At 34.9% G+C, this 72089-nt stretch overlaps 1 protein-coding gene across 1 annotated transcript; it reads left to right on the forward strand.

Moving 5' to 3' along the window:
- Window positions 1-45958: 45958 nt before the first annotated feature.
- LOC111504193 (uncharacterized) lies at window positions 45959-46684 on the forward strand. The gene has a single exon (XM_023158694.2). The coding sequence runs from the start codon at window positions 45959-45961 to the stop codon at window positions 46682-46684; it is 726 nt and encodes a 241-aa protein (XP_023014462.2).
- Window positions 46685-72089: the final 25405 nt, after the last annotated feature.

Consider the following 72089-nt stretch of genomic DNA (forward strand, 5'->3'; position numbering starts at 1 on the left):
GTGAACATTTCAGATCACTTCGATAATTTACTACCCAAACTCGAAGCATTTGTCACAAAGAAAAATGTTCTACACATCGGTAATTTGTGGAACTTATAACTTATCGGTTACTTGTAAAAAAAACCAGAAAATTATACAGAAACTTGTCTCAATGTTTCGGAGGCTGAATTTTCTTTCTTATTCGTAAATAGAAAAATATCTAACGAATCTTGCCAGGTTTTTCTTCGGTTCGATTTATTTTCGAAACGTCCTCGATAGATCTCAAAAAAGTTTGGAAATTTTGAATATATCTATGCTGCTTATTAACATTCCTGAAACAATCCTCGGACAAGGTATTCTTTGATATTAATCTATTGTAATTTCGCCATTATCCATATCTTGCTACAAGATGGAAAGCGAAGTATGATTTATTTTTACGGAGATGATGAAAATACACTCTTTTCCAGATATAAAAAAATACGGTGATTCTTTGATTGGGGTTCATTGTCTTGTTCCACTCAACTCGATATTCACCGATATTTTGAAATGTCTTCTGACAATTTTGATCCTGTTAGTTGCCTATTTCTAAAATGATCTCAATGTTCATCTTCACGTACTTTGAATGGTCTGGAAATTTCACCGAAATAACTTTTATCACATGAATAAGGTATCTCTAAAATGAATATTTTTGTTTTTCCTTCAGCATTGTTTGATTTTGTATGTGCAGGTATAGATCCTAATAAACATCAATAAGAACTATGTTTCCTTCACAGAAAATAAATTTCTTCGTTCAAAATTTCACTTTGGTTTTGATATGGTGATTGTATATATTATTTGATGAAAGATATCCTTTGAGTGAGTATAAATTAGTAATGGAATTTTTGTACGAAAGAAAATGAACATTTTCAATTGAGCGATTTTGAAGTGTTCATAGAAGATTGATCCTGGATTTTGCGCATGCTCCCTAAACCCTACTACTGTAGGTGAATACAGACATGCAAAAAGTATAATTTACCTCTCCACTCTCAGCGAGCCCAATTCAATTTGGACACCTATAAAGAACTTATTGGTGTTCGGTCCTGTTTTTTCAGGAGGATTTGTCAATATTAGTTATTACTTGTTTAGTAAAGTTTGTTTATTTTGCAAATATTCCGAAATTCTCGTTTGAATATTTGCAGTACTGCTATTTATATAAATTAGTGTGGTAACATCAGCATATAATTTCATTTCGACTATGGAATTATTAATAAATGATTATGAAATAATGTTGGGCCTAGAGTGAATCCCTGTGAGGCCCCATATCCAACTTCTCTTAGATCGATGTACACTTCTTTGATTCGTTTTACCTCTTCCGTTCAAGTCATTCATTAGCTAAGCCTGTTAGCTAGTAGAAGTGTCATATGAGTGTGTTCCTGGTACACACTCTCTGTTCATAGTGGCATATCTTCAAAAAAAAAGGTTCTACAAAACAATATGTTCATCATCCAAGCTTACGCCGATTGGACACAGAAAATATATTTTCAGAGAACGAGTGAATCACAGAAAAAAAGTGTTCACTTTCATTTTAAAAATATGCCTGTTATACCCTGCAATGTTTTTATTTTGATGAAACCATTTCTCTTCTATGCTTGACATAAATGTGAATAGAATCTTTCATTACCAAACTATTTATAGTTTTAGGAATAGATTTTATGGTAGCGAATTTCTATAATTCTTGCACCTGTTTTATTCCTTTCTGTCTGAAGCTTACGATGAGTAAATGGAATATTGAACTTCTAATTTGGAATCATTTCATCAATTTGTTGCAAATATAAAAATTTTTAAAACCGGTCCTGGGGCAAATTATAGTCGAATTCAAACACAAATATTCACAGGATCCCGAAGAACAATGCAAATCGAGAGGATCCGATGACCGAAAGAAACTATATACGACCTTGCCTGGTGAGCCGCGGGCCTTCTGGCCGTCACCGCGGTCGTTTTATTCGGTCAGACCTGAACAGGTTCAACGAGTCCAGTTCAACAGGTGTACTCAAGACGCCCTCCGTTATACAATCGCTTTGCGGTGAATACTAAAATTAGTGATCGTGAACCCGGTAGAAGTATGGCAGTGATTGTGCTTTTTCTTCATGGCTTTGAAGAAACGACACTTTCCTATAGCGAAGTTTTCAGAAATCCATTTGTTTTTTTCGAATAGTAGCGGGAAATAGATTTTCTTTAAGTTATACCTTTGTATCGCACTTTTTATAATTTCGGCGAAGATAACTATGTTATTTCACATAAAACACCCTGTATTTTTTTTGGTCTGAACAATATAAAATTCAACTATCTTTCATTTTATTTTGGGGTTCCCTACACCTAACCTGAATAGTTTTTTACATATTGGCTTTTTCAAATAGTAGTTCTTATTTAAATGCATCCTTTGAATCAAAATAGCTTTGAAACAACAATTATTTGATTTGCTCACAGAATTCTTATTTATAATTGTTATACTTCACTTAATCGATCATATTTACTGTTGAATAGAACTGGCCGATACTTGATGAAAATCCATATTAAAAAATAATTAATACAGTTTATTGTATGATTTTCACTATAAAGGGTTTACAAAAACCGCGCCACATGTTTCGCTATACAACAGCTTCCTCAAACATAAACTGTTCACTGAAATACATTCATATTCTGACAGTAGTTCATTGAAGTAACTATACATTTTTTATTATTCAACTGAAACAACAACAAAATATGAAACGCAAATGTGGTAATTTCAAAGTAGGTGCTCGAAATGACGACCACCTTGTTGAAAACATAGATCCACTCTCTCTATGAAAGACTGCTTAACGTTAAATAACATTTCAGGCGTCGCACTTCGAAAAGCAGCCCTTATTCTCTACTTCATATTTTCCAGTGTGGTTGGAGGAGTGTCGTTAACCTCATTATTCAATATTCCCACAGGAAAAAATCGAGGCAAGGCAAATCTGGTAATCTCGCTGGCCAATTTTGTGGTCCTTCCTTACTAACCCATTCATTCGGAAAGCACATATTTAAAAACTTTCCAACACTGAATTTGAAATGTTATGCAAATACTATAATAATGGAAGTGTTGTATGTCCACTGAGCCATTGATATGAAAAGTAGATTCATCAGAAAATAAAATGAAATCCAAAAAATTTTCATCTTTACTGAAGTTGTCCAGAACAAATAGACAAAACTCGATTCGTCAATGGATGTCTATTTCATTCAATTCCTGGTGCATCCGAATACGGTATGAGTGGAATTTGTATTTTTTTTATTTCCGTCTGCTTATCCCTGTATCTTTTTCGAACTCACGTTGACTTGTATGAGGGTTTTCTACGATTGATTATATGAGAAGAAATTCATTCTTTCCTATTTCCAAAGATAGGTGTGAAGAATTCGTCCTTCAGTTGGAAATAGCATAATATGGAACCATGGGAATACTGAACTAGACGCCTTCCTGAAACAGCGTGAGACCTTTCATCACTTTCTCAATGGAGAAGGAAATCCACAACGAATTGCCATTCTTAGACGTTTTGGTGAAGAGGACCGACACTAAGTGGGAAACATCTGTATACCGAAACCCCACTCATACGGGACAGTATCTGAACCACGAATCCAACCACCATCAATTGACTAAAAGAGAAATCATCAAGACTCTATTAGATCGTGCTTCTGAGCTCTGTAATACGGAAGAAGGTCTCGAGAAGGAACTAGACATTATCAAAAATGATCTTCAACGGAATGGCTACTCCAAAGCGATGGTAGAAAAGACTCTGGCTGAAAGACAGCAGGAGCCTCGTGAAGAAGAGAAGCCGTCACAACCAGTGCTTGCACTTCCCTACATCTGAGGATTATCGGAGAGGATAAGAAGAATTGGTTCCAAGTACAACATCAGAACCTGCTTCAGATTCGGTAACACTATCCGAAGCAGCCTCACGAAAACCAGGCCACCAAACGCCGACTGCGATTCCAAGAATTGCATTTACCCTGTGAGTGCGGAAAATCCTATATTGGTGAAACTAAGAGGCCATTGAATGGTCGCATTGCCGAGCACAAGTAACACACACAGCGAAGGGAAACCAGCAAATCAGGAATAGCAGACCATGTTTGGACCCATCAACACAACATCGAGTGGTCCCAAGCTGAGATCTTGCACAGAGAGAAACATTGGTTTAGGAGAAAATTCAAGGAAGCCGCATACATGTTTTCCAACAACGTATTCAGCCAAGCCAGCGTAGAAAACCATCATCAAGCGAAGAATGGCCAACTCCCGCCAAAACGGTCATCTCCCACGGAACCAGTGAAGCGGAAAATGGAAAGCGGGGATAAGTGAAAGTACTCGAAGCACCCGAAGACGATTGTAGATACTAACAATCGAAACGTCGTGAACTAAAGTGACTTGGAATCTCTCCACTTTTTATGTTTTTTTTTTTTCATTTCTTTATTTTTATTTATTCAATTTTTTATATTTTTACTTGTATTTTATTTCACTATTATTTCATTTCAGGTTTATTTTGGTTAATATAATTGTTATTTTCAGCTATTCGTTTTCAATTCTTCTTTTTTATTTGTTTCAGGGATTTCAAATCATTTTATATAGTAGACAATGGAAGTCCGAACTAGTGAAATTTATCATGAAACATTGTCAATCACCTTCAAACATAATATGTTTGTAGTAAGTCATGTTTGGCTTTACTTTTGAAATTCACAAGTTAAAATTTACATAACATTTACAAGTTAAAATTTACACAACAATCACATATGTGAAAACTTTGGAAATCAAAAAGAAGTAGTGACTTTTATGTTACCACAAAAATGTGTTCTGAAGTCATCGACAAAATAGAAGCAATGCCTCAACAAATAATTTTTCAATTTCCTCTTGTATCTGTTTAGACTGAGTTCTTTGAAATCTTGGAGCAAAATATTGTACAGAGAGTAATCTATGGAATTTTTTTTGCGATAAGTGAAGACGAAATCGATTCATTCTAATGTGGTGAGGGTTTCGTGTGTTATGTTCGTGGATATGACAATTTTTCGCCAAGGATGGTTTCTTCTTATGGATTTCAATCAAAACATAATAAAGAAATAAAGTTGGCATGTTTTTTATGGTATGACAAATAAAATACATATGTTTTCGAATGAAAATTAAAAAGATATCTAGAGAAAACTGCATCAAGGCGAACTTCCGTTCACCTCGCCTGATCACATTTTTCGTAATGCCTTTCGTCACGCATTCACCAGCTCACTCCCCAAGTCAAGCGCGCGTAAAGAAGTTTGACTTCAGAAGTGTACATGTATATCACTTGGTAATATATACTAAGCGCTAATAACAAATGAGGTCAATGCTTGGGGAAGAACTCCTTGGAAATGAATGAAAACCACGAATATGAAAATAGTAATGAAAATAACGTTCATTTGACAAGTAACAGGTCGAAACATATTGAAATATACATAAAATTTTAATAAGTTCATGGATGAGTATATCATAATCGACCATTCCATAATACAGGTGGTGTTGAAATAGCATTTCAAAAAATTGATAGGATAGAAGTTTATAGTAACAAGAATAACAAAAACATATTTTATACAACAGATAAGATATATAATGTGCAATCAGAAGAATCAACATGAAAGTTTGATATATAAAAAATGTTCACAAACATTGTATATACATTAATTTAATACAGTTATGATTTGCGTACAGAGAATTGAATGAAAATTCAATCCACCAGTGGCAGCATGATGAAGCGTTTGGTGGGAGCGCCTCATTAGAATTTTGAAGAAGTTATTGAGAAAACAATTGGAAAGGGCAAGTTTGACTTATGGAGAACTTTTTTCAGTTGTATGCCAGTGTGTATCAGTGATAAACGAAAAACCTTTAACATACCTTCCAGATGACGATCTGTTGCCATCAACACCGTCAATATTCATGCAGGATATCAAAGAAACTAGAACTTCTGACTTAGACAACATAAATGGAGACACTGGAAGACACTGGAAATATTTGCAGAAGTTGAGAGAAATCTTGAGAAGGAGATTCAGCCAGCTAATATTATTCAATGATATAAAACAAATTCGAGAAGTGAAAGTAAGGGATTCACTTCTCATCGAAAATGAAGATTTAAAGAGTTAATAGTAGGGAAGGATGGCAAGATTACACTAGTAAGATTGAGAACTTCGAATGGATACTTGATGCGACCAATTCAACGATTGTATCCGTTGGAGTTGAATATTCAGAAGATGAGCTTTTGAAACTCAAATTCAGAAATGATAAAAAAGGGGGAAAGAGAAAAGAAAGAACAGAAAACCAAACAAGATCTGGTAGAATAGTTTATCTACCCTACAGACTGACCAATTGATATTTTCAAATTCGAGTTTTGAGTCTTGTTTCATTTTGACTCAAAAGGTGGGATTGTATTGAAAATCGAGACTTCATGAACTTTCGGAGTTTGGAGCACCCAGTATTTGCTGTTTTGAATAATGAAAAAAAGGAAATGATTTGTCAGATTTTCAAATAAGAATTGTCAGATCGAAACTTTTGAGATTTTCTGCATTTCCAAAAAGTTATTAGTTTTTATAAAACGTTCATTCCATTTGTATCCTTTTCGATACGTGTTCGTCACCGGGTAGGTACTGTTTCACGAATTTTTACAACAATGACGATGCACACGTTGTGATAGATTTGTGATCAAGTATCGGTCAGATCTATATTATATTTATGAATAAAATTAGCTTCAAATTTAATGAAACCCATCAATTGATCACATTATGAAATTTATGATGTAAACGTTTGTCGCGAGATTCACCTGAGTAAAGAAACTATAATATAATATGTAACTTGTTATTATATAAATAATTCTGAGAATTTCATCTTACAAGCTCATTATATCATATTGATTGTGTCATGAAATAAATTGGTGGGCTTGATATAATATAAAATCTATTTCACTTTTTTAGAACGTGTGAATGAAAGTTTTTTATTTTTTTTGTAACTTTTCATTCATTCAATAGAAATTTCAATAATCGTTTTTTACATTTTCAGACCTCGTGAACGTAACAAATGAAATAGTTAACATTTCAACTTCTCTACCCTCCTTCCTAACTCGTTCCATAAATTTTCTAATGCAATGCTCACATCTGTTTCCAATTCCCATCATTATAACTATTCTGAATCACACACAGATACAGTGAACATCATACGAAAAGAGTTCTTGTTGGATATAAGCTCTGTATGTTGAAAATTTTACTGAACCATCTACCAGGTCAACAATTCCCATTACCAATTCAAATTTCTAAAAAAAAACATCGACTTTCCCCTGGTTCTTCATTCAACCTACGCAAAGCCTTAATTGCATTCATTGTACGCAATCAAGTTCTCAGTATGGACATTTCCATTAAACAATTCAATATGCAATACCAATTAAGCAACACCGAATAATAAAACAGAACGGCGAGCGTAGTTTGAGCACCGTATAATCTTTTGAAATGACACAAAAACCTACGAAGATAATCGATTTTGTTTCCTGTTCCATCGTTGCGACCGTGAGAACTGTTTTTGTTATTAGCATTATCGGTACGCTTGTTCCTGTTTACATACTATCTACTGACATTGTAATTAAGCACGAATATCTATTATTATAACTGAAGTGGAATTTTTACTACGATTACTTTACATGGTGATTCCTGGTATGAATCCTACCAATTCCTCATAATAGTAACATTCTCCGATTCATATCATTATTTTTTACAACAAAAAGCTTCCTGAGAAGCTCTGAGAGTAGTGCCGATGCCAAGAGCTTCGGGAAGTTTATCAGGACGCTGCGCCGAAGTGTAGTTTCAGGGTTATTGAGTTAAACTTACAAGCGACAGGAAATCAGTATTATCGTCCGCGAAAAATTGAAGAGAGATATGTTCTCAACCTTCATTCGATGTTTCACAACCTATCAAGGTTCCATTGAACCTTGATAGGCATGGTATAGATCCATAAAATACTATTACGCCATTCCCACCTACTCTTCAGTATGGATTGGTGTGCTGTTGAGCAATGTTTCAACATGACTCTTCAGAAATCAACCTAAAATAATGAGGTCCTAGAATTTATGCGCTACTGTTCTAGATTTTATTTCAATTTTGATTCAATTAGTTGAGAGCCATAGTACTCAAAATTTCATCCATAATTTGAAATATTGATGAACAAGTATACAGTGCATTTCTTTAATGTCCCCCCCTTTTATTTTTTGAAAGAGTCATCTCAGAAAATTGAAATTTGGGATAATGAAATTAATGCAAGAATACTTTATTTTGAAGTGAAATTGACAGATAAAACTTTCAAGATGGCGACTGAGCGCCACCTGGGAAAATAAATTAAACAGAAAGGGGGGCTGCTGATAAATAACTTTGAAGCTCCTAACGAATACTTCACAACCCTAGAGAATTTGAAGTCAATATGAAGTCAACCTATTATGACATGGCGGAACATTTAATAATTTCCTGTAGACAAACACAATAATATCGATATTTCTAGAAAGATTCCTTTTTATCTGCCATATGGCAATTCTAACGACCCGGTAAGGTTTGTTGAGTTATTTTTGTTTATAAAAACGACAAAAAATGTCAGTACGACAATGAACATCATTGTTCAGTTAGAATATTCTAATTTAGTTTTCGGTTTTACTAGTTGAAAGGTACCACGTCAACAATCTCTAAAATGGTCAATTCTCGTCCATTGGAGGAAAAAATTGAAACGATTTCTATTTACGGTGCGACGCCTAACTTTCACGAAACCGAAAGGATTTTCAATTAACGTTTTCCGAATCATCCTATCTGTAGAAAATATTTAAGGGAACTTGTATCCAAATTCACAACTACCGGTAGTGTACATAATAAAAAGCCACCAGGTCATACGTCCATTCCGAAAAACGTAAAGTGCAAATAATTGGTGTGATGAGAATAAATCCTGAACAGTCTACTTATTCCATCGCGAATGTTTGTGAGGTGTCTTCTTCTACTATGTGGAGACTTTTGAAGAGGAATAGGTATCATCCATACAAAATCGACATGGTATACGAATTAACTGAAGATGACCCTGATCGAAGAACAGAATTCAGCGAAATCATGACGGAAACCATTGCAAGGCATCCTACCTATCTTCACAATATTTGTTCTAGTGACGACAATTCATTTTTTCAAACGACAATGTTCACAGACGAAATTTCCGTTATTGGAGTGACACCAACCCTCACGTTTTCCGGGAAACACATACCCAATATCCAGAAAAAATTAACGTTTGGGCATGAATATTGGGAAACCATGGTGGAGGACTTTAATTTATTGATCAAAATTCAATAGGGGAACTGTATTTGAATATGCTGCAAGCTAATGTTGACCCTCACATCACTGAAATCATCGAAGCGAATCCTAATAAATTTGATATCGATATTGTCGATGAGCACCACCATATTACTCCAGACAAGTAAGAAACTATTTGGATACTATTTTTCCCGGTAGTTGGATTGGCCTAGGTCCTACAGAATGGCCAGCCCGCTCGCTGAATTTGACACCTTTGGACTTTTTTTATGGGGCTATTTGAAGCAAAAAATATACGGAACTGAACCTGCTTCAATATTGGATATACGGCAGAGAATAAGGAATATTTGTAGAGATATTGACGTTACTGTGTTCGAAAATGTTCGGCGTAAAATATAGGTTAGAAGTCGATGAGGATAACCTACGCGTTTATCTTACTGACTATTAGGGTAACAAAGAAAGAAGCAGAGGCTACCTCTGGAGACCCTAAGTCCTTGGAAGTCGAGCCACCTAAAATGTATATTGACCCCAAGGCCACCATGGGTCCCGAAAAGGAAGTCGAAGCATCTGCACAGATGACCTGACGAAGGAGGCACCCAAAAACAGCGAGTCACTTCCACCCCCCCCCCCAGTGGAGGAGCAGATGGACCAATAAAGGTAACTTGAATCCAACAACTGTCTCATGGGCAAGGACGTTGGGAAAAATATAAAAATAATACAATGCATCCTCCAACACAAAAAGGCGGCAACGGCAACACTATGTCGCCACCTTGATGTATTGGAGGAGGCAATAGCTTTGAATCAGGAGCCTTGGATAATAAAGACCACAATTCTGATTTCAGTAGCCCAATTGGTCAAATGTTCAGCTTACCTAGCAATCAGTAAACTAGGATGGCTGTCCACGTTCCTAGGAAATACAGAGCTTTTCCTATGGCACAATTCATCACCTCAGACCTCACGGCTGTTAAACTTGAATGCCCAGTAGGGAAAGGCAAATATATGGCGTTGATACTCGCATCGGTGTACCTCCCTTCAGATGCAGCCACCCCACCACCGACCAGTGAAATGGAGGTACTAGTGGATCACTGTCTCAACCAGAGAGTGGAGCTCATATTGGGTTGCGACTCAAACTCTCACCGCTTGAGCTGGGGCAGCAAGGATATCAACGCCCGAGGTAAGTCTCTATATGGATATATAATTAAGAAAGATCCAACAATCTTGAACAGAGGCACGGAGCCGACATTTATTAACGCCCGTAGCCAAACATTATTAGATATCACGCTTACGACAACCAAAATATCAAACAATATCCAATACTGGCAAGTCTCGGACCATATTGCAATGTCAGACCACCGGTGGCTGACCTATACGGTGAACCAGGATCTCATGACAACTGTAAAATCCTGTAAAATACATGGTGGTGACCTGAATTGGAACACCTCAAGAAGACAGCGAGAACGACCATTAACAAGGCAAAACGTATAAGACTCGAAGAGAACTGGGGTATATATCAAGCCAACCTCAGAGTGTTCAATAAAGTTTGCAGACGGAAGCAAAGAGAAGCCTGGATAGCCTATTTTGAGGCAGTCGAAGACTTCCAACTAGCTTCCATGCTACAAAAGGCACTCTCAAATGACCACCATAAGAGTATCGGCATCCTGACGAGGGAAAATGGCGACAAAGCCGCCAACCTCCAGAAGAGTGCTGAGATTCTCATGGGAACTCACTTCCCAGGATCTGTCTTTCCTGGAACGACGAACTGGATGAATATACCAACAACACCCTCACAATACGACTGGCAATCTGCTAGTGCAGTTATTGATGAGGACAAAATAAGATGGACTATATCGGGATTTTCCCCCTTCAAGTCACCTGGACCTGACGGTATAAGATCAGCCCTATTTCAGTGGGGACTGGACACTCTTATGCCGCACCTGGTTGGAATATTCAGAGCCTCTCTAGCTCTGAGGTATATCCCCAGTAAGTGGAGAGAAGTGAGAGTAGTATTTATGCCCAACCAAAAGCATTCCGACCAATTAGTCTCACATCATTTTTCTTAAGAACTTTGAAGAGGCTATGTGAGCGGTACCTAAGAGATGAAGTACTACTTCACAACCCACTTCATTCAAATCAGCATGCATATACTCCGGGAAGGTCTGCTGATTCGGCCCTTCACATGTGGTTGGCAGAATCGAGAGATCATTAGATAACAAAGAATCCACCCTGGGTATGTTCGTAGATATCGAGGGAGCGTTTGATAAAACAACCTTTCCAACAATTACCCAGCAACTACACTCCAGGAATGTACCCCTGGTAGTAGGAGAATGGATATTCAAGATGCTCTCTAGTAAAGCAATAAGTATCGATGTAGAAGACATCACAGTGAAAGGACTGGTCATGAGGGGATGTGCACAGGGAGGGGTCTTATCAACTTTTCTCTGAAACATAGTTCTGGATACTCTGATCAATCACCTTAACAAAAATGGATTCTACACAATTGCATACGCAGATGACATGGTTATCTTGTAGACCGGCAAATTTGTAAACACACTGTGCGATAGAGCGCAGGATGGGCTCGAATTAATACAAACATGCTGTAAGGAACACTCACTGTCGATTAATCCCAAGAAGACTGAGATGGTCCTTTTCACCAGGAAAAGAAGTTCAACGGGCTTAAAATCTCCCGAAATCTTCAAAAGCAAACTAAACTTTTCTGAAGAGGTAAAATACCTTGGTACTATTCTCGACAGGAAGCTAACATGGAACTCTCATCTATAGAGTAGAGCAAAAAGAGCATACGTGGCTTATGAGTAATGTCGTAGGACAGTGGGACGCGCATGGGGTCTTTCACCCCGTGTGGTCACCTGGATCTACACGTTGAGGAGGTTGCGTTAATGGCTATGGTACGATTGCGCACGGCTGGTGTAAACCTCGAAGTAGGAATGGGTCAATTGAGGCTGGGCCTATGGCGGGAAGAGCCTACTTCGCAACCTCTGCTGCAGGCAACAAGCGATGCAATTGAACCCAGGTTTGTGTTTAATAAACTCTACGAAATACAAATAAGCAGAACATAGAGTCAGATGATACAAATGCAATACGGATTTATACAGACGGCTCAAAAACCAAAGAAGGCTCAGGGTGTGGAGTATACTCCAGATCACTAAGCCTAAGAATCAAGTGGGGAATGGAAAGAAATACCAGCGTGGTCCAAACAGAACTGGCTAGTATCTCAATCGCCACAAAAAAATAACCAAGAAAGGAATTTCTGGCAAGAACATAACAATCTGCACTGACAGCAGACAAGCCCTAATAGCCTTGAACAGACAACGTATAACCTCAGGGCTAGTACTAGAGTGTCACCAAGATTTAGCCAAAGCCTCGGTAGATAATAACATTATCCTGAGGTGGGTTGAAGGGCACGACAGGAGTAAAGGTAATCGCATTGCCGACTCTTTAGCCAAGGAAGCGGCTGGACTAAATATTTCAGGACCCAGTGGCATCTACGGCCTGATGACTTCGATGATTGCGAAACTAGCCATGCTCAATCCTAAAAGAGATGGGATGGAATCAAAGGATATAATCTTGCCAGGATCACTTTGAGCGACCCTGGGAAGCTGGCGCCGAAGAAATATCTGGCGTTGGCCAGGAAAAATCTACACATGTGGCCAGGTCACATGTGGCCTGAGTGCTGTGGGCTTACACTCCCCCTTCCTACTCTACAGACAGATCGGTTAGGCTGTTCATATGTCAAGAACTTCAAGGCAACCATTTCAAGCATCTTCTGAACTGACCTCAAGCTTATTACCTCATATTATATAGTTAAATGTCAATGTATTCAGGCAATTATTGAAAGTTCCGCCATTTTGTAGTAGTTGAAGATATTGACATTATATTCTAGTGTTGTGATGCATTTGTCAGGAGCCTCAATAAGTTGTGTCACAAGACCCCCCCTTTCCATTTAATTGTTTTTCTCAGATGGAGCTCAGTCGCCACCTTGTAAGAGGCATCTATCAATTTCATTTGAAATGAATTATTCATGCATTAATTTCATTATCCCTAATTTCAATTCTTGAGTTGACCCGTTCAAATAATAAAAGGGGGGGGAACATTAAAGAAATGCACTGTATATTGAATGAATGAATAAATGAAAATGAAATGAAACTTAATACAGATATGGAGCGAATAGATTCTCAACTCGTCGGATTGTGTTAGGAACGTTATGAAAGATTATGAAGAATTTTCGAAAGAAGAATATGTGAGCTACCAAAAAAGGTCTCCGTTTTGCCACAACATCCTATAAAAGTTCCGAAATATTTGGGTATTTTCGTTTGGAAAACACTCTTCATACAATCGGCTAGCTTTCAGTATGTTACCATTAGCAAGCCTCTACATGTATTCCATATCTATGTGACAAGTCAACAATTGCATATCACAAGTGAATGAGTTGTTTATGGAGGAACCGTACGTCAAACCATAATATGGAATGAGTATTACAAAAATAATTTTTACTTCAAAGTAAATTACTTACGAATGATGAAAACACAGCAGAAAATGCCTTTTGATCAATAAAAATACATTCTGTGGATAAAAAAAATATCTTGAGTCTCACCAAATTTGTCAATAAAAATTGCATGTTGAAGATCAAATGGTGAAACATTCAGAACATGTTTAGATACATGAAGTTTTTTCCCTAAAGGAACCCAGAATTAATCCTACACCAAACATAGTATTTTATTAAGAAACACTCTAAAGAAGCAAGTGGTAACTTGTCCATAATGACAAATATATTATCGGGTTTCATTATGTCATCATATTTGAAATGAATAATATCGATAAGAAGTTCAAATGCTATAAAGAGCACAGCAGTCTGAATGGTAACCCCAGGTAAGATATGACGTTTAACTGTGGCGAGATAATTATGATGACTAACAGACGTATAATTATTAAATTTTATTTACTACTGTGCTTAACAATTAATAGTTAGCTTTAATTAATGTATGAATGGACATAAAACATAATTATTTTTGAAACTCTGTAAATACAAATTGATATATGTTTCTTCTGTGACGTACTCTGAGTAATCAGTTGAAATATTGAATCAATTTTTTTGAAGAAGGAATATAAGCATTGAGTAATATGAATCAAAATTATTAATGAATCTGAGGAAATCCATAATATTCCTGACATATTGAGAATGAAACTAAATACTATACAACTGTATGATAGTGAAGAGTCAGTTTCCTTTTCCACCCCCTCTTCCTAGAGAAGCTTTTATATTTCACAATACTATAGTAGCACGTTGAAAGGCTAGTACGTTAAAAGGTGAGAGATCGATAATACTTATCTTACAGAAAATTTGACTTCTGAGGGTTGATATTCGTAGGAGGGGGGGCAGCTGGTTAATGGGAAGTTCTGTTCGTGAGCACTACTGTGTTTTTTAAAATTCATCCATATTAATCATAATGGAGATTTGCTTATTCTTCCATCAGCATAAATGAAATTGGCTTTCGTAAGTGTTATATTTCGAACAATTCTAAAGGTTTCTGTTTCAACATCTGGGAGTCATTAAAATTGATATTTCTTTCCACAGATTCAATAGACTGTAGTCCATTGAGTGTGCAACAAATTGGATTTTTTATCGAAATGGATCAACATTTAAATATCTTCGAAAGTTTGAGCATGTTTGTTAAGTCAAACAACAGGCAGGCCAGGTCAAAAAATATTACAATGATTTGAAAATAGAAATAGATCCTAATTTAGTAAAATACAATATATTTTATGCTGGAATGTGAAGTCATAACTTCTCATTAATTTTTTTGCAAAGTTTTGAATATCCCCGATTTGATACAAATTTCAGTATTCTGGTTTGATATAATTTATGGTAATCAGAGTCAAAGAATTTTGGCCTAACTTTTCTCGGACTGAAGAGTATTTAAATTTATATTTTTTGGGATAGGTTATTTCATATTTGTTGCAACGATATACAACAATTTTTTTTTATTTACGAAATATTTTTTCAACGAGGCAAAAACATTTACTTCCAATAATGCATACGTTTCTGTATAAAGGCATAAAACACCTCGCATAAAACACATCACTTTTTCGAAGAGTATTTCAATGATGAAATATTTAATTGTTGTTCATTAACAGACGTCAGCTGATTCACGAAAAAACTCCAATACAATCGAGAAACACGAAGATTTACAATTTATTATGTTTGTCGAATCAATGATTCTTTCTCAGATACCTCAACCGTCGATGCTGGTGTTTCTCAGGAATCCATGTTGTGTCTAACTTTCTGTGTGTCTAACTTTCTGTGTAGGAGAATGTGAACTTACCTAATCCCGTCAGTCGTTTGAGTTGTGCTGATCCGTTTATTGGTTGTCACAATTATTTTGTTGGATTTGAAACATATTTCAATTCAGAAAAATGTGCACACCTCAACAAATGCTTTTTCAGGTCATCAGGTCATCTTCGATTTTTTTAATGAAGTTCGTCAGTTCCAGAATATTATAGCATACATCTTCTGAACCATCAACATCGAAGTCTCGAACTTGAAGAACCACGCCTAGAACATCGAAGATCCACCATTTTATGAAAGAATGTGAAGATATATGGGCTTATTTCAAATATAACTATTAACTTCGTTCCATCCTATCAACATGAAGAATTCACCCTTCTGGCTCACATATTCGCCAACCATTATCACTTACCTCTCCCATTTCAAAAAATATGATACCAAATAACAAGTCATCAGACAACATTTCTATGATATACTCCATGAACACTACGACTTCGTGAAAATATATACAGACTCTTCTAAAACAGGTCATGATACGGGAGCAACAGTAGTAATACCTGAATCCACATTAACATACAAACTGCCACCAATGACATCACTTCTCACGGGGAAACTTTTTGCCACACCTCAGGCGCTAAACTTCGCAAAATAGAATGGTTCAAGGAATTTTCTAGATTTTCCATTAATCAGCTGTTGCCCCCATACGAACGACAACTCTCAGAAGTTGAGAAACTTGTGCGAGCTAAGGACTAACGCGGTCTTACCTTTTAATGTATGATTCCTAAACGGGCATTAATGTTGAAAAATGTTACCAATTCCAACATATGATATACACTTTTAGAAATTCTAATAGACACCAAAATATCTTACATTTTCGTACTTTTTTCTGTAACTTATCAAAGACTTTCATTCCATATTCATATTTCGTTGTGATAATATAGAAATTCAGGTAATGAAATCGCTACTACTTGAAAAACAGACCACAGAACATTGTTAATTATTACAGTTAATTGTATTCTATATGTGATAGAAATAAACATAGGAAGTTTTATTTTTTATATTTCAAAATATGATTTTGATGACAACTTTTTAGTCATCTCGTTGGTTAGCGAAACACGCTACACAGTATTTTTGTTCTGGTATGGTCATTTTATCCCAGAGTTTCCAATTATACCTATCAAATATGAATATTTTTCTTACATTCACAGAGCAGAGAACAACATATTGTATACTTCTGTGACTCGCAATTTTTCTAATAATACCTTCATTGTGAAACTGAGATTTCACTCATTTACTTTCCGAAGCGAGACATGCAGTAGACAAGCAGGAAATGAAATATCTACCTCAGTGAAAGGCACTTCTTATTGAAACATCTTAAGATGATCAACAAGCCAAGTATTTTCCTTTGATTTCGCCTCGTCCATCATTGTATTATCCAGTATAATTCTTTAATAGCAACTATTCATTAATCAACGGATTATTATTTTTTCAAATTGAGGTTGTACTCAGCCATCCTCTCGAATAATATTTTACAAGGCATTGTTGTAACTGTTTGATTTATTGATAATAAAGGTAATCACGGTTGCCACACACACACCTGATCAAACTATTATCTACAGGATAATTCCTTTATACAGAGCGTAATTTATAGTGTATATTCTCTGACGTTCGGTTACTTTTCTAAAGGTATGCTAGTATACGCTGGATAGTCGTGATTTATTGCTCTTGTATTTAATATGGTATGAGACCAAAGTATTGGCATTGTTTTGTTTTAATTACGTTCGTTGGCTTTCTTACATAAATAGTTTGATTGATTGTAGTTGCGTGTGTTGACAGATATGTTGCATTATAAGACGAAAGCATCGGTTACTAAGATATACTATAAATCAAGCAGTCCGTATTTTTAGGATAGGTATGAAGAGAAACCAACAAACAGAAATATTACATACAAGTCGATTTTCATTTGAGTGAAAGAAGTATTACTTGATTTCGCGGAAAAGTTTCAAAAAACCCAGAATTATTTGTGAAAATAATAATTTTCCCACTTCCCCACTTCCTGGAACTCTATCACCAATATTTATAATTTTAATATAGAGGCAGAAATAGCGATACGGACCTTTGAACAATAAACATTATTTCAACCCATTGACTATTATTATTAAAGAAACAAAAATTCGAATACCTTCTAGACACTTGTATGAACGAAAATCCATTGAAAAAAAAAATCCCGTGATTTTTATATACTTTAGATTAGATATACTTTAGTTAATTAACTTATTTTTACAAATTTCAAATTTACATGAAAACCCTGATAATTTTCAACTATAAACCTCCAATTTTGTTCACTTCTTGAAGCTTTTCTTGAAAGCCTCTAAAAAAAATTTTTGTTGAAAAAATTAAAAAAATGTTGGTTTTCTACTTTGTTATTAATAATCAACGAGGTTATGAAGTGAAAAAATCAATTTAGGCAATGAAAACATTTTTTTCTTCAATAATCATATTCATTCGTATTTTCATCATTTGAAGTTACATTGAAAAATCATTACAAACAAATATATTGTTCATGAGATATTTGATTTTTTTGTTGGAATTTTTATCAGTGATGAATATTATGATTTTTGAAAACAAAATCGTTCATTAAAATCATTTCTATTGCTTAACACGCATTTGTTGATTAAAATTTATTTTGCCACTAAATATATATTGAGAAACGTATTTTTTTTCAATTGTAATTTCTATTTCTCTTTGATTTTCTGAAAAAAAAGTTTTTTCATTTATATCTTTCAAATTCATTTAATAAACAATTTGTTTTAAACAAGTTGATCTTCACGATATATATTTTTCAAATACTACCAATAAATGAAAACGGCAAACGCAAAAATGAAAGAATATAAAAAAAATTGTAAATAAAGAAAATTTTTTTGCACAAAAAGTGACACATGGTTGTTTTTGTTTTTTTGTGATATTTGAAAAACTATATCGTAAAAATTAATTTGTTCAAAACAAATTTTTTATTGAATAACTAAAATATAATTTTTTCATCAGAAAATCAAAGAGAAATGGGAATTATGATAAAAAAATACATTTGTTAATGACACTATTTTAATTGAATTTTTCACTTTTTAACGTCTTTGATTATTAATAACAAATGGAAAAATAAAATTTTTTTAATTTTTCCAACGGGAATCTTTTTTGAAGGCTTTCAAGAAAAGCTCCAAGGAGTGAACAAAATGTGAGGTCTTCAGTTTGAAAATTATCAAGGTTTTTATGTAAATTCGAAACTTGTAAAAGTTACTTAATTAATTGAAGTATATTTAATAAAATAGTCGCACGCTTTTAGCGCTATTATTTCTTCTGAATTAAAATTATAAATATTGGTGATAGTGATTGTTTATAACTTTGCAATTTTTTCGAGCCCCTCTTGACAAAAGTTCCAAAAAAAAGGGATCTTGTGACCCAGACTATAAAATATCACTGGAAAAAAGTGACGAATCAAATTTGCTAAAAATGTATATGTGACTGTTTCTGCACATTTTAGAATAATCGAATCCTATTGCTCCAAAAACATTAGGAATATTTTGGATCATTCAGAGCATGAATAGCGTCTGATGAATTGAATTCGAAGCTGGGAAGGCTAGAAAATGTAAAACTAGCATTTATTGAAAGAGGGGCTCAAAACCAAAAAACCAAATGTTTTAAAAAAAAAGTCGATGCTGAATTTATGTCATACAATAGCATCCTGAAGTATTTTCATACCGGAATGTTTAAAAACGTTTGAGCACGCTATTATATAGCGTGTTGCAGTTATTTGCGGATTTGCAAGTTGTTTAGTGGAAATCTCAAAATAAAGTGTTATTTGAATACGTTATGGATTTTCATCAAGTATCGGCCAACTCCTTTACATAACTGATATTTTTAATTTTTTTCTGGCAGAATTTTTGAACATGTCAGTAAGAAATGCGAAATTTTTTGCGTAAGAATAATAACAGAGGTTGATGTACGTTGAGTACCTAATCTTTGGCATTTTCCCATGAATTTATGAATGTTCTTCATTAAATAAAACTTATATTACTTATTGTAACATTGCTTTTCAGTGTTACTATTTTCCGGGTTTTAAGGTCGGGGATTTTTGGAATCTTTCCTGACGTTTCGCTAGCGTAAGTGGTAGATTCCTCAGAGGTTTATAGATCTTGAGTTGATATCTCCAATGTCTGATCATCCAGGATGTATAGATGTATAAACCTCTGAGGAAGCTAGCCACTCGTGCCAGTGAAATGTCAGGAAGAAATTTCATAAGTCCACAGCCTTCAAACCCGGAAAATAGTTTGTAAATCCATTTCAGATATCTATCCTTATAAAGTCGATATAAAAACAAGTTAACAAGGGAGTTAATTGAAAGATGAATTTGGAGAACGGAAAATTGAAAGAAAACTGAAATAGAAGAGAAGGAAACAAAAACAGAAACTGGAAAAAAATATTGGTTGTGGAAGCAAGGAACTGAAACGAAATAAGGAACTCTAAAAAGTAGATACAGGAAAAATCCAATGCATGCAAAGTGTGTCCATTCAAATTACTTGTAACACATTTTGCTGTTGTGAAGAAGTTATCTCAAATTACCATGAGACATTTCATATCAACTCTCTGTTACTAACAATTCATTCATGAAGCAAATCAACAATTTGAAATCGAAGAAATCTAGGTGACCCATGCAATACATCAGAAACAACTGAAAGCTAATAACATCAATCGGCAATAAATTATTATTTCAAACAATGTTACCGTCAATATCATTAGTCAATAAACAAATTGAAATTCATTCAGTATACTCACCGCACCCATTAGTGGGTCTAATGATATAAAACCAACCTACTATATGCTAATATAATGAATGGAATGGAAAGAAAAAATCTACGACCTTTGGAAATATGTACGGATGACCTCAATTGACATGGAATAGTTTTCGATCTCAGAAAACCTGTTCGAAAACAAACATTTTAACAGGTTTTCTGCTGTGGTGCCCACGCACCATTGTATACATTATTACTGGCTTATTAGAACATATTTAATTTCGATCCACTGATTAATTTATCCGTGTGATTTCACAACAGAAAGCCAGGTGAACCGACAACAGCAAGCCAGGTGAACCGACAACAGCAACATTGTTGTGATACGAAGAGGAGACTGATTTATTAATTTAAGTGTGTAAACTTTCACGGCCGCAGGTAACGGTGTCAAAGATATTTTTCGGTTTTTGACCGTGATATGAAGGTTTATAACCTGACAATTCGTCTACTACTGCGGTAGATATTTTCAAAGGCGATGAGGTAATGGTCGAAGTGCTCAAATTTTTTTTCAATGACTCCAATGTCCTAGTTTTTCAGGACACTTTCTATAAACAAATTTTTGGTACCCCAATGGGTTCAACCATTTCCCCCATTTCAGTTAATTGTGTATTAGATGATCTAATTATGAATGTAAAGGGTAGGATCCCTTTCAATATTCCTTTCATTAAACGTTACGTGGACGATTTGATCCTATCTGTTACTCGTGGGAGAACTGAGGAATCATTAACAACTTTTAACAGGTTCAACGATTATCTGCAATTCACAGCTGAAGAGGAAGGGAACAACAGTTTACCATTCTTAGATATGCGTGTATGCAGAAATCCAGAAAATGTTCTACGTACAGGATGGTATAGGAAACCATGTGCAAGTAACAGGTTACTGAACTACCATTCTTACCATCCAACGAAGATGAAAATAAACTTGGTCCTTACCATGAAGAATAGGGTGATCAATCTAACACATCCACTTTTTGAAGATGAATGTATCAGAGAGTTAAAAGGTATTCTCCTTGAAAATTCATATCCTTGCGAACTTTTCAACAAACTACGTTTCAGCTCCTTCTCCACAGTTATGAATACTTCCCCAAATAATTCAATTAACTCCATAAATAGTAATAATTTAAATATGTCAAATAGCGGAGATGTACCTCCAAATTCATTATTTTTCATAACTTTACCATATTTTCAGTCCTTAACACCTGAACTCCTGAACGTTTTCAGGAGTGAAAATATTAAATTTGCCCAATGCATTGTCACCACTACGAATAGTATTTTTTCCAAAATCAAAACTCCGTTGAAAACTTTAAAAAGTATATGTAGTATATGAAAGTCCTGGTCATACATGTGACAAGACATATGTTGGTCAAACATCAGGATGAATAACGTCACATAAAAGTGTTCGTAATACAAATAAAACCACCTGTGCACTTGCAGAGCATGTCATCAACACAAAGCATACAATGAACTACACCGAAGTTAGAGTTTTGTGTACGGAAAGCAACTTACAGAAACGGATGTTTAAAGAAATGTTCTTTATCAAAAGGAATACCAATAACATGAACAAAAAGACTGAGCTCAACAACCCCAGCATCATTTATAATTACATCTTAAAATTGGAACTCATTCCCCCAGGTTCCCCAAGCAACATATAGTATGTGGGTTTGGACGCAGTGCTGAGTCTGTCATTCACTTCAATTGTGAGTACTTGGCAGCACTGTACTCATATTCAGATACTTTTGAATTTGCTAATGTCAACCATGCTATTGGAGTGTCTTTTGGTAAACCTGTTTTGTTTTTTACTGTCATTTTTTAAACTTCAAATGTCTATATATAATGTCATTTATCAAATTTCAAATATTTCCTATTTACTCTTTCTTTATGGTTGCTACCACGCCACCAGTAAGTGCCATGAATGGCCAATGAAATAACTTCAAAATTTCAAATCTTTCAAATGTTTAAATAAAATAAGTTTCTGTACTTTTTCTCTGAAACATAAAATTTAATGTGTGACACTTTTCTACATTATGAAAAGTATAAATTTTGTCTTTCTCATTGAAACGTCTGACTTTTTACTATAACCTCAAGTTAGTGAGTACTTTTTTATCTATTTGTTTTACACTTTTGTTGCAATGTTTTCAATTCCTTGTAGATGTCTTGATAAAGGGAATGAACATTCTCGAAAGCTCGACCATAATAACAAAGAGTATTTTTTAAACAACAGCCCAGTACTTTTTGACTGCAGCCCCAACAATATTCCGTATTTCTTCTTAACTATTCAGTCAAGACTACCCTTCACTATATAAAGTGGATAATCATAGCGACTGGAGAAATGTACAGCAGAATATATTAACGGGGTCTCTCAGTCAAAAATCAAAAATCAAAAACTCTGCTCTACTTTGCCAAGCTTTCGCTTCTAATGGGAAGCTTCTTCAGGGCCTATAATTTATTGAGTTGTTGTTTTTTTTCCATCGAAAAACATTACAATCCATACTTACAGTAAAATTGATTTTATTGATTGATTTTATTTTGCTCGTGAATTTGCTCCACTTGCTGATGCTCGTTTTGCAATAATCCCCACTCACAAAATAAAATGCGACTAAAATGCGACTACTTTTATGCACAATGGAAATAATAGTGATTTTAGCACGCCCTGTATGATATGGAATCGATTTCTTGGAGTTATTTGAATATTCACTATCTGGGAATATACCTCAAAGCTAGAGAGGCTCTGAATATCCCAACCAGGTGCGGCATAAGAATGTCCAGTCCCCACTGAAGTAGGGCTGGTCTTATACCGTCAGGTCTTGGTGACTTGAAGGGGGAAAAGCCCGATATACCCCATCTTATTTTGTCCTCATCAATTACTGTACTAGTATATTGCCAGTCGTATTGTGAAGGTGTTGTTGGTACATCCATCCAGTTCGTCGTTCCAGGAAAGACAGAACCTGGGAAGTGAGTTTCCATAAGAATCTCAGCACTCTCCTGGAGGTTGGCGGCTTTGTCGCCATTTTCCCTCGTCAGGATGCCAATACTCTAATGGTGGTCATTTGAGAGTGCCTTCTGTAGCCTAGAAGCTAGTGGAAAGAATTCGACTGACTCACAATAGGCTCTTCAGGCATCTCTTTGCTTTCGTCTGCAGACTTTTTTTAACTCTCTGAGGTTGTCTTGATATATACTCCAGTCCTCTTCGAGTTTTGTACGTTTTGCTTCGTTAAAGGTCGTTCTTGCTGTCTTTCTGATGTGTTCCAATTCAGGGCACCACCATGTGTTGGTTGTACCATGTGTTTCAACCATCCTCATCGGACAGGATTCCTCATAGGCAATGTCTATTTTGTTGTGGATAGATACCGTATACCTTTTCAGTTCTTCATTGTTGCCAGGAGTCAGGATCTCTGTTTCCCGCAGAGCTACTCTTAAGTGTTGATTGTAGAGCGCTACATCCGTCCTCTTCGGGTCACGGGATTTCACAGTGGTCCTGAGATCCTGGTTTACGGTAAAAATTGAATTCAGTCAGAAGGCAAGTGTATTCATAATTTCTAACCAGATAGTTTCCATGTTTCTTATAATACGCAAACTTGAGGAATTTCTTCTGAACACCTTCCATGGCATCAATGTATTTTGTTTGATTAGGATTCCAGACAAAACTACAATACTCTAGTTTACTACGTATCAAACTATAGTAAACTGAACGAATACATTCAAATGATCTAAACTCTTTGCAGTTTCTTATAACAAATTCCAGCGACTTGGAAGCTCTCTGAACAATATTCTCAATGTGCGCATTGAATGTAAGTTTATTGTCGAATAAGATTCCTAAGTCGAGAGTATCATTAACTCTTGGTAAGTCGATATTATCAATTGTATAATTGAACTGGTATGGATTTAATATCCGAGCATAAGACATAATTTTATACTTTTCAACATTTAGAAAGAGTTTATTCTCACACCACTTTTGGAGTGAATTCAAATCCCTCTGAAGCAACATACAATCAAACGAATCCCGTATTTCTCTGAAAAGCTTCAAATCATCAGCAAAGATTAGCTTTATCGATTGTATAGAAGCGCATATGTCATGTTGCATTTTTGAGTAAATACCATATGCATCCAACTTCAATATCAATTGTTTGTGGGAAACTATCGAATATGTCAAATGATTCAAGTTCAATTTCTAACACATTCAAAATAATGGTGGAAACCTTATCAGCAAATTTTTCCATGAATCTGCCTTCATGAAATAATTGTTTTATCACTGAATCTACGGTATTCTGAACCTCCCTTTGATCACGAGTTTGTGGCATTTTATAAACCTGATGATTTACGATCGATATAACTGATCATACACAACAAGTTGTATTAACAAATTCACAATGTTCTCTTCGATACGTCTGCTCTGTTCGGCAGTCACGACATAATAAATAAATATATATATATATATATATATATATATATCGTGCTCTACATCCTCCCGAGGATATATATATATATATATATATATATATATATATATATATATATATATATATATATATATATACATATATATATATATATATATATATATATATATATATATATATATATATATATATATATATATATATATATATATATATATATATATATATATATATATATATATATATATATATCGTGCTCTACATCCTCCCGAGGAGGACAACTCCTCGGGAGGATGTACAATGGGTCACATGTGGCCTAAGTGCGTGGGCTTACACTCATCCTCCCTACTCTACAAATACAGATACAGATGTCAAAGAAAGGATTTGAAGTTTTATAACTTCCATTTATTATATACTAGCGCTTTCGACACCTGGTCGTGCTCTATTCAAACTGAGTGGAAGTGTCCAATCTCCATATAGTAATATTCAACTAAAATTATTCTTTCAATATTTTTCTGTCAGCTTTTTTCGTAGATAGTTCTATTAACTGCTTACCAAATTTTGGAAAATTATTTTTACGCCTAATGCTTTGTTTCAATTTTCCCCAAATCAACTTAGTGGAATTGAAAACACAAACATAGGGGGGTAGTCTCAGTATGTTGTATCTATATTTTTCAGCAATACTCTCAAGGCATACACTTTTTCAAATGTTATTGTCTGTAAATCTTCAAGTAGTTGGTTTTTGATATAGTAATTGCAGTCCTCAAGTTTTTACCAGAAAATTTCAAGGAATTTGGAACCCATCTTTCATTTCCTCCGCAATGCACAATGATTAGTCGCGATCCTTTGTTAGCAGTCGTGTTAGGTGTACACATTTTCGAACCATCAATCCACCCTTTCGTAACTGTGTAATGAGTGTCATATCCAGTGTTGTTCAAATAGAAAATTTGCCGTTCTTCTTATCTATATTTTGTTATTTATTCTAAGTATTTGTTACGCAATTCCACTATTCTTCTGCTTTCCATAACTACCTCACGTTTGTTTATCATTTCAAATCTAAATCCTAGTTTCTTTAACCCATTCTGAAGAGTTTTGTCACAGCAGCTCACGTTATGGCCGTAAGTATTCAATTTCTTTCTTATGATTTCAGTTGTAGGAATCTCATCGCTTTTGTAACAGTGGTATTTTGTTTTTTTCAATAATTTTATTAGATGAGCATCTGAAGGTTTTGGTAATTCTATATCACATGGCGTCTTGCATTCACTGGTATCTCACCATCGCTATTGGAATTGCTACACTGGAAAAAGTCTGCGTTGTTGTTATCTCACTCATTATTACTATCAGTACTCGTCCAATTATGCCACATTTTTGACAGATAACAAAAATTTTAGGTAATTATAACTGGAACAATATCGAATGTCAACACTCAGGTCGCAATCAGTTCCTGAACTGAATACGACGGCGATAACCTATTCGTCACCGTAACATGACTTCCAATTTAATTTCATAACTCTTCAGCCAATCATAAAACTCGATTAGTAAAAATCATCCGAAACTGGTTCATTTATCTGTATTGTTTTTTTTTGCCTTTGAGAGTGCCGCCACCTTCAAATATGCACAATATCGTTCACTTCGACTATAGCTGTTCCCTTCAAAGCATTTTTTAGGTGATTAAGTACCTCAGGATGGCTTCCAGGTTGGCCTCTCTTCCGTCGAAGTTGATGGTTGGAATATTTATAGTTTCAAGAGAAAAACTTTTCTTCTATATATTGATAATGTTATAGGCCATATGGGGAGAATTTCAAAGAAACCAATAGTTAGGCCAACGATAACTATCAGAGAGTCTAAGGTCAGGTAAGGACCCCAGAGAACCTTTAGCAACACCCAGGAGGGTACCAGATCTCTTGTAGTTGCGGGTCAGTCTACATTCAAACCATGGAAAGAAGTATAGGTACCTGTCTCTCTGAATATCAGAGAAACTGTCGCCTCGGACAAACCGAGAAATCAGTTGTAGCCAATCATGCTCTCAAAGAAGTCACCCACATTATTTCATTCGAAGATACACGAGTAATAGAAATATCTGGTTATCTGTACTCAATTTTACACATACATAAAAGTTACGCCCACCAATGATGATATAAAACCGGTAACAAATTAAGTCATCACTGCCAACTCCCAAAAGATAACCACTTCGACAACCGTCACTTAAACTCCGTCCAACAACAAGTCCTCGCGTTTCTGGGCAGAAATCCCGGTCAAATCCCCCTTGACACAAACTGTCCCCTAAGATCCCCCTTCAGTGAGGAAGACATCCTCCAAGTCATTCACTGTGGTAAAAACACCGCCCCTGGACCTGACTCAATCAAACGCCGAATCTTGAAAAACCTCTCCGACTCCGCCCTGATACACCTCAAGCATATCCTAGACGCATGTTTGAAACATGCATACTTCCCATCGGTCTGGAAACAGGCAAACACTATCCTGATTCCCAAACCTCAAAAAGACTCTACCAAACCTGACTCCTATAGACCTATCAGTCTCCTCAATGTCCTCGGAAACGTCTAATCACTAACAGATTAAATAACTTCATCCACGAAAATAAAATCATCCCTCCATACCAACATGGCTTCAGACCCGAACACTCCATACAAAACGCGCTAGTCGAACTCAACACACATATCACCCAAAATATTAATTCTTCCTTCAGTATTGCCGCCATCCTCTTAGACATCGAAAAAGCATTCGACAAGGTCTGGCACGCTGGCCTGATCTGGAAACTTATTCAAATTCAACGTCCTCCCCACTTCATCAGACTAGTTGCGTCCTATCTTACCAACAGACAAATTGTGTCAAAGTAGGCGAAACCCTCTCCTCCCTGTTCATACCCAAAGCCGGAGTCGCCCAGGAATCAGTCCTCGCTCCTTCCCTATCCCTAATATATGTTCACGATTCTCCCTCCACTCAAAAAATCCTTCAATACGCAGACGATGCAATCCTTTACTCCTCCGCCACCAGCACCCGTATCCTGCAAACACAAGCCCAAACAATGATTGACCACTTCGAGCAATGGTGCAACAAGTGGCGAATCAAAATAAACCCCCTCAAAACTCAAACAATCCTATTTAGACACCCCAATACCACGACTCGTCGTAAAATTAATACTAACGACTTCAACCTCACACTGTAAGGAGAGAACCTCCATCTCCAAAACTCGGTGTCCTACCTGAGGGTCACTTTCACGAAAACCCTCAACTGGGAGAGAAACCTGGATAGAGTCAGGAAAAGAGCGAATCTCCTGAAAGCGCTGAGAGGCAAACACGGCAGATGTAACAGTAAGACGCTCTTAAATACCTACAAAACCTTTATAAGACCTATCGTGGACCATAAAGCCGCGCTCTACTGCACCCTCTCCCAGAATCAAATCCTACGTATACTGAGAACCGAGAGAAGACTCCTAAGGAATATCCACAACCTTCCATTCAGATATCCCTCCCAAGACCTCTATAACCAAATTGATATTACACCTATCAATCTGAGATTTCAGGAACTCCAGGGCAAATACGCATTGAGAACCATGAGAAGCCACAACACCGCGGCCATCGCCACTCTGACTTTCCCATGGAGGCCCCGCGGAGGCGTCAGAAGGATACCAAGGAGAAAGCTCCCGTTCTCCGTCAGCCAGACTCCTGGGGCTGCTGGAAGACCCTCCGGAGCAGATCCAGAATATCCTAGAGGAATATCCTATCGCTATTCGCTATCAGATAGCGAAAAATACACGCTCTGGAATACCCTGAAGAACATCATGAACTATCGACCACACCACCCCAAGCTCATCATCAACCAACACCCCCCAAGCAACGACTCCCCGCTATGGACCAGGACACCCGAATGAACAAAGGAAACACTAACACAATACTAACATAGATTATAAGATAGATAACTGTAACCCTGAAGAGGCATAAGCCTAAAGCAGGGCCCCACCATAAACATACCTTGCAAACACTAACGCTAACCCCAAAAATTTGAATAAATACATTAGTCAGTCAGTCAGCATTCTAGTTACTGCGTTGGGAACAACTCGAGCACTTCGACCCTTACCTAATTATCTTTGATAATCTCTACCGCAGTGCTGACTCAAAAACCTGCAGACAATGACAAAAAAACCCGAAAAATAGGTTGGACACAGAGCCAGAGCTGGTAGGTCTCGAGCTAAGTCCAGCCGAACATTGCTTTTTAATATGAAAGAGGATACACTGGCGGATTTAATCGTGTATTTAGAGAGCTGAATAGGAAGGTAACTTGCAAAACTGCTTGCTCACTTCAATACATTCCGAATACCTGTAAAGTATATATGCAATGAGCTGTGATGACTGTGTCAGGAAGTATCGGTCAGACAAAGCAAGCTATTGGAACTTGTTTCAAAGGATGAATCGTAGAGGTTTTTGTATGAAAGTGTATAATCATTTGAGCTTCTTGCTTACTTTTTTGAATTTTAAATTACTTTGACAAGCCACTTCGTCTGCAATATCATTGAATGAATATTGTAAAAATGAAGGATTATTGGAGATAAGATTGTCGTAACAAATTTTCAAGTCCACATTAGTACGATTTAGTTTGGCGTAGTGTTTGCAAACGGCACTTCTGATGATTTTTCTCTCAGTGGAGTGTTTCAAGTGAGATGGTATTTTGGTTGGCATTGTGGTTCTGGCAAACTTCGAAATGACATCTTCTCTCAAACAATTGTTTAAAAACCATGTGTAAATTTGTAACAGACTTCTTCAAATTGATAAATTCCTATTAATATCAGCTGGAGCTACCATACTGTAGATCAATAAATAGATTTGGAAAGCTGAATACTCTTATTGAATGAATGAATCGAAGGATCATACACTTTCATACAAAAACTTTTTCGATTCATTCATTCAATGAGTGTATTCTTGTTTCAAGGAACATGTAGTATATACTCAACTGCGAAGACCTGAAAAGTCCATTGTTGCTCAACATGCCTTAAAAAACGACCATAGAATAAATAAACACTGTTTAAAACTGTTGAGATTGGTACCCCATACCAGATTTTTTATGCTTTCCCCAGTCTGGAAATAGCAAAATGCGGCATGAAATCATTGACAATTGTCTGAAGGTGAAAGTGTAGCTCAACTTCTGAAGACACCAACTTGAATGATTAATGGTGCATTGAAAAGAGTGTTGCTGTTCTGGTGATGGGGAGCCGTGCATGTTTTGCAGTATTTGTGGTTCATTTTAATATTAACCACACCTGAAGAATCTATTATATAACGAAACATCAGTTTGATGAACCATATCCTGAAATTCCTCTGGAATTCAATGCGTCTTCCACTAACTCTGAATGTTACCAATGGTACCTTTTAAAACTCTGAAAGCACGAAAAACATCATGAGATTGTGATTAACCTGTATTATATTCAAGAGCGCATTCATGACAATTTTCAATTATTATAATCATTTATGACATTCTTACATTTCACGATACAATTTTTGTATATAATGTTGTCCAATCAATAAGCTCATACCTATACAAAATACCATAAAATTGGCCATATATCGTAGCCATTAAACATGAACCTCCTCTTGAAGTGAACTAATTGTAACTAATTACTATTTAAAGATGCGCGTAAATCATTTCGAGCTAATTTATAACTTACACAGGCATATTAAAACTCGAATGAATAATTTTTTTTACACAAACTTGTAGAGTATGTAATTACTTTTCAGGATAATTAAATGCAGGATACTAACTGATACTTTGTGGCATAATGGTCAGAGACAAAAAGTTTATTTTCATTTTCTATTGAGCTTTTATAAGGGCATCAAACAGTATTTACCGACCATTTTCATTCTTTAAAATAATTATTTGTCTATTCCAAAGAAATATAGATAACATGCTTGAATTTGTGCTACAAGTTGTTTACTACAAATTATATGCACGAATATACTCTATGCAGTTGATACAGTTTTCGAAAGCATATATATGTTCAAGGAGAGAAGTCGCTGTCTGTATTATTTTTGAGGACAAAACACAAGCAAATGAAAGAGTTCTTGAACAATGAGTTCAAAGTTTATTGAGTTGAACCTCAAAACAGCCACAGTCCGTCGCGTATTTCTTATATGTACCGCTCTTGGTGGAATCAAATGTGCCAAGTCACTTGAACACTTTCTTCGAAAACATCTATAGAAGCAAGACACATCTCCAACCTTTCTTCGATGTTCCAGGCTATCAAGGTTGCACGTGATGTTCGCGTCTCCAGTCAGGCAGATGGCTCTTTTCTGCATGGAATCCAGCAACTTCAGTAACTGTATAGAGAACCGGCTCATCCATGGATGTGTAAGACTGATTATAATAAGTATAAGCGTAAGTTGTGGTATTGGCCGCGGTGGTAGTGCGCCCGACTCACGATCGGAAGGTCGTGGGTTCGATTCCTGCCTCGACCAGATATTTCTCTCGATAGAATTTATCTGCAACCCTGTTAGGAATCACACGTTAAAAGGTAAGACCTCGTTAGTCCTTAGCTCGCACAAGTTTCTCAACTTCTGAGAGTTATCGTTCGTATGGGGGCGACAGCTGATGAACGGAAAAACAGATTTTAAACAAATTTTTAAACCTTTATATGGCATCATATAACTCAGTCTTACATTTCTTCAGATGCCTTGCGGTACTCGACAATATATTAAGTTGATATCACTATGGAGAAGACGATCACCCGAAGACGATTGTAGATACTAATAATCGAAACGTCGTGAACTAGCGTGACTTGGAATCCCTCCACTTTTTTATTTTTATTTTCTTTTTTCATTTCTTTATTTTTATTTATTCAATTGTTCTATTTTCACTTGTATTTTATTTCACTATCTAGTATTATCTCATTGTTATATAATTGTTGCTTAATATAATTTTTATTTTCAGCTATTCATTTTTAATTCTTCTTTTTTAGTTGTTTCAGGGATTTCAAATCATTTTATATAGTAGACAATGGAAGTCCGAACTAGTGAAATTCATCATGAAACATTGTCAATCACCTTCAAACAAACTATGGAGGACTTACTTCATTCATTTCAACGTCTAGTCAGGTTGAAGTCCAGACAGAAGAAGTCAGTTTCAGAAGACTTGTATTTCAAGCCAGGATGGTATCCTCAACAAATTGGTGTGGAGTAGTCGCGTGAACCAAATGCAGGTTCTGCCATGAGACGTCAGAGAGCCTTATGCGACTGTTGTCGAAATGTTCGAAATCATCCTCGAATATCAAAGTAATATAATATTCGTCGTTGAGTTTCTAGTTATGGATGAGACGAATATCGTCCGAGAAAAGGAGGAAAGACGAATGACATATCAAAATTTTCTCCTCGGTCTCCACATATTATACCCAAACTACTCCAAACTACTCATTGAAGATACGAGTTCAGTTGATTCAGAGAATTGGTAGAGATTGGAGCTGATTAACGTGGTGCTAACAAAAAAACAATTGAACATCGTGTTTTTGATATATTCAAAAAATGTATTTTTTTCAACGAAGCACCTTGCATATTTCTATTTCAATCGATAGGCAACTTTTTTTTGAAATCAGAAGGTAATTACGAATTTTCTTCAAATACTTAAAATACCGGAGTAATGCGTCTTTATCATGCTTGCTCATTTTGAAGTGAATCGTGAATATTCCATATGAGATTACGTTAGAGACACACAAACAAAGGCTAACCCTTAAAAAAAATACATTCGTTTCCTAAATTAGTTGTTCGTACTGCTCTGGTGTGATATTTTTTTAAATATTTGTATCTCAGAATTTTGTTTTGAATGTTTTCAATATTCAGAAGTATTGTCCGATTTTCTCCTTTATTGAAGCAAATTCTAATTCAGGTGTATAATAAAGACATTTGATTGTGATTTCATTTTTGAAGATTCTAGTTTGTCTTAAGTATCCCAACATACGATTTGAAGAACTAATTATTCCATGAATATGATTTGCAAACGACAAGACATTATTTTATGTTACACCTAGATCCTTCATCTCTTGGCAGCTGTTTTTCATGCGATAAATTGATGGGTGTAGCTACGTGGTAGGAAATCATTATAAAAAATGAGAAATAAAACTTCCTCTATTCATATTGCAAGTGGCATGAAAACATAGGACGTTTAATTTATCATTTTTCCTGTTTTTTCATCCATGAAAAAATCATTGTTGTACATATTTTAATATATTTTTGTAACTTGACGCAATCTCTGATATTTTCAATTTCTTTTAAAATATTCAAGTTACCTGTAAATAACAAGTAATCTGATTAATGAAGTACCAAAGACAAATTATTGACAAACAGGAAGGGTCCAAGATTGGAGCCCTGAGGTACTCACGAGTTGTCTCAAAACTTAAATAGAAGATTTACTATTCTGTAAAGGTCGCAGTGCCCGAGTTGGTTCTCGAGTAATTGTCCTAACATCATCTTTGACAATATCTACCGCAGTAGTAGACGAAATGTCAGACTTAAAATCTTGCAGACTATTGCCAAAATGACGAAAAACTCAGAGGATGGCTTTCACACAGTTATCTCCAGCCGTGAAAGTTTTCATTCTTTGATTCTGATTTTTTTTTATTTAATTTAAATGAAGTTTGAAGGATGGTTGAAGTTCATTACAATGTTCATGATTTCGTTTCTGTTTTTTATCTCGCATCTGAAATGTACATATAGGATGAAGATCATTATTATTGTAATAATTGTTCTTGAATATCAAGGTTTATGAATTTATTTTATTTTTTTCTTCAGAGCACACTTATCTTCAAGTTTATGAAAACTGTAGAGGGATGAACACCAAATCACATGACTTTTTCAGAAACTATTCAGAAGAGACATATGATATCAGCGGAACTGTTGAAACATGATTGCAGGAGGGAATCTGGGATGAAGAAATCGTGAGTATCGACACGTTCAATTTAATTTTGAAATCTGACAAAAACATAGAAATTACGAACAAAACAACTGGAGGTGTATTATTGATAGCTGTTAACAAAAAAATTCAATTCTTATCAATTTTTTCTATGTATTTTCACCTTCCACAATCTGAGAAATAAAAAAATTAAAATGGAGAACTTAATAAAGGTGTAGATAGGGCAAACTTTGTAGCTTATCCAGGTAAGTTACGGCGTAAAATCAAAGTATTTTTCGCAAAAAAATTGTTCTATTTATCAATAATTTTATCATTCAATAATTTTGCCTATCGAAAAAAACCTGAGAAATAATACAATATTCATCTTAACGTTTCGGAGGCCAAAATCTGCCTCCGACTTTAGAAATGAACAGAATTGAAATATACATGCAGTTATTCCTTTGCTGTTTGCTAATTTTTATTTCTCAACTTCTTCGACAGATGTCAAAAGAGTTTTGATGTGTGAATTATGTCAATGTAGTTAATTGACTTCTGAAACATTCGATGTAATTAGTACAAGGTGTTCCTCTATACCAGTTTGTTATTTTGCCACCGGTCGTAAAATAAAATTTTCCAGTGGTATTTAGACAAAAGTGTTTTTATTCATTTCATTTAAGTGATCATGAATTACTATGAAGTAAACAAGTCATCAATCACACATATTTTATTCATGTTGTTGGGCTTTATATGTGTGAATATAGATCTCAGTGTATTTTTTGTTTCGTTCTAACATCATATCTATCTTCATTTCGTCTTATCTTTTCAGACAGTCCTGGAGTGTAAGGTATAACGTTAGTTGTTGGACGGAAGCCTCGTGGGTTGACGTGGGTGGTCGGTTCCACTCACTCAATCGACCGATGTGCGAACCGGTGGTTCAAATCGCAAGGCCGGACGATCGATTTTCACTTCCTAAAGGTAAGACCTCGTTAGTCTTTAGCTCGCCCAAGTTTCGACTTTTGAGAGTTGTCGTTCATAGGGGGCGACAGCTGGTTAACGGAAAAACAGATTTTAAGATAACAGAGTTGTAAAAGGTGTCGGTAAATGTAGAGTCAGTAATTGTTCAGTAGGATGTTGTTCATTTTGTGATGCAGTTTGTAGGATCATTTGTTTTTTAATTGACTGTTTATTTAATATTGCATTTACCGTTGAATTTATAAACGAATCTGGATAATCTTTCAGAACAGATTTCATTATTGATATTTTTTTATTGCAATTTTCGGTTACATTGCATATTGTTTTTGTTCTGTTAAAAAGATAAATTTTTCAACACTCACATGATGATTAGATCATGTGTAGTGAAGATATCTATTAGTAGGTGATTTTTTCCTAGAATCCTTTATATCAAATTGTTCTGATGATATCTTCAACACTGCAGCAAAAAAAGGAAGTTAACCATCTTGTTCAATCTCAAGAAGGTATTCAGATTATTATGGCTTTTGGTTTTTTTTCCACACAGCAAAGATATCGTCAACATAGCTACATCAAATTCCGCTCTGGTGAGTCTCAACAGATATTCTTCAAAATGTTCCATATATATGTTACTTAAGATGGGAGATGAAGGGGAAAATATAGCTATGCCAAATTCATATTGATAGAAATCATCCCTATTTTGAAAATAGGTTTTGTCTATACATAATCTTGAAAGTTCTAATATAGAACTAACATCCATCTTCGTTCGATGTTTTGAAGTTATTTTCCAACCTGGATCTTACCATTTATAGAGTTTTATCAACAGAAACATTCGCGAAAAGACTTTCAAAATCGAATCACCAGAACATCACCATCACTGAGTGCTATATCTTCGAGTTTACTTATGAAATGGGTTGTATTTTTCAGAAAACTATTACTATTTTCTGATATTGGTGTCAAGGTTTCCAAAAGGTATCTTGCTATTTTTTGACAGAAGGAACGAATTGAACTTACAATTGGTCTCAACTGAATATAGGGCTTATGTATTTTGGTAGACCATGAAAATGAGGAGGTTTACTGAAATGGAAAATTGGTAGAGTGCGTTCTGTTTTAAGTAGCATGTTTTTTGTAACGGTTTTTCGTTATATTATATTTTTGCTATGTTGTATTCAAAATCAACTGAGATAATTTATTTTTATAAAGGACAGAATCCATTTTTACTGTGACATTGCCTTTATAAGCTAGAAGGTCAATAGAAAACTGATTTTCCTGTACAAAAATTCACTTTCGTTCAATTGAAAAAACTTTATATTTTGAATATTTTCAAAAATAATATCTTTTTTCAGGTATGCTGCTTCAGAAAGTTTCAAATTGAATAAAACTAATCAATTTATTATTTCACACAATTTATAAGATAGAGAATTTATGTTATCTGATGAATTGATGGGTTTGAAATAATTTGGAAATATATTTTTCTTTTCAAATCATGTTAATAAAAGTTGTTTGAAAAAAAGCTTTCAATATCAATATAGTAAGTCCTAGAAGAAGTAGAAGTTTTATTTCACTTTCTGAAACGTTTACTTCTACTAGATTTTTCAGTTGTCCTTTTCTACAATATATTACTTGATGTTACTATTATTACCATTTCCTATACATGTTGTCATACCCACGTTAATACTCAAGAAGTATTTTCAAGTGTAGTGTATCGAACGGGAAATGCTAGGCAATAGTGCATACATAATGAAAATCTTCCTACATATTCAGAGACAATGTTTTGAGACATCGTTAACATATAGTTGATCGAGCTAATTTTCTATGCGAAGTGTATTTTCAATGCGTCATTCCTTACTGAATATCAGAGGGTCGTATTTTCATTTCTGAAATGGTGTTAACAGATTTGAAATATATGAGAAGAGAAAACGAAATACAGAATTGTATGAAATATTTAAAAATACTAAAAATTCGAGTAGCAAAATTTGTAAATGATTCAGTTAAAAAAAAGTGTCCTGAAATGAAAATTAATTAAAAAGTTGGTGGAATGTCAGTGATATGTGAATAATTAGAACTGAAAAATTATATGAATGAAAATATTTGTGAAATGGAAATATTTGCATATTATTGTTTTATTGTTTCATTACAAGTCAAACTGATTTGTTTCATTCGAAACAAAGCGTTCCTACCATTTTCACAATAATACACATGGATTATTTTTCCTTATGGTTTTTATGTCAATTCCTATTTTCCTACCTTACCCGAATAATTTGTCCCCACTATATTCAGTATTTTGAATATTTCTTTAATTTGTCTATCTGCCAACGATCTTCTAGAAAATGGAAGTGCAATCCTTTGACAGCAAGTAAGAATCATTGTCGACCAACACATTCAAACAAATGTGGTGGTGTGAAACCTCGAACCTTTCCGAAACGAAGTCGAGTAGTAATTTGATGATTATCATTATTCTCCACATGAGCTTATTCATATTTTGAATATTCATGAACGTATTCTTGAAAATTATCTAACTATTTCCGTTCAATAATTTCATTATATAATGAAAATAACTTCCGTTGATTGTTAACTAGAGCTCAACACTGTACAGCGCTATTTCAACCTGCCATAGTTCTTATCAGTGGTGCTTGGCTGAACTACATGTGCATTGCTGGACTCAACTGTCCGTAAAGAAAAAGCCTGAGGAAAGCGCCATCCATAGGATCGACAGAAAACTCATTTCTCGAATATTTAAGACAAACGAGGCTCTCCAGTCAGTTGCAAAGCAAAGATCATCCACCCTCGATGAGATTCGTGCTGTCTCCCACTGCAGCTTCTAGTGCAAGACAAATGAGTTGTGAACTAGAGCCCAAACGCCACACATTAATGATTCAATAGAAGTCAGAAGATCACCATCATAGTGGCATCAAATATTATTTAGGTGTTCCTCTGCAAAATTCTAACTGATCATTAGCCAATCTACTTAAAGAACTTATAATGAAGTTGTGACGGTTCCATTTCATCTTGGTAATATTTGATTATTCATCGTCAAAATCCAGAATTACTCACAATACGATTTGAAGTATAATGTGTGGCGGGTCTAATCAATTGGTGAATGATATGATGAAATCAATGATCATTGTGTACCTTATATCTTGTGGAAACCTTCAATAGGTATCAATGAACCTAATACCTAATTAGTATTCCTGAATCACTTTCATATACGTATCCCCAAAAAACGATTCCTATCTGAATGAAAACTAGTGTAACTTCAAAAATTTACCAACTTCAGTACTTTAATGTTTATGTAAATTAGACTGTCGAGATTCACCCATTAGAATATTTTAAAGACTTTCTCGAAAATCAGATATCAACCCCATTTCGATTGACCATTCCAGTTTCGTGTTGATATTCACTTCGGGTAATCCGTTAGCATTGGATAGTGGATTTTCACCGATCCAGTCAATAATCCAAACGACAGAATCTGCAAGAACACAAAAGGATTGATAAGATACAATTAAGTGATATTTACATAAAATAAAAATAATAAAGCAAGGTAAATGAAAGTAACTATATATTTTTCGTGAAATTCAAGGCGAGATGTAACCATGCTTCATAGGGGATTAAACAGGAAACAAAAATTATATTTGAAGTTCATTGACGATGAGTTGTCAAAATACTCAAAATTATTGGAAACTGGTCTCTTTGTGAAACCATTATATTGAAATACCATATTCGATGCGCTGCCTTTCAATACACAAATAGCAACTTGATAAACAGATAGAGAGTGACTAGATGATGCAATCAAGTTCTGTAAATTTCCTTTGGGAATTGCTACACATCTTGAAAATGTTATATTGTATTAACATTTCCAAAAACAGCACGACCAACTTGTCCCCACGTTAACTATGTAATCTGTTAACCATTCTATAGAAACTTAGATCTTTTCCTGAAAGCGAAATTTATTTTGTAGACCATAACGAGTGAACGTTGTTAGTTGATATTAGATTGAACCCAAATAGTTTCTGTCATTGGTTATGAATTTGAACCTTATCCATTGACTTTGAAAGTACCTCAGGGTTCCCATTAGGGACGTCTGCTTTTCGATTCAGTTTTGAACAATGGTCGTACCAATTTGAAATTTCACAAACTTTATCTTATATTTGCTCAATCGCATTTTAAATATCGTCAAAAGTAAGTGCTTGTTCGATGATCTCATCAGAATGTGTCGGTTACAAAATACTCCTGTGAAAATTGGCCAATGTAGGCATTGACGGTTCGACACTGAAATGGATGGAATCCTACCAGAGTGCCAGATGACAATATGCTGGTATTATGGATGCCAGTTGAATGACATAAGCACAACCAACTCTAACTTTTTCTTTACAGATATTGATGTTCCGCCAGGATCAGTTTTGGGGCCCATATTTGCAATTTATTTGAATAACCTGATCAGATCAGATTCATCGTAAAAAACACCAAAAAACAATTCTATCAAGCTAGAATTGAGTCTAGTAGTAATTTATCAAAAGAAACATGGAAAATGGTATCTGAATTACAAGGTTCAATATTTAACAATATGTCAAATTTTGAAATCACTACGTCTAGTGGTGTTGTAACTAAAGACCCCAACATTATTGCAAACGAATTCAATTCTTTTTTTATAGAAACTCCTCGGAAATTGGTCGAAGATTTAAACGTGACAACGTATAATACTGGCTCTCTGGTGAATGAATCATCCTCAAGATTTTACTTATACCCGTTTAGTGAGAGTGAATTTTTTGAACTAATGATGAAGAAGCTGAATAATAAAAAGTCGTCAGGGAACGATGACGTTCCGGTGTTCATGCTCAAAAATACGCTGGACATATTAGTAAAACCTCTTGTTTTTCTTATCAATTTAAGTTTTTGTTCTGGTGTATTCCCTGAAAGATTGAAAATAGGCAAAGTCGTACCTATTCACAAAAAAAATAATAAACAGTTGATGAATAACTACAGACCCGTAACAGTACATCAGTTTTTTCAAAATTTTTTGAGCACTGTTTTCTAAATAGATTTTTAAGATATCTTGACAGAAATAACATTACTTCGGATACGCAGCATGGGTTTCGAAGTGGAAAATCCACTAATACCGCGATTCAATCCATATATGACAATTTAGCTGATAGCATAGATGCTGGCGAGTGCCCTGTTGGGATTTTTTGCGATCTCAGCAGGGCATTTGACTGCGTCAATCCTCAGGTACTATCAAGAAAGTTACATGAGCTGGGTTTTGGGGAAATTTGGAATAATTGGATCGATTCATTTATGTTTGGCAGAAGCCAATATGTAACCATCACCAATGTAATTAATAGTAAAAAAAGAATAATGAACTCTCAACGGATACCTTTATCACTCGGAGTACCACAAGGTTCAGTCTTGGGACCTGTACTATTCCGAGTATATATAGATAAAATTGACGAATCTGTTCCTGATGCAAAGTGTGTGAAATTTGCTGATGACGTTGCCACGATTGTAACAGGCTCCGACCAAACAAGTATACAACGAAAATGCGAGCAAACAATGAGATCATTGAACTGGTGGTTTTCCAGTAATTCGCTTGTTTTCAATCCAAATAAAACAGTAATTATTCAATTTTGTAATTATCAAAAAATTCTTGACCCACTATATATTTATGTCAATAATCAGCTGCTTCCATTGTCAAAAAGTACTAAGTTTTTGGGTGTTGAAATTGACAAAAATCTTAATTTTAAAGTACATTGTGATGGTTTTATACCAAAATTGCATTCTTTAGCATTCAAGCTACGAAATCTTAGCTATATTATCAGTCTAGATCAACTAAAATTTATATACTATGCTGAAGTGGAGTCGAGATTGCGCTATGGTGTACGTTTCTGGGGTTGGTCAACCAACGCAGGTAAAGTTTTTTTGGCTCAAAAAAACATCATCAGAAGTATCACTGGTATAAGTTACATGGAGTCCTGTGAACCTTTTTTCAAGAAATTATAAATACTGACTTTACCCTGCTTGTACATAATGGAAATTTGTGTCTACGTTTTTCAAAATAAAAGTCAATTTCTTTTAATAGGCTCTACTCATACAATTAACACTAGGCCAAAAAAAATATATCAAGTTCCGCTATCTCGAGGGCGGATTGCTCTTAAAGGTCCTAATGTGGCAGGTCCTCGTTTGTTCAATATTTTACCAACTGAAATAAAAGAAAGCAAAACATTAGAGATGTTCAAAACAAAGATTAAAAATTTTTTAGTTCTGAATGCGTATTACAGTGTTGATGATTATTTAACGTAAGTGTATGTGTGGTGTGGGCATGCGTTTTCGTGTGTGCTTCTAGTTTTAGTGTAGTAGTTTATAATTTTAGCTTTACTGACTATTCCTAATACAATTACTTATGAAATTGTCGAACAGGAAAATAAAGGATTTGATTTGATTTGGATTTGATCTGTTCATTTTATGATATATGCAGATGATACGTCTGTTGTTGTCTCCGACACATTAGTAATAGAAATAGAATCAGTAATAAAAAGAAGCAAATTGGCCTAGTGAATTTAAATATCAATGATATCAAATACACTCTGTTCCATATGTGAATTTCTCGAAATGATTATAGATGAAAATCAACATTGGAAAAAGCATTGCGATATGACTATTTCAGAAATTGATTCGGTAAACCATTTGCTTCGGAGTCTTAGATTAGTTTTGACTAAACGACAATCAGTTATATTGTAGCGCGCCTAAGATATGATTGATTCGGTGTATTGACGATGTGAAAAAAATAATTTTTCACCTCTGCCATGTTTGTATATTTTAAAGTGTGTTTTTATGAATATCATTGGAGTTTTTTCCCAAAACCAAACCGTTATTTCAACACCTCGAAACGTGTTTCGATCACCAAGTGACCATCGTCAAGAGGAAGATTGAACTAAATACACTCACAATGTTATCCTTATTTATACCATAGATATCTCTTCTAGGTACCTGCGTATTAAGTGTCTTCAATTGATTTCACAATATTGCCTTATCTACTTGTCTTGAATTAATTTTACAATGTGTGCTTGTGTAATAGTCAGGTGAATCTAATAATTGAACTATTATTTTAACAAGCTATATAGTATACTATTAGGTATTGGTCTATCATTGTTATTCATAATATTATTATGTTTACTTATTTTTACACTCTCATAGGCATCTAGATGCCTGTTGTTGTTAACTTGTCTAGCTAATCTTATTGAACTAAACTCTATAAAATGGTTTTGTTGCAAAATATCATGGGCGACTGCTAATTATTCTGCTCTTCCATATTTTAGTTGTGCTAAGTGTTCCTTATATCTTATATTAATAGATATTTCAGTATGTCCATAATAATTTGCATGACAGTCCTTACATTTGATTTTGTAAATTCCAGGCTTTTCCGAATTCTCGACTTTGTCTTTTGGATTTCCTATGGGAATCTGTAGTGTATGACTTGTTTTGAAAACCACCTTCACATCTAGTTCCTTCGAAATTTTCCCAAAGTTCTTCGTGTATTGGTGGTATGGAACTGAGATATATTTATCTTGGTTTTCGTCGTTCTTGAAAGACGAGATTTCGTTCATTCTTAACCTAAACTTTTTCTTCCTTATTATATCATCTAAAATACCCCTCAAGAAACCGTAACTGTCTGCTATTTTCTGTATTGCAAGTTTTTCTTTTGCGAACCTCTCATGTGTAAGAGGAAGAGTCAAAAGACGATGCACTAGAAAATTCAGCCCAGGACATTTGTGCTATCCACAGTGATGTGAACTGACATGAATATACCTGTACGTGCTTGTTTCTTTTCTAAATACATCGTATTTTAGCCCTCTATATTGGCTTCTCATTACCAAAACGTCAAGAAATGGAAGTTGTTGCTTATTTTCTAACTGATACGTGAATTTTATTGACCGACATCTGTTATTTAAAAAGCAAAGCAAAGTCCTCAATATTCGATTTTTTGTTATCGAATATCGCGAGAACGTCATCCACGTACCTTAGGAAAATACTTTGACTTTTCTTTGATTTCCATTTCAAATCTGCTCATGGACAGGTTTGCCAGGTGGGGAACAAGGGGTTACCCATAGCCGTTCCCTCCTGTTGTTCATAAAAACTTTCGACCTGGTTTTTTTTCACGGTGTTTTTACGTTTACTGGAATCGGGGATCATTTGAAACAAGTATACAGATTGATAGTTTCAACACTAGACATCGAACGTATTCCAAAAACACTTTATTGTGAGATTTTCACTAAATTGTTTTACAAAAACGCAACACGTATACGATGGTTTGTGGAAAATTGCAAACTCACCATCACCATCACCATCACCATTGCAAACTCACCAAACAAACCATCGTACACGGACATTATCATACATAATTCCTCCACACACCCGTACCAGCATAAAGTTGCTGCATTCAATAGTATGCTTCACAGATTACTGAATATTCCACTGTCTGATAGGGATTTCCAGAAAGAACTGAATTTGATCAAACAAATCGCGATTAATAACGGTTATAAGGAAGAAATGGTAAACTCCATTCTTTCCAAAAAACGACAAAAGCAAGCCATGGATCTGGTCTACCCATATTCAAGATGCGATAACGTTAGTTATAAGACATTGACATATGTGGGGGAACCATACAGGAATATTGCCCGTTTTTTGAAGAAAGAAGGCGTAAACGTAGCTTATAGAACGAATAATAACCTAAGTAAATTTATTAAAAACAATAAGGACAAAACTTTGGTGTCGGATAGATCAGGAGTATATAAGCTGACTTGTGGCTCTTGTCCAAAACTGTATATTGGCCAAACAGGAAGAACATTTTTCCAACGAATTAAAGACCATAGGAGTAGTTTTGTAAATAGAAAGACCAATTCCACATTTGCAAACTATCTTTTAGCAGAAGGACATGAGTTCAATCATGAGTACGAGGTGTTACATTTAGAAGAAAAGAGTTTGAAACTTAATCTTCTAGAATGTTTAGAAATCAATAGATTCAGGAATTCGGGTAATTCACTGAATGATCAATTAGAACTCAATAACTCTCCGTTACTGAATATATTTTTTCAAATGTGAAAATGGAACATAAGTGCAGGTAATTTAATTCCTTAGAAACTCAGGTAAAATATCAGCTACTTGAAATCCAGGTACTTCGTTTACAGGTACTTTGATTTCAGGTACTCCATAAACTATATATATATTTAGTATGGAATGTGTAGAATTAGTTGAAAGACACGCCAGATGAAGCCAAGATTTCAAATCAAATATCCTTTCATGTTGGGACAAATATTTCCCCTCCCATTGATTATCAAAATGAGCTCGATTATAAATTACTTAAAAAAATTATTGAAGAAATTATTTTTGTTTGCATTCAGTAGGTGATTTCGTTAAATTGAATATATGACTCCTTTCAATTGTTGTCCTACGTTGTCTGTTCAATTTCAGAATTTGGTTTTGGTATCTGATATCTATACGAACTTTTGTTCATCGAAAACAAAATAAAATGTTTTTCATTATCATGATTATCATTATTATTGAAATGGCTCCAAGTCAAACAGCATATAGATAAAAAAATATCGAAGCATTATTATTCTAAGCAATTTAAGTTACCCTGATACATTTGTCAGTATTCTGAATCTTCACATATCTAAAGTAGCTAGAATTAAATCATAATTTCTTAAAAATAGTTTCGCGATAAAATGTTATGGATATTTTAGGCTCTTCAATAGTATTCAGAAGATTATCCTTGTTTACTCTTTTTTCTCAATATCTCCATAGGAAAAAAACAAGTGTGACATAGTCTGGTGAACGAAGGAACATCTTGGAACGGCGAATTGTCCTTTCTAGAAAAAGTTCGAGTAACTATTATCTACCAGGCAAATTCTGTACGAAGAAAAAGAGATTATTCATTATAATTCACGTAAGATTTGATTTTTGATTCATCGCCAAACATAACGGGGAGAGATAAATCATCAATTTTTTCTGTTCGCAAATGAATATCGGCGTTACTTGTTATCTATTTCTATAAGAAGTCATCATGCATGCATCAACTTGATATTCTAGGATTAAAGATAACGGCCTGAAGTAGGTTTGCTCATTTTCTACAAATCTGGGTGCATATGTTACCGGCCAAACCCGATTTTAGGCCAGACTAGTTTTACCTAAGCTAAACTAGTTTATCCTATATATGATCGGATAAACCGGTACAGACTAGGGGAAACGGGTCTGTCCTAAGGATGATAGGAGAAACTAGTTTAACCTGAAAGGAACTGGTTGGGCCTAATATGAATAAGTACACTTCAGGATAAACTAGTTTGGTCTAGGATGAACTGGTTGGGCCTTATATGAATAGGTACACTTCAGGATAAACTAGTTTGGCCTAGTCTATTCTATGCTAACAGGGACAAATTAAGCGAGTAGGTACGTGTCGAGACCTGTGCATTCAGGGATCCCCCGATCGTATTTCTCACGTCGTCGCTTGCCCAGTTACGCTCATTCTGCTTTGAATTGAGGACGTGTTAGTTGATACTCGTGTTTTGAAAAGATAAAAGTACATTTTTTCGGTTTTGTATGGATGAGCCTTCTACATCTAGATCAGATCAGATCAAAAAAAGTGGAGAGAAAAGTTTGTAGCAGAAATTGCGGAAAGTGAAAAAAAAGTCTTCTCATTATAATGTGTTGTTATCAGATGTATATTCGGAACTGGTTGAACAAGTGGAAGATGCTGAAAAGTCGGAAAAAAGGACGCCTTTAAAACAAAGACGATTTGGTGTGCTAAAAATAGGAGATGTAAAAAAACTAATAGCACGGAGGGAAGGGAATATAAAATACTATCTACAGGCTAATGAGCTTTATGATGTGATTGACGCAGCTCATGTGGGTTGGACATGGATGACGTGACAGAATATTGGCCGAGACATCAAAAAAATATGCTAATATCACAAAAGAAATGATAAGCCTCTATTTATCAATGTGTGATGTATGTCAACAAAAGAAGACAAAAAAGAAGACAGGACTAGTTTCAAAGCCGATTCTTCCCTCTGAAATGAATAGCAGATGCCAGGTGGATTTGATCGATTTTCAGACACAACCTGATGAACAATTCAAATTTATTATGAATTACCAAGACCATTCAACAAAATTTGTTCATCTGCGTGCGTTAACATCTAAGAGAGCGGCAGAAGTGGCCTACTACCTGTAGCCTACTAACTATAGGAGCACCATGCATTCTCCAATCTGACAATGGAAGAGAATTTTGTCAATAATGTGATTAGTGAGCTCGTAACTCTTTCGCCAGAACTTAAAATTGTGCATGGAAAACCAAGGCACAGTCAAAATCAGGGTTCCGTTGAACGCGCTAATCAAGATTTAGAGAACATGATGAGTTCTTGGCTGAAGGACAAAAATTCAACGAAATGGTCGGAGGGTTTAACATATGTCCAGTTTATGAAAAACCGTGCCTTTCACTTAGGAATAAAACAATCGCCTCACAAGGCTTTATTCGGGATAGAGCCTAGAGTAGGACTTTCGACTTCATCGTTACTGCAAGAAATAATAAATGATCTTCAGGATAAGGATGACCTCAGAAAAGTTATCGAAGATGATTCGAATAGTAATCATAGTGAAGATGGAGATGGCGGCGTTGTGGAAATTGATACACAGAACATTAAAGATGCTAGAATAACGGCGGCAAAAAATCTTAAAAAACAAGCAAAAAAAATGAAAGCTTTTTTCGACAAATCCCATTCACCTGCCAACATTGGAGACAATGTAACTATACCAATTCCAGACGTAGACAAAGGCAGAGGTGATCTCAGAAACATTATTGGGGTTATTTTTCGGAAAAACGATGAGGACCTTTATAAAGTTGGCACCAAGCATGGTGTATTGCAGAAATTATATTACAGGTACAGATTTTTTGCTCACTGTATTTTTGAAGCCCATTTTGATAATACTTATTTTGAATAGACTTGTACTTCAATGTCGACATTACCATATTTTTCTGGTGATTGAAAAATATTAGTTTTGATTTGTTTTTTTCTTTCAGAACTGAATTCGATATTTGCATTCAGAAATGCAAATATCTAATTCAGTTGTTGACCAAGATAAAGAAATATCTCTGAGGACTGCAGCCAGTCAGCCAGTTGGTTCAGGGCAAGGTTTCGTGAGGTGGAGCTGCGTAAAAAAATGTTTGACAAACAGGTGCAAATGCAAGAAAAAAATGATGCTCTGCAATTCTAAATGCCATCAGAGTACACTATGCAAAAATAAGTGAATTTGATTTTGATCTAATTAATAAATACATCTTGATTTTATTACTCGTATTTCTGGTATTTTATTATTCCCTGTTAGCATAGAATATACTAAGCCAAACTAGTTTATCCTGAAGTGTACTTATTCATATTAGGCCCAACCAGTTCCTCCTAGGTCAAACTAGTTTCTCCTATCATCCTTAGGACAGCCCCTTTTCGCTTAGTATGTACCGGTTTATCCGATCGCATATAAGATAAACTAGTTTAGCCTAGTTTGGCCTAAAATCGGGTTTGGCCGGTAACACATTCAAAAATTAAAAATAATTCGCCAACATGGTTGGCGACTTCTGACAACTATTCTGCTCATTACTGTACAATGAGTTACTAATTGGTCGGTAGAGTTTCTGAGCAATTTGAGTGATGAATTACGGTTCGATTCAATAATATAGAGAAATTGAACTTGGCCCGTTTATCTCTAGTTACTTTCGATTATTAACCAGCGAACATCGTTCGCTGGCCATTTCGAAAAGAATAATGTAACTGAGCAGATGTAATCACAGCACAATTAACATCCGACTAATGATCGAGCGAACATAACTCAGCGATCATTAATATTTCCTTTGTGTCACACTTCAGTGGTCACCTCAATATTATTCCTTTCATGTACAGAAAAAGGCATTCTAAAAATCTCTTAAGTTCATTTGCGTTTTGCAATAGGCGGTTTTTTAAAACCACAAGCGGTCGTACATAAATCTTCACTTGATTGATACATACCTAATATTATTGAATTTGATTGATTGATAATGACACGTTGCACAAACCATTATGTACAAAAACAAAACTTCAAGTGAATGAAGTGCTAACAATTTGGCAAATTGACTCAAAATTTTAATGTATGCTTCACAACCATTTTAATGCATGCCAATCTCCTGCTGTTACACTTATGAGAACTGAGAGTGTAGGTTAAATTTTAATATAGAATTTCAGAAGAAATTTCTCAATTAATTTGTTATACTCAAACTTAGGAGTCTTAAGTGGTTTTTGTTTGTTCTAAATTCAGAATTTTTTTAGAAATTTTTTATTTCGCTATTTCATAAACATGGAAGGTAGAGGCAAGGTTAATGAGTCGACTTGCAATTGTTTCGAACATCTCTTAAGGGAGGGTAATTTTTGATAGTTTCCCAATTGTGGCGTACTCTCCTACCACTTTCCTACTCTCCTTCTTCTTCGATTCAATATAGATAAATAAAAAAAATCAAAATTTTGTACATCAGAGTTGATTTCTAATCTTTCATTTCTTGGTTCAAGTTTTATGATAGTAATAAACAGTAATTTTAATTAATTGAATGCTCATTTGTTACTGCCTCGTCTGCTCTCTTCAAATTTTTTATTTGTTTTATTATCATAATTTCTGATTTGAAATGCCTTGCCAAAGTGTTTAAGGCTTTTGCGGTCGAGGTTTACAGTGTCACTATTTTTTCAGTTGTGAATTTGAAAGGAATTCCAAAAATCCACGGCCTTCGAAACCGAAAAATATTGACACTCAAAATGCCTTCCCAAGCCTCCATGTGAATTTCTTGTTTCTGGTAACACTTGAAAACCTTCGTCTTTTCCAGTTTCATTAATTTCACAAATATCAGAAACATGCTGATTTTTGTTTGTTTGAACGAGTGTAAGAATGTGTCAGAACAATTTTCCGGATTTTTTGGCTGTGGTTTTCATGCCCGACGATTCGTCTACTACTGCGGTAGGTATTATCATAGGCGATGGGATAACTATCAAAGTGCTCGAGTTATTCTCAACGCATAAACTATAATGCAGCATGGTCGTTTTTATGTCATTCAGGTTGCAGTTTTTTGCTTATCGTTTCAACCGAGGTTCGTCAGGAAGATAAATCAAATCAAATCAAATCAAATCAAATCAAACTTTATTCATCCATTCCATAATTGTCATTTTTTACAGATTGTTACAGATAATATAATAATATAATATAATATAATCATAATCCTGTACAGAGGTTACCTAAGCATAAATGCTTGTAGTGCATATCTCTGTACAAGGAAAACAAAAAAAAAAAAAGAAAAAATTTAATTGTATTCAATGTTGGGAGAGGTGCAAATTGATTGTGCATAGAGGATAGTTTTATATATATATATATATATATATATATATATATATATATATTATATATATATATATATATATATATATATATTGAGTAGAAATGAGTTAACTTGAGGAGCGCTTTTTAATTTTTTTTTTTTCCTTCATTCATTTATATTTTGATTTTTTTTTAATGGTTTATTTTATTTTATTTTCATTTATTCATATTTTGTTAAATTGTTATCATTTTTTTTCCCAAGTTTTTTTTCCATTTTATGTTTTCATTTTATTTTCATTTATAGGTATATTTTATTTCCATTAATCAATTGTTTTATTTGGTGTTTAAAGGAACTGAGTTTATATATTTTTTTAATTTGAAGTGGTAGTTTGTTATATAGTTTCGGACCTATATAAAAAAGGCTATTTTGGGAGTGACTTTTTCTAAATAATGGTATATCAATTGATAGTGTCGTAATAAATCGGGTTGGGATAGTTTTATTGTGATTTATTGTTGGTTTTGTATTTTTATGCATATATAGCAAGCATTGGTGCATATGTAGTTTGTTAATGTCAAAGATATCTAGTTCATCGTAAAGCTTATTAGTGGGGAAACGTTTGTTTTTTCTGAAACCTATTTTTAGTATACAGTTCTGAGTAGTTTTCAAATTTTGTAATGCATTATTATATGATCCTCCCCATATTACTATACAGTATCTAAATAATGGTTCAATTAGTGATGTATATATAAGTTTTAGGTTACGATTGTCTAAAATGTACCTAAGGATGTAAAATTTTCGAATTATTTGCCTAGCTTTATTGTTTACATATTTGGTATTCGCGTTCCATTTAAGGTGTTGATCGACAATTACGCCAAGATATTTTATTTCTTTGGTTTTTTGGATAGATGGACAGTTGCAATTTGGTTGAGTGCATGTTTTCTTATGAAGCATAATAAAATTTCTGTTTGGTTGAGTGTCGACATTTGTAGAAAATGTTATAAATTTACTTTTAGACGTATTCAGAGACAACTTGCTATAATTTAGCCATTGTGAAATTTTTATAAGATCCTTTTCAGCTTTATTGAATAGATTATCCCAGTTTTTATCAGTAAGCAAAATTGCCGTATCATCAGCGTATGAAACAAGATGTCCTTGGAAATCTTTAATTTTTGCTATTGAGTTAATATAAACAAGAAAAAGTATTGGGCCCAGAACTGTTCCTTGCGGTACGCCTGTTGTTATTTCAAGTGGTGCGCTGCAAATGTGATCAATTTTTACTCTCTGATATCTGTGTTTCAAATAATTTTCTAAAATGTTCAATGCTGGACCGCGAATGCCTGCCTCATTTAGTCTTTCTATTAATATTTCGTGACCTACCGTATCAAAAGCCTTTGCTAAGTCGAGAAATATACATAAACATTTTTTCTGACTTATCTAAGCTGTCAACAATCCCTTTTGTAAGATCAATTATGGCATGTTGTGTACTTAGATTATTTCTGAAACCAAATTGCCTGTTAGATATTATTTGATTTTTCTCAAAAAATTCCATAAGTCTAGATTTCAAACATTTTTCAAAAATTTTTGCTAAATTATTTATAACTGAAATTGGTCGGTAGTTACAAATGGTTCAAAACTGAGAGTAGTCGCTCAACTGAGCGACGAGGCGTTCTGAATCGTGAGAGCGGTCGTTTATAACATATTTTAAAGCTTCTCTGACTAGTGCGTTCTCATGAGTTTTCGCTGACTCGGGAATTCTCTAATTCCTCAACTGAATGGACTGCTGTATAGCCAACAGCTTTAAATGACCCCCAAAGTGAACAGGGTTAAACTAAGTTCAATCGTACTCTTTAAGATGATCACTTGGTGACCGAAACACGTTTCGAGGTGTTAAATTACCTTTTTGGTGTTGGGAAAAAGCTCCAGTTATTTACAAGTGTAGTTAAAACTGTAGATCATTTGAATTCAATCCATTAATTGAACTGACGATCAATGCTGTCTCATTCTCAAAAATAAATGCAAACTCCTTGGGAATGAGTCTTACATATGTCTCTCTGAAATTTCTTTAGGTATGAAAGCACTTCCAAAGTGAGATGAGGGTCTTCTTAGAATAACACACTTGGAAATATAAACTGAACCAGTCCAAAATATATAGGTCATATCTTTAGTGATACTCTATTAATATAACACATTGTGTCCAAAATATGTGACGAAATTGGCTGATACTTGAAAAAAATCCATAACGTATTCAAGTAATACTTCAGATATAGAATAGCTCCCTGGAAAAATATCACAATAAAGTGTTGATTGAATACATTGTATTCAACGGCCACAACAGGCTGAATTTTGAACACCATGTTGCGATACAAAGATCACGTGTCAACTCCATATCAAAAACTACTCCAAAAAACTTCAATAGTTTCTCTTCTCTGGATCCATTTTCCTCCTAAGCGTGAGTCACGATAGAGACTGAAAACATTTTTTGGAAAGAATGTATGTGGAACGCTTTTAAACATTCGACGAGATACCGATGTTAAATCAATTACTTTTCAACTGTTCAAAAAACTTTTTGCTGTTAGATAGAAGATCACTGTATCATAATGATATATTGTCGTATATTATATATAATACAAAATATTATATATTATACAGAATAAAGGATCCGATATGGAACCTTGTATAGGGTCTTCCAACAGGGTCTCCGAACATTAACAATTGATAAAGGGCATCTTTTGTTTGAAGGAGGTTGACAATATTTCATCAGTTTGGACTTCCATTATCTGATATAATATAAATTGATTTGAAATACCTGAAATAAAATTAACAAGTTTAACCAAAAATAACAATTGTATTGAACAAAAAACTGAAATTACAAAGAAATAGCATACAAGCAACAACCAAAAAAAATAAAAAATTCAAAAATAATGAAAGCTGAAAATTAAAAAAAAATCGAAAAATATCATTAACAAAACATGAAAAATTAAAATTAAAGGATTCCAAACCAAGTTACGTCACTTGAAGAAGTCCACAAGAAGCCCCGAGTCTGACTGAGATACGTAGACGACATCTTCATAATATGGAAACATGGGAATGAAGAACTAGACACTTTCCTAAAGCACATCAACAGCGTAAGACCTTCCATCACTTTCACACTGGAGAAGGAAATCCACAACTAATTGCCTTTCTTAGACGTATTGGTGAAGAAGACCGTCACTAAATGGGGAACATCTGTATATCGAAAACCAACTCACACAGGACAGTATCTGAACCAGAAATCCAACCACCATCAATCGACTAAAAGAGGAATCATCAAGACTCTACTAGACCGTGCTTTCGTGCTCTATAATACAAAGGAAGGTCCCGAAAAGGAACTAGGCATCATCAAAAATGACCTTCAACAGAATGGTTACTCCAGAGTGATGGTAGCTAGCTCCACAAGGAAGAGAAGCCGCCACAACCAGTACTTGTACTTCCCTACATCAGAGGATTATCCGAAAGGATGAGAAGGAATGGGTCCAAATATAACATCAGGACCTGTTTCATATCTGGGAACACTATCCGTAGCAGCTTCACGAAAACCAGGCCACGAAACGCGGACTGCGATTCCAAGAATTGCATTTACCGGATACCCTGTGAGTGCAGAGAATAATACATCGGTGAAACTAAGAGGTCATCAAAAGTTCGCATTGCTGAGTACAAAAAACAGACACAGCGAGAAGAAACCAGCAAATCCGGAATAGCAGAGCATGTTTGAACTCATCAACATAACATCAAGTGGGCTCAAGTTGAAATCATCCACAAAGAGGAACACTGGTTTAGGAGAAAATTCAAAGAAGCCGCGTATATGTTGTCCAACAACGCATTTAGAAAAGCTAGCGTAGAGATACGTAACATATGGAAACCTCTAATCAAGTGAAAAACTACCAACTCCCGCCAAACGGTCATCTCCCGCTAAAACTGATGAAGCGGAGAGAGAGAGAAGAGGGTATAGTTTGTTTGAAGGTGGTTGACAATATTTCGTGTTGTATTTTATCAGCTCGGACTTCCATTGTCTAATATAGTATAAATTGATCCTGAAAAAAAATAATAAAAAATAAAAAAAAATTGCCGAAAATAACAATTTCATTAAACAAAAAACTGGAATTACAAAGAAACAACATGCAAGCAACAACCAAAGAAATGAAAATTGAAATATCAATGAAGGTTGAAAATTAAAAAAATATTATTAACAAAAAATGAAAAATTAAAAGATTCCAAGCCAAATTACGTCACGACGTTTCGATTGTTAGTATCCACAATAGTCTTCGGATGTAAACTGGACTTATTCCTACGAGATCTGACTATTTATAGGTCATTCGAGTGCATTCACCTATCCGCTCTTTCCTCTCTCCGCTTCATTGGTTTTAACGGGAGATGACCGTTTGGCGGGAGTTGGGTGTTTTTCGCCTGATTAGAGGTTTCCATATGTTACATAGCTCTACGCTAGCTTGAATAAATGCGTTGTTGGACAACATATATGCGGCTTCCTTGAATTTTCTCTTAAATCAGTGTTCCTCTTTGTCGATTTGTCGATGATTTCAGCTTGAGCCCACTTGATATTATGTTGATGAGTCCAAGCATGCTCTGCTATGTGTGTTTCTTGTGCTCAGCAATGCGAACTTTCAATGGCCTCTTAGTTTCACCGATGTATGATTCTCCGCACTCGCGGAGGGCATAGGTTAAAGAACTCGAATGACTTATAAATAGCCAGATCTCTAAGGAATAAGTCCAATTATCACCTGAAGACGATTGTGGATAGTAACAATTGAAACGTAGTGACAGAACTTGGTTTGGAATCTTATAATTTAAATTTTTTATTTTTTGTTAATAGTATTTTTTTATTTTTTTTTTTATTTTCAGCTTGTATCAATATTTGAATTTTTTATTTTTTTGGTTGTTGCTTGTATGTTATTTCTTTGTAATTTCAGTTTTTTGTTTAATGAAATTGTTATTTTCGGGTAATCTTTTTTAATTTTTTTTCAGTGATTTCAAATCAATTTATAATATATCAGACAATAGAAGTCTGAACTGATGAAATAAAGGACATCTTGTTGTAGCTACATCTGTTAAATCATTTATTCAGTCTGTTTTTTGTTAATCACTATGGATGGATACAGCATTCAACAACATGTGCAAATAATGAAATTGTTATATTGAAATGGATAGTTTTCTTTGGGCAACGTACCTCGCGCTTCGGCCATTTTAAGGTTACAACAATTGTTCTACCAAGAGAACTATCCATAATGTGGTGGATAACTTTGAGTTCACTGATTCAGTGAACGATTGACCAACACCCGTACGTCGACAAAACGAAAGATCGGCCGGAAACATCGCCATTGTATGTATGTTAGAGTGTGCAGGAGAAATCGAGGAAGTCGGTTTAGCGTCGCTCACTAAAACTTGGCCTTTTGCAGAGCACAACATGGCGAATTTTGCGTTGTGAATTGGGCTTACATCCTTACAAAATTCAACTGACCCAAGAACTGAATATGAAAGACCACATACAAAATGTATGTGCATTTGGCAACTGACCCTAATTTCCATCGAAAATTCATCTTCAGCGATAGAGTCCATTTCTAAATGAATGGGTATGTGAAAGAATTAAATTGTCGAATTAAAGACGATACCAATCCACAAGAGATTCAACAGCGTTCAATGCATCCCGGAAAGGTTAGTATTTGGTGTGAATTTTGGGCTAGCGGCATCATCAGTCCTTATTTTTTTGAGAACGACGTTGGCTAGGCCTTCACTATCAACGGCGAGCACTATAAGTCGATGATTACCAACTTCTTCCGACCTGAATTGTAGGATATGAAAACCAATGACTTGTGGTTTCAACAGAACGGTCCTACGTGCCAAACAGCTCATGCTACATTGAATAATCTGCACGAGCGATTTGAGGGTATGATCATCTTACGTGAAGGTGATGTGAACTGTCCACCGAGTTAGGTTAGGTTAGGTTAGGTTAGGTTAGGTTAGGGGGATTTGACCCCGTTAGACTTTTTCTTGTGGCGCTTTCTTGAATCGCAGGTGTTTGCTATTGAGCCACAAACCACAGCGGTCCTCAAAGCTAACATATCCCATGCCATCGATCAAATTCAGAATAATTTATGAGCCAGATTCATGGAAAATTGGAAGTTTCGGATGCGCTCCACATAGAGGAGCCGTGACAGACATTTGAACGATGTTTTATTTCACATATAATGGCATCAATAGGTCTTTTAAAATATGTCAATGATATCTCACACACACGACGCTTTTAATCACAATTCCCTCAAGCTTCAAAAGTAATAGCTAATGATCAATGTCAAAAACTTGACTGACTTGAAATTTTTCCGTCGATTGTGGCTGAACCTAGAGTTTTTTGTAATTCTCTAATGATTTAATTGATGTAGGTACAGCATTATTACCAGCAATAATACTTTGTCTTATTGTCTTTTGGAATTTCTCAAATTTCGAGTCAAATGGATACCCTTTTATCATAATCCAAAAATCCTTTCAAACTTACACAAAACGACAATTTCATCATGATTTTCTTGAATTGCAGTCATTGCTATGTTCAAATTACAATCAAAAAAGAGAACAACAGTTAAGTAGAAATTTCTAGATCTTTCCACTCAAACCCTAAGTGACTCAATTTGATGGGCGCTACAAACATAAAGTTCTAATTGAGAATTCTTTCCGTGTTGAATAAACACGGTCAGGGTGGAGGAGAACATGTAAAAACGCGTTTTGTCGAAGCTAATACAATGAATGCTTGCTCAATGCCAATTCAATCGAGACAGTAAACTACTGAGGAATAATTCGGCCCATTAGAAGATGATATAGAGTGTCCCAAAATTTTGCGCGCCATGAACAATGAGTGCCCGTAATTCAAAAGTATACTGTATGAATATACCTAGAGACCATTTCTTTTCTCGGAAACGGCAAGATCGCTTAAATTGGACAAAAGTTTCCTATTTTGAGGAACTAGAATGATCTTCTTTCAGATCAAGAATAATAGTGGTTGTTTTCGAAATATCCGACAAAAATTGTCAAATTTTGTTTTCCAACTTGAACGCCTCCATTTCTAATGATATAAAGAGGCGGGGGGACTTTCAATATGGTTTCATATAACCTGATATAAACCAATTTCCAATGCGATATTTCGTTAATTACATTTCACGTGTCTGAAGACTGCATCGTCTTAAGACCCAGTTTGATCTCTGTTAAAGTATTGGTACATGGGATGTTTCTTCCCCGTTTGTAGAATTGTTCACGAGACGGAGGTGATCTATTCGAATAATTTCAGTATGGTCCTGCTGCTGGATGAACGAGAAACTTCTGCGAGACTAACCACTGTGAATTATCTTGCGTAAGTGTTTGTCGGATATATTTCAATATCCAGCGTGATATTAGCCATGGAAGTAGTTGTTTTCCGGCAGGCATTCACCAGAACCTGCGGTGTGGGTTTGTAGTTGGGAGAGATGAATATTTCAAAATATTTATTTTTTAGTAAAAAAGGAATAGTTAGAGTTGAGCAAAGTCAATTATAACCAACCTGACTTAACCTTTACAATATAGTTGAAAGTTCTCTCAAACTTTCATGAAGCCAAGAGGCATCAGTACCCAACTAACATTATTAGTTAGAATTACGTTACTTTGACCTTCAATTAGGTCGACGACTTTTTCGGAAAAAATACGTTAAATTTACCTCATATTTATCAATGTCTGAAATCAGCAGAAACCAAGTAATTCTTTACCTTCATGTAACCATAATATTGTATCACAAAGAAGTGTAACAAACAATTTTCATTATATGAATACTATCTACCTACCTTCTTTGACCAGGAAGTTTTATCCTAAGTCAGTTATAGGTAAATATTCACTACAAAATAATACAATATAAACAATCGGCACTTGGAATAACGGTCCTGTTAGTTGAGTAAGCTGAGGAGCTATCTTTTCAGCAATCTTTGATGTTTTCAAAGTTGTCTATCCATCGATATATTCAAACAACTATCCACAAAAGTTACTGATATTGAAGGAGTCGAAGACACATATAGTCTGGTTTCAAAGTACAGGTGTCATTGCAGGACAGATCCAACCAAGATAGTGATATGTTCAGGTCTTAACTGATTTCAACGTAGTTCGACCACATACACAACACCCGCGACCGAGATAGAATCGGTTTTCACCACAGTGAAGTAGTAACTGTTCCATCTCGTGAACAAAACCCCAAGCGGGGACGGAGCATCCCGTGTATCAAAACTATATCAGAAAGTCAAACTGAGTCTGGTGAGTGTGTCGAATTGAGACTCGAAACATTCACCTCTCCCGGTATCCCTACACAGTAAGATATGATAAATGCATTGGAATTTCATTTCGCAGTATTTATTTTCTTACCACTTACGTATCCCTTTTCGACACAGTCACTGAATCAATTTTGATTATTCATATAAGAAATGCTTCCTCATTAAATGATACTACATGTTCAAATACAAACACCCCCTCTTAATATACGGTTCTCTCACTAGAGTTCATGTCCTCCAATAGCGAATAGCGAAACATTCTGGAAATCTGTCCCAATCTGAAAAATATAGTTTCAATATATTTTCAATTACCAAATGTTGAGCCCTTCAGAGCTATATCTCTCTATAAGCATTTTGTTTGGCTCACTCAGTAATTCAACACGAGACTCTTCAGACAAAACCCATTGAAAGGGATGGTCTAAATTTGTGAATTGTATTCGGGAAGGAGATGTTTCCATTGTTGCATTCTTATTATCATACAAGAGGTAACAATGCGAACCAAGACCACTTTTCTCGTTGTATGTGCCTTGAGTTTACAATATAATCTAATAGAATAGTTTACGAAAACAGTGCTATTGAATGGGTCCTCTGAATAGAAGGATCGGAAGGATTCGAAGGATTTCATTTAATGAAGGATACTGTTTGAGAAGTTGATTGATGTAATGAGATTGAAAAAAAAAACCTTTTCGAGCTTTCGACTGTATGTACAAAAAAAGGAAATATCTGTTAGTGTAACTCGAGTTATATAAGTCGCGAATTCATTTTAAAGACAGCATCTGTCCCTTTGAATAATACATTTTTGTATCAAAGAAGAAAAGTTATAGTCAACCCGATACTGCAACATTAAATTAAAATCACATGAATCGAGAGGTTCTAGGACAGGCAGACGGAAGTAATAGTTTTGAAAATATAGATAACAATATATTTATGCTTGAAAATTTTTTTTTAGCCCGGGAGCTGGAGAAAAAAGTCATGTTTGAGGATGGAAACGGGCAAAATAATACAACTGAAATCAAGAGTGATAAAACTTCAGGATGGTGATCTTGCATCAGAAGAAGGATAACGACTCCGAAGATTCAAGTAGGGATAATTCAGATCATCTGAGAAAGAGTCTTGTATAAGTGAAAAAAGCAAAGAGTATGAAGAAGTCTATGGGAAAAAACTAGTTTCTTGTTTTCAGATCAAGATGTTCAGAATAATGTTGCTACCAGTTCGAATAAGTAGCAAGTATTTTTCCGGGCAAGATTACGGAGAATAATGAAGTGTATCCATAAAAATAAATTCATATCATGCAATGAATCTTCGATATTGATATCGAACCATGACGAAATAAAGTGTCCATTAGATATAGTTCGAATATCCTTTCCTGATGAATTTCTTGATGTAAGTGGAAGAAACATATCGATTCACAATTCATCCCTCATTAGTGCCAGTGAATAATCACCATCCGGTAATTCTCATTGATATAGAGATCTAGTGTTCAGAAATGATTTTAATTAAAAAAATATGACACTGACCAATTTCTGCTATTACTTCAGTGTAATCACTTTCATAACAACAAATATCCCCTATTGAATACTACGAATCGACTCGCAAGATGAGAAAATCCTTCGAAATACTGATCATTGATGTTCAGTTTGTGATTACTTCAGTAAAAAATTCATAGTTATTGATGTGTTGATGATTACTTCTAGAGGAAGACTGCATTTTCGCCAGAACATACCGAATAAGAACCATATATATAGTATGAAAATGTGTAAACTTTATACAATGGATGGATATACAAGCATAATTGAAGTACACTCAAAGTTCATACTCAATTATGAAGAAGGGCACTACCGTTATAATATTAATTTGAATTCCAGCCTACCGGACATTTTCAACAAAAAAATGATTTACTGTAGTATCACTGGAATAGATTATGAAATGATACCACCAAGTTTCTCAAGAAGAAATCAAAATAGAGAAGTAGGCCTACGAAATGACTGAGTTGAGATCATCACCAACTAATTTTTCAGTTAGAATTACGTTAATTCGACCTACTATTGGGTAACAATTACGTTAGTTCCGGAAGAAGACATGTTCAAGTTATATTCACCTCATATTTACTAATGCAGGAAAAAATTCGTAGTGAATTTAATGTCGAGAATTGGAATATTGAGACATTTCGACCACTGTATTGAAGGTGTAAATTAAGATTATTGTCTTGAAACTGGTATGTAATGAGGAAAAAACCAAGTAATTTCTCACTTTTATGTAACCATAATATTTACTAACAAGAAAAATGAACGAATAAGTTTCATTGTGTGAATAATATTGTTTTTTCCGTTTTTTCTGTTTGAGTGTCATAAGTTTCTGTAGCTTCATATCCCTGATCGATAGAGATTTTTTACGCTATACATTCATAATGTTCATTTTTTCCAAATTTCAATTTTTTGCCCCTTCCCAGGTTATAGAATGTCGATGAACGCCAAATAATTCAAATGGAACCAAAGCTCTACTGAAACAGACCAAAAAATTAACCTGTTTATGATAGTATTAATGAAGGCATTGTACGACATTGGTTTGCGAAATTTCGTTCCGGAGATTTTAGCCTCGAAGATGGTAAACCAGGACGAGGATTTAAGAAGATTGGTGGAGAATGACTCATCACAAACGGTACGTTAGATGGTGGAAGAATTCGGCGTTAGCTCCCATGCGGTGCATGTTGGAAAGATCAAGAAGCTCGAAAAATGGGTGCCCTACGATTTGAACGATCGACAGAAATTGTCACATTCCGAAGTATGTTCTTTATTGATTTTGCGCAACCAGAACGATCCTTTTTTGGATCGGATCGACACGTGTGATGAAAAATGGATCTTCTACAACAATAGAAGACAACACCCCACCACAAAAGGACCATGGTTACTGTACGGTAATTAGCGGCTGGTGTGATTAACTATAACTTTTTGCAACCGACTCAAATCATCACAGCAAAGTCCTATTGTGAGGAAAACGACGAAATGTACCGAAAATTTCATCAGCAGCAGCCGACACTGGTCAACAGAAGAGATCCGATCCTACTCCACGACAAAGCCCGTCCGCATGTTTCACAAATCATCTTCCGAAAATCAAACAAATTGAGCGTCGAAATTTTGCCATACACCCCAGACCTCTCGCCAACGACTATCGTCTTTTCAAGCACTTCGATAGCCTAGTCCTGCTAGGCAAAAACATCCTTTGTCGACTGCATCGAACCTTGAGCATACAATTTTTGTACTACAAATTAACGTGTGTTACTTTGGCAAATGTACACTGATTCGAATGATGCTTATTTCGATCAAATTCAATGAGTATCCACTGAGCCATTAGAGCTTACAGTAGAATCATAAAAACGGAATAAACTTCTGAAATAACCTGATACATTACATGAAAATAGAATAGAAAAATCACCAAATGGTTTGAGTAAACATTGATCCTATTGAGTTAGAAATACCGCCATAGGTTCACTTCCACCAAGCGGCCCGTAAGTTTTCCCAGCAGCATTCGAGATCCTAGCAGAAAACATGAAAAATGAAAACGCGTTTGTTACTTGAAGAATGCGGGATGTAAATCAAAACTTGACGCAATTTATCTACTGTATATGGAAAATATACACAGACTCTTCTGGCGCCTCTTCAGCGCGTTCACGGTCGAAGGCCTCAGACTACTGTCACTCTTCTTCACTTATCTGATACGATTCAGCCAAGTCATTTTACTTTCATTGATGCGTGAGTGCCAACCGTCACACCTTGTGCTCAAGACGGCGGTTGTATTGAAAATCTGATGGCGATGTTTTAACTATAACTGATAACGACGATAGACAATGAATAAATAATGACAGGTGTTGCTTTAACCAGAGTGACGAAAACATCCCAGAAGTCTATGCTTCTGAAAATTCTATAAATGTTGAAACTGGACATGAATGATAGATCCCTTCGATGGAAGCAAAACCATAAAGTTTTGTTTGTATCAAACAATGCTACCGGTACTTTTTTATGTCTCTTTTATGATTATCAAAGGGTTCAATGGCAACTCGAATCACTACTCTCATTTTTTTTTGTTATTCCAATCTTCTTTCTCCAATTATAATTTTTCATTTCATTACTTTGTTCACATGATTTCTCCAATCTTCTTTCATTTCCTTCCGTTACTTTTCTGTTATCTCAAGTAATATTGTGTTATTATTAGATCTTTTGATGAATTTGTAGCTTTTCAATTGTGTGCCTTCAATGTTCTTTTCATTTCGCTCTCTATTATATTTATAGAAACTCCACTTTCACTTTTCTAAGTCTGTTTGTCATTAATGATTTTGCCAATGCTGCTAGTATTGGTTCAGATTAATTTTTGTATACTTCTTACTGACATGATTTTATTCATTTCTGAATTATCCGAGTTTGATTAGAATCGTGCCAAGCAAAAAATATAAATGCGTAGAACAGACAGCGCAACGTAATCACGAACTGCTGCACGAACTGATAATTTTTTTTGAAAAGAGGGGTAATGATTATTAGCAATTGCGTGATTTAGACTGGCCATATGATTTAGCGTTTTCAGCAGATTTTACTGAAAAACGAAACACATTCAATCTGGAACTACAAGTCAAGAATAAAGCATTAACAGAAATGATGAGTTCTATTGCAGCATTTTGAAGTCAAACAGCATCTATGATAGTTGACATAAAAAAATATCAACAATTCATAAACATCAAGAATCACATGGAAAAAAAATCGCTTTAGTGATTCTCTATAAGTTTCTTCCTCATAAACGCAGTTCTTCAAATGAAAGTTCTCAAACAGTGAAGTTCGAAGTGTACTGAGATGAACCTCAAAACGATAAGCAGCTACAGTCCGTCAAGTATTTCTGATATGTACCGCTCTTGGTGGAATCATATGTGCCAAGTGACTTGAATACTTTCCATGAAAGTATCTATAGAAGAGAGGAAAATCTACAACCTGTTTTTGATTTTCCAGACTATCAAGATGGCAAGTGATGTTTGCGTCTCCAATCAGACATATAGCTTTTTTCTGGATGGAATTTGGCAACTCAATGGTATGCTTAAGGTCAGATCTTCATAAATGAAAACAATACTCCAAAAAGGTCTGATCTGAGCTTCATAAAGCATTAAAAGTTGCTGAGGTGTGTACAGTTTTCTGGTTCGGAACAGTATTTTAAGCTTTTGAGGAGCAGTCTTCACAATTCCAGCAACATGATTGTGCTCAAGACATTTTGGTGTCCATTTTGATCCCCAACAAACTTTTTGAAGCAGAAAACGCAATTGTCTGTCCTACCATTATTATATCCGATTCGGAGACATTTATCTTTTTGGAGAAAAAAGATGTCTGGGTTTTCGTGGTATTAAATTGAACTAGGCTACTTTCACCACAATTCGAAATCACTATCCTCATTAAGATATGCAACCTGATTTTGCTAATTTAGCTCTGAAGATGCTCAGGCGCAATGCTCACACTGATACAAATAAGCGGTTACTGAAAGTGATTTTCAGTTTTATGTTTTTCCTGTAAATGAAATAAAAAAAAAATTGCGTACTGAACTATGCTGTTTTATATCATATAAGATTTCAATGAGTATGTAATTTGTAGATTACACAGGGTTTCGTCAATAAACAGTAGATCTTGGCACTGTTTGGAACCTTTGGTGTAGTAATGACTATTACTGGAGTCTTATCCCAATACCAAACCGTTATCTTCAACACTTCGACATGTGTTCCGATCACCAACTGATCATTTTCAAGAGGAAGAATAAACTAAATATACACTGTCATCCCCTAAGTATGCACCATATGGGAAACTTATTTATTAGAGATTTTTTGACAAAAAGTTATTCTTTATAAAAGTTTGTGCATTCCCTGAAACTGAACATGCTCTAACAAACACACATAAACACACATAATGTACGAGGAGCCTTCAAATATTTGATTTGAGACAAAAGTAAAGTACCCTTATTTTGGAAAATTTTGGGAAATGTTATTGCGAAAAGTTGTTCAGCTCAGTTGTTCATCTAGATTTGGAGTCATGGCCATCTGAGTGAAGTTTTATTTTTTTACTCATTTTTTTTAAATAGGGACTACCTACGAAAAAAAATTTGGTAAAACAATGAATAGACAGCATCCTGTATACGACGGTTCATTTCAAAAGCTTGTGGTATTACAAATTACACAACTATAGTGATAACCAAGGTCAATTTTTTCGAAGAGTAATATAATTTTCAAAGTGTTTGGCGCAAAGTTATTTTTATTGTTTGTTAACACCGAAAAGTACTCAAAATTATTCAATATTGTAACGAGAACTTGATATTCAATAATATCAAATCACAAAACATCAAAATGAAATAGGTATTTTGGAACAAACTCATTGATTTTCTGGAGATTTTCTTGTCTAAAATAATTCTCCAAAATAATCTCCAGAAAATCTATGAGTTTGTTCCAAAATACCTATTTTGTGATTTGATATTATTGATTATTAAGTTCTTGTTACGATACTGTATAATTTTAAGTAATTTTAGGTGTTGACAAAAAATAAAAATAACTTTTCACTCTTCAAAAAATTGACTGTGGTTAACACCATAGTATTGTAATTCGTGATATTACAGGCTTTTGAAATAAACCAGCGTATACAGGGTGCTGTTTATTCATCGTTTTACCAAATTTTTTTCGTAGTCCCCATTTTAAAAAAAATGGTATAAAAATAAAACTTCAGTTAGATAGCCATGACTTCAAATCTGAACAACTTTTCCAAATATTTTCCGAGATTTCTCAAAATATGAGTGCTTTACTCCTGCCTCAAATTCAAATATTTGAAGGCTCCTTGTATATTACCTGTGTTTTAATGTATTTTGTTAGTGCATGTTTAGTTTCAGGGGATGCACAAACTTTCATCAGGAATAACTTTTTGTCGAAAAACCCTTAATAAGTTTACATTATGGTGCAAACTTTAGGGATGACTTTGTACATACAATGTTGCCCTTATTCATTTCATAGATACATCTGCTAGTTACCTGCATCTTAATCGCCTTGAATTGATTTCACAATATCATCTACTAGTTTAAATTAATTTTAAATGAAGCCACATTGTACCAGATGTATCTATGGTATAACTAAGAACAACATTGTATGTATATTTAGTTTGATCTTCCTCTTGAAGATGATCACTTGGTGATCGAAACACGTGTCGAAATGTTGAAAATAACGTTTAAGCGTTAGGATGAAAATCCTGTAATATTCAGTAGATCTTGGGTCTAATCAAGTTGGTAATAGAATTCTGTTGTCAGTATCATTTTTTTCCTGCACTTTTGTATGATGAATATTATTTCATTATTTGAAATAAAAGTTATTTTTCAGATTCTCTGCATGCTTGTGGCTGAAGTAAACACAAACAATCGACTGCTTAGAAGAGATTTCAAGTAAAAGCTCTGGTAGCGTTATTCAAAAAATTTCAGTTATGAAGTTTCAGGCCATCATCTGAAGATATTTTCATTTCTTGTTATTGGGGATATATTAGTGATGGAATTTTGCAAACTTGAGGACATCCTGTCAGGTAGGAAAACAGGTAACAAATCCATACAACTTACGCAAGCGAAACCATATAAAAACACCACAAGAAGAACCTAACATCAGTTACACCTCTCGAAGCGAAGCAGTAACTCGTCTTGATAATGCCATCTGAGATGGCATATATATATATATATATATATATATATATATATATATATATATATATATATATATATATATATATATATATGTATATATATATATATATATATATATATATATATATATATATATATATATATGTATATATATAGTACAGTGCAGTACAGTGAAAATCCGAAGTCAACAGCTCAATGCGTTCTACAGTTATAACTCCTGAAAATATGGTAATGTGAGAGATTTGTGGTGCAAGCGTTTTGTAGTAAAAATCTGACAACGCCACTGGATTTGTGGATAATATTCCCTTAAAATCATTCATTTGAGTGTAGGTTACGAGAAGTGAAAATAAAAATAAAAATTGAATAACTGAATAACAGAAAATTAAAAGTTCATTTTCAAGTTACGCAGTAGTAGACCAAGTTCAGAATCTCATGTCATGGGATCTCCCAATTGCGCTTTTACCAAATCTTGATAGAATCTTGAAGTATTAATGGTCATACTTGTAAGCTTTTTGGAAGTTTCCCAATAATAAATAATAGTACTTTTGTAACAGCGCACCTGAAAAATCACATTTTATGAGATTCTGAACTTACTCTACCTTCTTCTATAGCTGATGAAAACAAAATGTATACAAACAAGTTTCAAAGTATTTATTCAACAATTAATTGCCATTAAGAAAAAACTGATACTAAAATAAACATTGATTTAAAACTAAACATTCAAATTTTTGTGGCTTCTACCAAACCTCCATTAAGTTCAATACATTTATCGTATCTCTTCCGAATATTGTTTACATTATTTCTTATTTGTTGAACTGTAATTTCGGCACAAGCTTGTCGTATCCTTTGCATGAGTTCAGCTCGATTCGTTGGTCTTGTTCTGTATACTTTTTGTGTCAGAATACCCCACAGAAAAAAGTCTAATATTGTTAGATCAGGCGATCTAGGTGGCCATTCAATTAAGTCACTACCTCGTTCTATCCAATGATTTGGAAACTGGTTATTTAGCCACTCTTTAACAATCCTCGAATTGTGCACGGAACAGCCGTCGAGCTGAAAATATAAATTTACTTGTTCCGCAAGAGGCATTTCATCTATTTCGTCCGATAATTGGTTATTTAGAAATTCCAAAAAATTTTGCCCGTTTATGTTTCCATCAAAAAAATATGGACCTATTATTCTATTTTGTACTATACCACACCAAACGTTAACTTTTTCGGAATATTGACTTTTACAATTTATGATCCAGTGCGGATTTTCCGTAGCCCAATACCGAGCATTTTGCGATGAAACTACCCCATTGGTGCTGAAAGAAGCTTCATCACTAAACATTATGCAGTTTAAAAAATGTCTTGTATTCAGGTACTCGCCTTGTGCCCACAAACAAAATTCCATACGTTTCACTTCATCACCTGCCTTTAAAGAGTGAAGAAATTTAGGTTTAAATGCTCTCATTTTGTTTTGTTTAAGACATCGTCGAATAGTCTCTCTCGGTAAGTTTAAATCCAAACTGGCGACTCGTAAACTTCTGTTTGGGTGGTTTCTAAAATAATCTAAAACAGCACCTTCGTTTAAATTTCTTCTTCGGTGATTATTTTTTAAAATATGTTTGCTGACTGCACCGGTTTCTTTAAATGTTTTGTTAATTTTACTGACGGTGCTTCTGTCAATGGGAAGTCGATTTGGATGTCTCTAATTAAATATCCTAGCTGCTTCTCTTTCACTATGATAATTGTCCCCAGAAATTCTCACAATTTCAATTCTTTCTTCTAATGATAATTGCAAAGCCATTATTAAATGCACGTAACTAACAACTATTATTTTATTTATGATTAACTGTCAAAATCACAGCCTACTGTTGATTTATTATAAAACCTTTGCATAATGAGTTCAGCTTCCTCAAATTATTGATATCTCCTCTAAAGGATTGTTTTAGCTGAGTTATGAAGAATTTACAGGGAACAATTTTTGTCCTGCTCTCTGTTTTATTATTGAATAAATGATTTCCATGCTTTAAATCAATTTGATTTTAGCGGCTATGCGGAAGAATGTACTAAGTACTGCATAACTTGAAAATGAATTTTTAATTTTCTGTTATTCTAGAATACACTTCTCGTAACCTACACTCAAATGAATGATTTTAAGGGAATATTATCCACAAATCCAGTGGCGTAGTCAGATTTTTATTACAAAACGCTTGAACCACAAATCTCTCACATTACCATATTTTCAGGAGTTATAACTGTAGAACGCATTGAGCTGTTGACTTCGGATTTTCACTGTACAAATTCACTGGTGTTCTACTTGGTGATGACAGTGTTGTCAGATCTCAAATAAGTCTATAATCTGAATAAAAATTACAAACAAATACTTTGTTTCAAAAATTGAAGTTGTTGTAACTTCGTTGTTAACAAATATTTTTTAATGAAAATTTGACAGTTTTGATTTATAACGACTACGAATCCAGTGGTGTAGTCAAATTTGAAAACAAAAATTGCCTAATAAACTTTTGCCGTTTTTGACAAACAAAAAAAACCATAGAGTGCCTTGGAAATGAAACTAAAATTGTGAAAGTTAGTGTCAAGATACAGTTTTTCATGCTTAATATTTCAATAAAAAAAATTGAGATTGATTGAAAAATGCACATTCTACAGGGGTGGTTCCATTTTAAATGGGTCACACTGTATATATATATATATATATATATATATATATATATATATATATATATATATATATATATATATATATATATATACTGTTGTCCGGGTTGAACCGCGTCTGTAATTTTCATCGTTTCGACGTTTCGTCCCCTGCATCATACTGGAAACCTCAAGAAAATTCTTCCACACCCTCTACTGAAAAAAGTTACAACAGTTTTTTGTGATTGAGAAAAGAGATTAGTTCGTCTCACCCAGAGCTGAAAACTCTTGCACTTGCTCGGATGGACGGGAAGAACTACATCTTGCTTATTATTCCGTAGAGCCTAAGGGTGCAAAATTAATAGTTCTAATGAGTTTGGCACTTTTCATTCCCCACAACAGAATCTGACACAACATAAGACAATACCGGTGTCTTCTCAATAACATAAACATGCCGTAGGATGATGAAGCACTCTTAAGATGCCAAATTCATCAGGATCTCAAGCGCCCCACAGAACATTTATACCCATCACGCAACTACGGTAGATATGTTGAAGATACTGTCCTGGCTGGCTATGATGAACCCTTCAGTTTCCGACTTCAAGCCACCTGACCTGTCCGTGACAGAGTTGGTAATATATGTTTCAGTGTCTAGAGCTAAACTGTGTTCTTTAGCGGCTCAGGGAGTTGCTTTAAATAGAAATGCTTCAATTTCTGCTCTCTCATGGACACATACCAGGCAGAAAAGGTGATCCGAACTCTTGATCACTTCACAAGCTTCATTCAGTACCGAATTTCACTAGTTCGGACTTCCATTGTCTATTATATAAAATGATTTGAAATCCCTGAAACAAGTAAAAAGAGTAATTAAAAAAGAATAGTTGAAAATAACAATTATATTAAGCAACAATAAACCTGAAATGAAATGATAGTAAAATAACCTACAAGTAAAAATATAATAATTGAATAAATAAAAATTAAAGGAATGCAAAAAGAAAATAATAAAAATAAAAAAGTGTAGAGATTCCAAGTCACGTTAGTTCACGACGTTTCGATTGTTGGTATCTACAATCGTCTTCGGGTGATGACTGGACTGATTCCTCCGAGAGATGACTATTTTATAGGTCGTTGAAATACTTTCACTTTCTCTACTTTCCATTTTCCGCTTCACTGATTCCGTGAGAGATGACCGATTTGGCGGGAGTTGGTCATTTCTCGTTTGATGATGGGTTTCCATATGTTTCGTATATCTACGCTGGCCTGGCTGAATACGTTGTTGGACAACATATATGCGGCTTCCTTAAATTTTCTCCTGAACCAATGTTCCTCTCTGTGCAAGATCTCAGCTTGTGACCACTCGATGTTGTGTTGATGGGTCCAAACATGGTCTGCTATTCCTGATTTGCTGGTTTCTCCTCGCTGTGTGTGCTTCTTGTGCTCGGCAATGCGAATATTCAATGGCCTCTTAGTTTCACCAATATAGGATTTTCCGCACTCACAGGGTATCCGGTAAATGCAATTCTTGGAATCGCAGTCTGCGTTTGGGGGCCTGGTTTTTGTGAGGCTGCTACGGATAGTGTTACCGGATCTAAAACAGGTTCTAATGTTGTACTTGGAACCAATTCTTCTTATCCTCTCCGATAATCCTCTGAAGTAGGGAAGTACAAGCACTGGTTGTGACGGCTTCTCTTCCTTGCGGGGCTCCTGCTGTCTTTTGGCCAAAGTCTTTTCTACCATCGCTTTGGAGTATCCATTCCGCTGAAGATCACTTTTGATGATGTCTAGTTCCTTCTCGAGACCTTCCAACTGAAGGACGAATTCTTTACACAAGATGAGGGACTGCCAATGGGATCGCCACTTTCACCAGTCATAGCCAACATATATATGGAGTGGTTTGAAACTCTGGCCATTGAAGAAGCCCACAAGAAACCTCGAGTCTGGTTGAGATATGTTGACGACACCTTCATAATATGGAACCATGGGAATACTGAACTAGACGCCTTTCTGAAACACATCAACAGCGTGAGACCTTCCATCACTTTCACAATGGAGAAGGAAATCCACAATGAATTGCCATTCTTAGACGTTTTGGTGAAGAGGACCGACACTAAGTGGGAAACATCTGTATACCGAAAACCCACTCATACGGGACAGTATCTGAACCACGAATCCAACCACCATCAATCGACAAAAAGAGGAATCATCAAGACTCTATTAGACCGTGCTTTTGGGCTTTGTAATACAAAGGAAGGTCTCGAGAAGGAACTAGACATCATCAAAAGTGATCTTCAGCGGAATGGATACTCCAAAGCGATGGTAGAAAAGACTTTGGCCAAAAGACAGCAGGAGCCCCGCAAGGAAGAGAAGCCGTCACAACCAGTGCTTGTACTTCCCTACTTCAGAGGATTATCGGAGAGGATAAGAAGAATTGGTTCCAAGTACAACATTAGAACCTGTTTTAGATCCGGTAACACTATCCGTAGCAGCCTCACAAAAACCAGGCCCCCAAACGCAGACTGCGATTCCAAGAATTGCATTTACCGGATACCCTGTGAGTGCGGAAAATCCTATATTGGTGAAACTAAGAGGCCATTGAATATTCGCATTGCCGAGCACAAGAAGCACACACAGCGAGGAGAAACCAGCAAATCAGGAATAGCAGACCATGTTTGGACCCATCAACACAACATCGAGTGGTCACAAGCTGAGATCTTGCACAGAGAGGAACATTGGTTCAGGAGAAAATTTAAGGAAGCCGCATATATGTTGTCCAACAACGTATTCAGCCAGGCCAGCGTAGATATACGAAACATATGGAAACCCATCATCAAACGAGAAATGACCAACTCCCGCCAAATCGGTCATCTCTCACGGAATCAGTGAAGCGGAAAATGGAAAGTAGAGAAAGTGAAAGTATTTCAACGACCTATAAAATAGTCATCTCTCGGAGGAATCAGTCCAGTCATCACCCGAAGACGATTGTAGATACCAACAATCGGAACGTCGTGAACTAACGTGACTTGGAATCTCTACACTTTTTTATTTTTATTATTTTCTTTTTGCATTCCTTTAATTTTTATTTATTCAATTATTATATTTTTACTTGTAGGTTATTTTACTATCATTTCATTTCAGGTTTATTGTTGCTTAATATAATTGTTATTTTCAACTATTCTTTTTTAATTACTCTTTTTACTTGTTTCAGGGATTTCAAATCATTTTATATAATAGACAATGGAAGTCCGAACTAGTGAAATTCATCACGAAACATTGTCAATCACCTTCAAACATTCATTCAGTACCATTCTGTCATGTAGATACTCCAAATACGAAAGTCCACGGTGTTCCCATTGTCGAAGGAAGTACAACCGTGCCACAGAAGATTTGAGATTCAAACTCCTATGGAGATGCATCATTTTTCGAATATTAACATCAAGGTGACGCACCTCCACCTAAGTCCATTTCACTACTCCAAAGCTACTCTAAGTAATTAAATCACACAGCTGACTCAAAAGATGATGCTAACTGGATTAGCAAAACGCTCGTCAAGAAAGAGTACTCTTGTGAAAAATATGATTTCAATAGGTTTATTTTATGCCACTGGTTGCAATTCTACCTATCATCTATAAATTTCAATTGCAGTTTTCATCCAGGTGCATATTTTTCACTTCAGTATCAACAATGAATTGCTTATATTTCCATAAACAACTCGACGGAGTGTAGAATCTCAGATACCTTCAATTCTGAAATGAATCTATTTTATATATTCTAGTACATATATTTTATATTGCTTGGAATAATATCAGTGTTTCCATAGATCTACATTTCTTTGCACCAAGTGATATCAGAAAAATATTTCTGAGAATAAGTGAGAAATAACTATTATCTGAAATGACTACAAACATTTTCACCAATGAATTGTTACTGTAGCCATCAAATAATAAAACATAATTAACTTGCTAATCGCTTCTGAAGAATCAAGGACCGCTCCTCATATATAATTGTGTTTATTTTCATTCAGTGGGTAACTAATCATTTACTGACACTATTGAATGATATTCAAAACAGTTATAAGAGTTATTACAAATACGAATCATGAATATTAATAATTTATAAATCATAGCAGAATAACCCTCTACACATACCGCAAAGTTGTCTTCATAGTCAACCGCTAAACAAGGCAACAACAGAAATTCAACATTATTCAAGTGCCATCTATCATGTAAAATTGCTTAAGAATTTATAGAGTGTACATACTTACTTGTAAATTAATAATTCCTGGAATAGCGTCCTGAAGAAAAGTGCAAAGATAAATGCGTTTACTCGGTAAAACAACAACACGCGTGCATTGTATACTAAAA

The sequence above is a fragment of the Leptinotarsa decemlineata genome, unplaced genomic scaffold, assembly GCF_025532065.1.
Source record: "Leptinotarsa decemlineata unplaced genomic scaffold, Ldec_3_MD MMD2_P_RNA_scaffold_6, whole genome shotgun sequence".
Lineage (NCBI taxonomy): Eukaryota > Metazoa > Arthropoda > Insecta > Coleoptera > Chrysomelidae > Leptinotarsa > Leptinotarsa decemlineata.

Coding starts and splice junctions, on each gene's coding strand:
- LOC111504193 (XM_023158694.2), top strand. CDS start 45,959: ATGGAAGAGAATTTTGTCAATAATGTGATTAGTGAGCTCGTAACTCTT.